We start from the raw sequence: 72,089 nt of genomic DNA on the forward strand, positions 1-72,089 counted from the left end.
CTAATATAAATGACTTTGAGATCACTTTAATGTGAGTCATGATTGGATGAAGAATATGAGGCACAAGACAAAAAGTCAAATGAAATTATATTTTTAAATTTGACCAAAAATGTCCATTTTTGGAAGTGAAAATGAAGTTTGTAAAAATTGTGAAAAGACCCACAAAAAATGACAAACTATTTTGTGAGGTAATTGTTGACTGTCAAACGTCTATTTGCATGTCTTCTTAAATGTTCCTTTTAGATCTTTGAAGTAGGATGGAAAGTCTTGAAATTTCTGTATCTGTTTGTAAACACTCAGCTTATGGTACTTAGTCAAGAAAAAGAAGTCACACCAAGCCAGTTGTTCATTAACTTTTCTCGATATTTGCTCCCACATGATGCGGTGTCAGTTATGATAAAATGATCTGTCAAATACAGTTGGAGCGACTAAATTAATAGCTTTATAGATTAATCGACAGATTGTTTCCCCAAAATTGTGCATAAAACGTGTTTTTCTGACCTGAAATCAATGAAATTGTCTTGTAACGGAATTTAGGATTTGATGATTGTATACGGGCTGCGATTTTATGAAGATATGATACAAAGATATGAATTGTTTTGGGTGTGCCAGTGAAATTATTATAAGTTTTGATTTTTTTTTGCAGATCATTGTTGATTGTTGTTTTATTTATGACGGATGTGTTGTGAAATGAGACGAATTTTGGGCTATGTCATTATAAACTGTGTGGCGACTCACAGGATCAGTTGCTTAGCACAGATTCTCGAATACATGTCTAAATGGACAATTTGTCTATTCTAACAACTCATGCGCGCTCTGTTGCAACACGCAAAGGCAGACACAGTGTCTGACTATCTTTAATGAACAGCAATAACTTTACAGATGCTCATTATGTCATTATAGTCAATATCCACATTAGACTCTGAACTTTCCCACCAACATTCCAAAAATAATTACTTTAATCTCTCAATAAAAACCCTCAAATTTGAAAAGGCTTAATGCACAAAACCCCTAACTCAAAATTAATTGCTTATTAAAAACTTTAATACCACTCAAAACTCCAAACAGTACACAATTTTTCGACACGAAAGTAGAAAGTTTAAGACTTCTTTTAAAATCCAAATTACAGTGAAAGTTAAATAATTGTACATAGCACACGATTTTAATCATTTGTCATTGATACATCTTCAATGGTCGTCATAGATGCTCAGAAATCGTGTAGTGGTCACATACATATTGTTATTGTTATTTTAACATTTATTTCTACTAAACAAGCTCGATTCGATTTCTAAAAATAACAAAATGATGATGTATGAGCTTTCCGAGTAGAAAATGTGAATATATCATAACAATACAGTCATAGCTAAAGTAGTATAATGCTGCAACATTGTATGTGCAAAAAATATATAAAGCACGACACATATACAGATTACATCACTTGCCGGCTTGATGAGCGGCAATAAATTACTTGTCATACAGTTAAACTTTCCATACAGATGTGTCTATATACGATGCAGTGACATAATTTTTTTTTTCTTGCTTTATTTGTAATTTTCTTCATCAAGTGCTAAAATAATGAGCGACGCTATCTGTATTTGTACGAAATGACGACATGAGATTTTATAAACAAAGTTTGATTAACAATAATCAACGATTCCGTTCGTTGTATGCACATTATACAGTAAGATTAATGTCTCAGGTTAATAGAAAAGACGCTTTTGAAGCTTTTCGTTGGAAATTACTCAAACTGTGCATTATTGTTGGTATTTGGAAGCGAAAGAATCCCGACTTATGCTTGGATATTAGGAAATGTGTGTAGATGGAATGGATATTTAGACAATTGCTAAACTGCTTGATTAATAAGCTCTCCTATAATCAGTATGGATGACTAGAATCGGTACTAAAGCTATAGGATAAGTGGTTTAAGAACAGAAGCTTCCTCTAGGTTATATAATGAGTATCTAGCACTTAGAAATGTTCAAAAAAGACCCATTTCTCAAATTTGCATTTTTGAATCCAGAAAATGAATTTCTTTTCAGACGAATTAAGATCCATATAAGATAGTAGCAGATAGTATATTCAAACAAGATGATTTATGATGTGATACATTTTTATGATATTAATTTTATGACTCAAGCACGTTTCAAGGGCTAACTAATATTTGAATCAGAGTTTATTACTCATTTTGGACCAGACTAATCAATTACTCATAAATAAACATTTAACTGCCTTAATTATTGCAAAAACTTACACAACATTGACTTCAACAATTAAAACTTATATGCAAGCAGTTCACTTCATCAATTAAGTCTGTCTGTGCATTGAAAAATTACATCTATTGCATTTCTTTACATGGAATGTAATAAATCATCAGACATTTGATGCATTAACAGCATTAACCTAAATATTTTACATCATTAGTTGCTACAGTCCGTCCGTCAGACCAGTCATCAATCTACAAATGAAATCAAATTCCTCAAAAAAGCGCTACAATTAAGAATAAAGCAATTCTTATCTTATCAAAAGAAATATCATGAAGTAAATGAAACAAGACACAAATATTTATTTTTAGGAAGCCAAAAAGTTTGTAGTCATGCAATTTTCAGCAGTATTGTTTAACATTTTCACATTTTAAACCTTAAAAATAGAAACAGGAAAAGAAGTAGAAAAAGGAAAAAAATGAGTTGAGAGAAAAAAAAATCAATAAATTGCAGCATGCACACGTGAAAGTTTTTCTGCCTATAACTGAGCAGACTCGCTGTCGGAAAACTTTTTTTTCACTGTACCGAGTGAGTTTAAATTGGAATTATTTCGGATCGATAAGAGGCTGTTGAACTCGAGCATGTCTGTTAGGTTGGACTAATTGAAATGCTTGATGCACCGTTATTGATGTATCATTGAAATATTGCTGCAGTTTTGTCTGCAATATAATTAGAGAGAAAATTGAAATTGCACAAAAACATAAAATTTAATTAAATATAATTTGATTAATTTCACTATGTTGTTTAGGAATTGGAACGCATAATGTATGATATATGAACGCACATTAATCAATTTTGTGACACATTATGTTGTGGGTTTTATGAATGATAGCTGAAGGTTTTTTTGTTGAGATTATTATGTGTCAATTTTAAAGGAATCGGAGTATGAAATCAATGCTTAATTGGATCTTTATTGTGAAAGACAGCTAAAGATTTGATTGATCTACCAGATCATGGTCTGATTGTCATTCTTATGCCGGTATTAAAGATATTGTTTGCAAATTGTTACTTGAGTAGTACTTAATATTGATTCTATCTAAAGCCGGTAGATATTCAGCTGTGGGAAGATTTTCTAGACATTTAAATTTTTTGTCGGTTGTTCATTCATTACGTAATGTGAAATAAAGAATTTTCATTTCCATATTCATCCTTAGTGCTGCAACTTATACTTAATATTGACAATATATCAAATTTCTGAGTTAACATACTAGCTTGACCGCTCTACTGTCATATCACAATAAGATGACCTTCTATAAATTTTTGCATTAAGGCAAACTATCCCATAACTAGTAAAAAGAAGCACATAGCCATTAATGCTGTTTTGTTAGTAATTTGAGATGGTCACATACAACAGATATAACAATCAGTCTCTATTCTAGTAAGTGACGAAGCACTACAGACAAGTCTCACTTGAATTAAAAATTTAAGATTATTCAGTTTTGAAAACTTGATTTTGGTGACTTATTCATGACGAAAATGTAAAATCTCAAGATTTTCAAGACTCTCTTTTTCATCCTCTACTTACTAGCCACACAACAACCATGTTTCATCTAAAAATCAATATTTAATAATAAAATTCTGAACAAAAAACAAAATCATAACGCAACGTCTGTTACAGACCAACCACAACACATCCAATTGTTCTTATTCTGTTTGTAAAAAGTGCATGAAGCATGAAGTTACGTCATTTTTTAATTAGAATACATCCGTAAATTGAAACCATAATAATCCACACGTTGCTTTCAATCTCTTTTCTTTACATTTATTTTAACAAGTGATCTCATCGATGAGTGAGAGCAGAAAAAAATTCAATTTGGCAGCATATGGCAATATATTTCCATATTTTACATAAATTAAACAATTTAAATAGAATATGAAACCGTAAATCGTTAAAAGATTGGTTAATAAAACCAACTGTACATGCATGATACTCACAATCATCTCCAGAAACTAGCATTCTTTCCTCTTCTCTTCTTCTAGATTCAACACACAATAATTTTTTACGCCTTCATTCATCCAACTGCAAGTAGCGTATGTATAAGTTTCATTATGTTGAGTCTTACATTGTATTGTGTGTATGTGCAAGAAGCTGTATATCAGATAAATCATTTTACCTAGCTCATTTCATAGAAAAAATAAATATTCAATGTGACTTTAATGGAACCTGGCTTTTTAAAATGGTTTGCATATGTATGATTAATTGAAATTTACATGGAAGCAGCACCTTTTTGGGGTAGCTACAATAACATAAATGTAAAGAAAGGAAGAAAGAAAACATATTCATTATTATAAAGAAATTTTCTTCATGAGTACGAAAAGACTTGAGACATAAGTTGTGTATGAAAGCATAGGAATCGTTAACTGCACATGTATGAAATTTAAGTGCAGTGTAATAAATTTTTTTATGGAAGTTGAATTTGCACTTGTGATTTTTTAAAGCATTTCCTTCGCTTGACAGAACGATGAAGTTTACTACCCAAGTACTTTAGACATTTATAACTAGGTAGCACCAGGTAGTGAAGTGTTTTGTTCAAAGTCGAATGAGTAAATTTAACGTCAACTTATCAAGTTAAGTATCAAGGGTTGTATACGTTTATTACTAAGAATTGATATGAACCTATCTAAATTAGTGTCTGACAAACACTTTTTAAATGGGAAATCGCACTGTTGTGTTAAAAATTTGGGTCAACATTTTAGATTCACGACCTATTTCACTAAAAATATCGCACATTTCGCATGATTCCATGTCATGTCATCTCTTCTTCAGTCAAAATTAAAAAGATCTAGGTGTTGTCAAAAGAGAGATGTCATCTTGGTGATTATCAGTGAATAACAACTGATCAGTAGAATAGCACAAAATTGTGCAACTGTCAGGCGATAACAAGTTGCCATATTGAACCTACGTCAGAAACTTCTCATCCTTTGACAGAATATCGAGTTCTAGACAGGATCGACATCAACCTTATCCCGGAATATCTCGACTTGAGAACCGATAAAAAGTGCCTCTCAACCCACTTATACCTGGTAACTTCACAATAACATTCAATGAGTCATTCAAATTTTAATTACTTTTTTTCTCTCCATCCTTCCATATTCATTTCAAGATCAATCGCTTTCTTCTCCCTGCCCCATTAACATCGTAAAAAGTAGAAATATTCATAAACATATTTTTTAATAATCTCCGGTACACAATAAAAAGTGATTGTTTTTAATTTAATGGACGAGAAAAAAATATACATTCCAGCAATACATAAAAAACGGCGACAGAGACTACTCGAGAACGCCTACACATACATCCTCTCTTAAATTCAATAATAATAAATGTTATGAATTGTTATTGCAGTCACACATTTTCAATAGCAAATATGTATATAAACACAAACAGCATATACTTATTCATACGATGAATAAAAAAAAATAGATGAATGAAAAAAAACAATCAGCAATGCGAAAAAGAATTGAGCTGTTTTTACTGTATTTTTATTTACTCAATTCTCGCTATAACTTTCTATGTAAGAATCGCTTAGATTGAAAGTATGAACAACAATTATGTCATCAATCCATTTTTGTCGGCAGCGTATTGACCGAAGTAGGTATAAAATGTTTATATCCCGAGAAGTGCTGAATGAAAAAGTCAATATAAAAAATTTGTTGTTTGATTTTTAAGTAGAAAAACATTTTAAAATTCTGACTAATCTCAATGATCATTAAATGAATGTGTTGCAGTGTCAGGTCAGCAGAATGAAGGTGATGTGTATGCTCTTTTGATCATGCGTTCTTTGAATGTTGTGATTAATGATTTTTTTCACAATATTTGTGGCGATTTTTAAAAGAAACTTGAGGTTTTAGAGTTCATTGGGGTTGTGTAGATTAGTTACATTAGTAATGTTTGCTCAAACTCGATTCTCAGTTATGTTTCTCGTCGTTCCTTAATAAATGCCCTAATATTTAGATTGTAACTCATTCATACGACCCTTTATTTATGGAATATTATTCCAACTGTGGTAATCTTCAACAAAATAAATACTCAGGCCCCAATTAATACTTCATCTACATCATAACTAGCTAATCACAGCCTCAACAATATCTCAAGCATCATCTTCATGTCTATTAATAGCAAATTCATCTTTAACTGCTCGGATTATTTTAATTCCATATTTGTATTGGGCATTAATAGCTATATAAATGTTTCTTAACACTATTCGAAGATTCTTTTTATGGAATCTGATTTCTAAAATCTTTAATCTCTAAGCTGAATGAAAATAGAATCAACTGAATACATTCCATTGCTATGTTTTCTTTTCTTTCTCTCATTCTGTCTTATTTTGGTCACAAAACTGAAGAGATATAATCGTATAAAATTTGCTGCTGCTTCGACTATTGTATGATTGTGAGTTTGTGACTATAAATAAAGCTCCTTTACTTCTTCTTACTCCTATTTCACGCTAGTCATTATATACAAACAGAGAAAGATAGAAAAAAATAACTTAAAAGTGCCGATTTCTAAAGTGAATGCATGTTAACAATACTTTATCGAAGCCTATAAACGTTTGGAACTAAAAGTATAAAAAAATATAAGTTGGCAAATATACAATTGACTTAAGTATAGCCAGTAAGAATGAATATAAGAGGCAATTTCTAAATGGCATGAAATTTATGTTCAATATTCACAAGTGAATGTGGGTGATCTATGTTATTTAAATGTTATTGGTCTTGTGTAACGATCTTGTTTATTCATAAAATGAGAATGAGGTTAACTTTTTTGAATAGATTAATTTTTGACATTTTTCATTCAAAAAGCCAAGACACAAGTTAGCAAAGACGCATTTTGTTGATTTTGAAAATCAAATTTTCCATTTAAAATTCTTCAAGTCTTCATTAAATGTATAGAAATATGTCAAAAAATATTTTAACACTCATAGAATCAAATTTCCTTAATATTCTGTAACTTCCATTAACAATCTTCTAAAACAAAGTCAACAAACCCATCAAAAATCAACAAATTCAAACCAATTGTTCATTGCAGAAATTTTTAAAATTCCATTGAACTGTAGCCAATTAATAATAAACCGATCATTAATCGTAATCACCCACTTTGATTTCTTCTGCACAGCAAAAAAAAAATGCTCTAAGTCTCTTACAAATTTAACAGTTCACTTGCTGACCATTCATTCATTATAATTCATTCATAATATTATATTACTTGCTTGATCTCAATTAATTCACACTTAAGGTTTCCACCACTACTTCGTCAGCAGCACCAAAAACCGCATCGAGTAAATAAGTCAGAAAGTTAAGCAGAGATTAAGATGAATGATCATGTTGATGTCGACCCACGCTTAATAATCTATTTCAAGCACTTATTAAAGACATTATTGTGTGGCATTCTATTAAACTTAATAATTTTATTGTTTATGTAGTTAACTGACGATAGTCAGGAAATTACCCAAAGATGGTGAAGTTGTTTGCATTTTTCTATGTATGTGTGTGACTGTGCCTATGTGAATTAGGCATTTGAATAGTTTAGCCGATTTGATTCATTATTCATTTGAATTTGAGATTTCTCGGAGGTGATTTTGGTCGCCTACGATCTACCGCATATACTTGTGTATGTGTTTAAGTCTGTGCGACAAGGGAAACCAGTTTCAAATAAAGGTGATTCGTAAAGAAATTCTGATGAACTGCCTACACTGATGTGTCCCATACAAAACCATTAATGCATGAATAAAGAGATTATAAAAAAGTGGCATAATAACATAAAAATGATCAACATGATTCATATTTTACTCTTTACAGTTGACAATTAATGAAAAATGAAATTTAATCGACATTTTGTTCGTTCTCAAATTTCCATAACAATAAAAATAAATTTTTATTATGCTACGATGGTGTCAATGGAATTTAATTTTTTTGATTATATTTCCTATTTTAAGCTTGAGAATTATGTGTTTTGAATTAAATTGTAAATTCTTTTATTGATACTAGCGAGTTATGTCGTCAGTAAATGCTAGATTCTACTGTTCATTTGACGTGGTTTAAGATGATCATTGTTATATCATTGAATATATAAAAAGCTGACTCATGAAAATATTGATATAAATACCAGATGTCACATATTCATTTTTGTGTCTATCTCTACTCCTTTCAGTCGATATAAGAAGTAGTCGTCATCATAACATTTAACTATTAACTATTGCATATTCACAAATCAAGTCATTCAACACACCCACGATGACAATTATATTCTTAACGGCATGCACTCATATACATTTGATCGCCTATTCCCGTCTGACTCTTCTTCCCCTTACTGTGCTGCATCAATAAATTTTAATCTTCACTTTAGAAATTCAATCGAGTTTTCATGTATGCAAAGAAGAAAAGAATCCATTGACTTTCTTAAATCTTATTTCCAAAGAATAAAATTTTTTTCTACATCCACACGCTGTCTTAATACAGAAAGTTGTCTTAAATCCATAAAGTAATTAAATGACTGTCTCTGAATTAAATACTTTACATTGAAATGTTTATGTTGAGTCGTTGACACTTCAATTTGTATTTAAATTTGTCATGGCTAACCACACAATATGATGTGTGGCATCTTCACATTGTAATTAACGGTAGTTAAGTGCAATTATGTAGTTGAAGCTTCTTAAACACCGTGTTGAGTGATTAGCATACAAACGGAATAGCACAGTCAGTCTCACTTCCAACAATTTCACTGATTATATCGACTTCTAAATGGATTTATGATAACAAACAGCGGAAGTTGAGGAAATTGAATTTTCTTATGCACGCAACTTCTTGCTAAAATTATCAGAATAATGAAGGCATCTTACATGCTTTAGGGGTATTTTATGTCTGTAAATTATGAATAAATGCCTATTTTTAATCCATATGGGATGAAAAAGTAAGGAGAGAAAATTGCATATTATCTTCTTCATTACTTTAGGCGTGGCACAGCACTTTTCACATACGTACGTATGCTTCTTGTTATTATATTCAATCTTCTCCACGCATTTGTTATTTTTTCATGTCTAAAGGTGCCTTTGAGGGAGGAATGTAATGATGAAAATATATATGTGTTGTTAAAATTATTAATAATGAATATGAATCACTGATATTTTCTTAATAAATCGATAAATAATCATTTAAGGTGGTATTTCAAGGAAAAAAATGCACTTTTAATGTCAGTTTTACTTACCTGATTTTAAGTCCACTGGATCTTTTCTTATTGATTGTTTTCAGCTTTAACAGAATGATTTGTAGTTATTTTTGAATGCTTTGCAGGGTCGTTGCTGTCTAACTTTTGCTCCCGACCGCCTGAAGCTTCATCCAATAAGCGCTTTATTACAATATCGACCAAATATTAACATTTTGAACCTGTCAGCAGCATAACAATAAATATTAATTTTTTTCGGAAAGTGAAAAGGAAAGATTAATTTGCTTTGTATTCGCAAGTCTTCTCACATATATGGCTTCGACCATATATTGCAGAGGCAAATAATCCTATCTAGACAGTGAGATGAAGCATGTTTGTGTATGTAGCAAGCATGCAATAATAAAATATCACTCGTGATAGACACAGACATTATGCAATCAATTTGAAGTCTTAGATATAGGCAACACTTGAATGTACAGATGTGGCTAGCTATGAGAATCCACGTCTACAACATTTCAGGCTGTGTAATCATCATAATTAATTCCCATGATACAAAGGTAGTCAAGAGAGCGAAATACGAAAAAAATTGCAGACAGATGTCCATAAAAAGTCATCGCTGGAGACCAGAAAACTTAATAAATTTAAATTTCTTTTTCCCGATGTCCATTTCTGATGTTTTTGATTATTATGCTGTAAAAGTGAAACAAAATTATTATTTTTAAGAAACTTTCACAAAACAAATAGGTAAAAGTTTGCAATGAACTTAATAAATGGGTCTTTTATGTGTGATACTTACTGTTATTTTGATGTTCAGACGGTTAATTAAATTAATAACTGCGAAATTCTGATTTTTTCCATGTTTACTTTTTTAAAACCGTACAAAAGTTTATGAAAGATGTACAAATTCAGTCAAAACCTCACAACAGCAATAAAATTCAAATTGAAAATTTTCGTTATTTTTACACCTTAATCGAAAAAGACTTAAGATAATGAAAAGTCTATTTTTGATGCCATAAAACATATAAGCCACCTCCATACTTACAATGTAAATTTTTTTAGGATTGTTTTCTTTTTATGTCTTCATTAAGTAAACAAACTAAGATGTGCAAATTGTCTTCAACGCGTACAAGTAAAATCCCACACAAGTGTGTAGCTAAACCTGAAAAAAGCATAATATAAAAATCACCAAAAAATTTCTTGCTCAAAAAAAAAGTTTAATGAACTTTTTATTTCTCATGAATTTTTCTCTTCTGTTTCGTTACTTCCATTTAAAAACCTCATCAGCATTTTAAGATTTTTTTTTTTGTTCATTATAATAAAAATGTTTGAAAGAATATTAATCGTAATGTAAGCAAATGGATGGATATGCTGATTATATTTGAAAATCAAGCGAAAAGAGATTTTGCAGATTTAATTTATATATTTTTTGGAGAGAGAAAGAGAGGTAGATGGTAACTGTATTGTTATGGATGCCATTAAGTGTCAAGAAGAAGCTGATTGGAATGCAGTTCTTGAAAAGTCAAATTTTATAGTTTTGAACTTAGAATAAGTTCCGTTAATTTTCAAAAATAAAATTCAAATTGTCTATGGCCGTTAAATTTTCAAATAATTTATGACCGTTATTTTTCAAAATGTCAATAATTTTGAGACATTCTAAATTAGCTCTAAGACCCTGATACGTCCTGGACCTATAGTTGCACTTTATGATTTCAGGAATATGTCAGCATGCACGAACATCCAGTTGATGTTTTTATGAAAGATCCATGACATGACATACATCACCTTACAGATAGATCAGCGAATAAATTCACCAATGTTATGCTGCCTTTTACAAAGTATCAAAAATATTCATATCAGAAAATTTTGACCTAGAATCAAAGAAATTTAATATAATCAACATCCATAAAAAGTCAACACAAAATTCATATTATTTTCTGTTCACAAACTTCCAAAATCCAATTCTTTATTGAGAGCATTTCTCATTACAAAAACGAGTCACAATCTCAACAATCATCATTATCCAGCATTACAATATAAGAACAATCGAAAGAAAAATTTGCTACAAAAATTCCTGTAAAAAAGCTCAATGGAAACAAATAAAAACTGTCTGCAAAATTAAAAATAAAATAAAGCCATTTACAATCTTATTTTTGACGTTAATTTAAAGCAATGCAACGATTTATTACGAAATCATGTGGATTCCTTCCATTTTTCTCTTAATATTTCCTTAAAAAATGCCATTTTCAAATTAGTTTTTTTCTTTTGAGAAAAAAAGGACGAAAATTTTGAGAAACAATACTGCCATGTAATTCGGTCTTTTATCGTTTTGATATCATCAATAATAATGCAAATGAATTAAAAAAAAGGAACAAATTGTTTTTTCTTGTGTTTTAGTTAATAATTTTATATATATTTAATTTTATGACAGAAACTTTTCATTCTTACTTTAATTCCTTCATTCTTGCAAAATTGTGTAAGATATTTTGAGATTTTACAAATTTCAAAAAAATTAAAAAAATTACAGAAATTTCAAAATGAAACTTTTTTGTTGTTTTGTTGAGAAAAAGGGGGGGAGGCAGGCAGTGTGTTACACATTAAAAAGCATTTTTTTCCAAACATTTTGCATTATTAAACTTTTTGAGAGAAGAGTTTTGTTTTTTTTGGGGAGGAAGGAAGGTTTTTAGGACATAAAAAGGATATTTGAAGAACGAATTTAATTCTCGTCAACTTCAGCTTCTTGTTCTTCATCGAATTCAGCATCCTCATCAGCTGTTGCTTCTTGATATTGTTGATATTCACTGACAAGATCGTTCATGTTGCTTTCAGCTTCTGTGAATTCCATTTCGTCCATACCTTCACCAGTGTACCAATGCAAGAAAGCTTTACGACGGAACATAGCTGTGAATTGTTCGCTAATACGTTTGAAGAGTTCTTGAATGGCTGTTGAATTTCCAATGAATGTTGCACTCATCTTAAGACCACGTGGTGGAATGTCACAAACGGCTGTCTTTACATTATTTGGAATCCATTCGACGAAGTAGCTGCTGTTCTTATTTTGAATGTTGAGCATTTGTTCGTCAACTTCTTTCATTGACATGCGTCCTCTGAATACAGCGGCAACTGTAAGATAACGTCCATGACGTGGATCACAAGCTGCCATCATGTTCTTGGCATCGAACATTTGTTGTGTCAATTCTGGAACGGTTAATGCACGGTATTGTTGTGAGCCACGTGATGTTAATGGTGCAAAGCCAGGCATGAAGAAGTGAAGACGTGGGAATGGAACCATATTGACAGCCAATTTACGTAAATCAGCATTGAGTTGACCAGGGAAACGAAGGCAGGTAGTTACACCGGACATTGTCAATGATACTAAATGGTTCAAGTCACCATATGTAGGTGTTGTGAGTTTTAATGTGCGGAAACAAATGTCATAGAGAGCTTCATTGTCAATACAATATGTCTCATCGGTGTTTTCAACAAGCTGATGGACTGAGAGTGTGGCATTGTATGGTTCGACGACTGTATCTGATACTTTTGGTGATGGCACGACTGAATACGTGTTCATAATACGATCTGGATATTCTTCACGGATCTTTGAGATAAGTAATGTTCCCATACCAGATCCAGTACCGCCACCGAGTGAGTGTGTCAATTGGAATCCTTGTAAGCAATCACATGATTCAGCTTCCTTGCGTACGACATCGAGAACTGAATCGACTAATTCAGCACCTTCCGTGTAATGTCCCTTAGCCCAGTTATTACCAGCACCAGATTGTCCAAAGACAAAGTTATCTGGTCGGAAAATTTGTCCGAATGGTCCGGAACGAACTGAGTCCATTGTACCTGGTTCCAAATCGACTAAAACTGCACGTGGAACGTATTTTCCACCTGAAGCTTCATTGTAGTAAACATTGATGCGTTCCAATTGTAAATCGGAATCACCGTGGTATGCGCCAGTTGCGTCAATTCCATGCTCGTCAGAGATAATCTCCCAGAACTATTCAGAGTAAAGAAAAATTAAATAATAATAATTAGATTAGTTATTTTTTTATTTGCAAATTAAGTTAAAATGAATAACTTTCGTGAACATAATTGACCTATAAAGCCGTCAACATTAAAACACGATGAATCATAGTGGCAACACCTAAATGACGACGACCTCAAAAAAAGTATAAGTGAAGAATGGAACAAGAAAGTAAGAAATGAGAGAATGAGAAAATATTTCATGTAACTTCTTTTTTTCAAGAGCAATTTTACGTGAAATAATACGCGATCGTTTTGGATGAGTAGGTACGAGAAATGGAATGTTCATTCTTCATTAACTACATTATTATGTACTATTTTGCAGATTCTTTACTTTTTAAACTTAAAATCGTTGAATTTTCAAATTTTAAAGCATTGCTTCTAAGTTTTTCAAATTTATGAAAATCGTTAAAATTTAAACTCTAAAATTTCGTTAAATTTTTCTCCCCAAAAATCTCATAAAATGCGCTAAAGTCATTAACATCTCATCATTTCCACTAAATTCCAACCTAACTGTATTGGAAAAAGTAAGCCGTCGAAAAGAAAGAAAGAAATGCACGTCACTGTTGCCATAGTAATAGAAAATATGCAAACATAGTATGAAAACTATGTAGACGCGGCACAATCATTAATCTTGCTACTCGCCGCACGTAGCTACGAGAGAACCGGAAAGGCCATTAACATTGTTTCGCAATCAATTGGAAAGAAATATGATGGAAATAAAAATTTTGCGTGTATTAAAAAAATATGATTCGTGGGCGCTTGGAAACTACTACTTAATACCAGATGCTGATCTCATTATGCACAGCAAAATAAGAAGTACAAGAAATTTCTCCTCCTTTCTTTTTTGTTATTTTCATTCGCGAAAATAAAGATACCGCATTAAAAAATATAATTTATTGTATGTATCTCTCGCATTCCATTACTAAAATACAACTACATTCATGCTGCGCTCTTCAATTGTTATAATTCATGTTACAGTCTGTTGACTTTTACAACGCGCTGATGTGTATCTTTGATAGGAAAGCGAAAAAAATATTTTCAGGGATGGATGATCGTTGGGTTTTAAAATAGGGAATTTATGGAATTTATCTAAGTGGCATATGGTGCTGAATGGGACAGCTGTGCATTATTTTGAGGATAAATTAATTAAAAGTTACAAAAATGTTAATCTCAATGTTTGAAAACCCCACAAATGTTTACTTAAAACCATTCAATATCTATTCAAAGAATTGAAAACATTACAAATGTTTTACAATCATTTCAAAACCTTATAAATCCCAAAAATCTACAAAATTGAAAATTCAATTAGCCTCGTACATCCCCTGACAACAAACTTGACATCGCATATTGTTATTTGTTGATTTGTTTTTTCCGTTAATGAAACTAACGCCCACATAAATACTTTTTTTTTAGTTCCGTATTGAACAAAAGGTACCAAAAATTATCGAGTATATCGCCACTTGGTACGAAACAATTTATATCATTAAATAATAAGTAGAAAAAATTTTCTCTACACTGCGTCACTTTTCATCTTTACAATATAGAAAATATTAATATATGTTGCTGGAAATGGTGCGTGATAGTTAGACATCAATAGACACAATTGAGCATTTGTTTAGTCAAGGCTGCTTCTTTTCGATAATTTCATGGAAATAAAAGCTAAATTTATGGCATGAAAATATATGCACAAGAAATAAAAAGAGACGAAATTAACGGGATATGCCAAAGAGAACAAGACAGTCACTTTCGGATTGAGATGCTGAATGAGCATTCACAACAAATTTTCTTATGTGGGAAATAAAATAAGAAGTTTTAGCGACGAAAAAATGACCATAAATGGAAGTAAAAAAAGTTTTTTGTCGTGTTACTGTGTGTGCCTTATATTTTTTGCGATCACAGAACGTTTAGTTTTCGATATATGAAATTACATCCATTGACAAAATAGTTTTTTTTGTCGTTGTTACTCATACATGCTTATTGGTATTATAATACTCAATGTATTAGACAAGATACAGTGTTGCTGAAATGTAGCCATACGAAGATTTTTTTCATGTTATTGATTTTTCGGTGGATTATTGATTTTATGGATCTGAAAATTGCTGAATATTAAGATCCAGTGTAAAAAATTCTAAGATCCAGTAAAATAAATTCTCAAGTTTCAAGATCCAGTAGTTAACTTTTTAAAAAATCAATTTCATATCCAACAACAACAAACTAAATTTTCATGTCTGCATGGAAAAATTTTATCGATTTTGTTCCAAACTGCAGTATAATTTCATATCCAACAACCCAATACTATGAAAAACCAGATTTTACACCCAAATGTCTCGTATTTCTTACAAGACATAACAAAAAATTAATTAAATAATCTTAAGTATATAAAGATTTTTGAAATACATGGTTAGGCACTTAAAATTCAATATCCAGTGCATTGCTGCACTTAAAATGTAAATTTACGATGTGTAAAATTTATTCTTAATGATCCAGTGAGCAAAATTTAATGCAAATTCTTGCAAAACATACTCAAATTCTATTTTATGAATTTTATTAACATGTAATTTACATCTCTGGATCATACGAGATCCAGCTCTATGCAAATTACATGACTGAATCTCTCAAATCACAAAATTTAGTCTAAATTTTCTCAAAATTGCTAAAAATAGTTGCAAATATTCACAAAATTTCCCGAAATGACAATATACAAACGGAATGTCAAGATCCAGATAAAAAGAAGTATACACAAGTGCAAATATATCGCCGACTTATGAGATCATCATTAATTAATAATAAAATGATCTTGAAAAACACGAAAATGGAATGAAAAGAACGACTATAAAGATTTTGTTTATCAATCAAAAATGATAATGAAGGAATCTAAATATTCAGGAATTTTTAGTATGGTGGATGTGGATTTTGGACATTAATTAATTAAATTATTCAAAATGAGTGTAGGATGTTCTAAATTACGTTATAAAATTGAGGAATTATGTGGAAATTTCATTAAATTTGTCCTTAATGAACATTTTTCATTGAAATTATAGCCAAAAAGAAATCGATTTTTGTGTCGGAATGGAGGAAATAAAGATGGACGCGCTTTTCGGTAACCGTTTTTTCAGGGCGTCTATGAATGTGTTCGTTTTACCGGATAACTATTTCTATGTGTATGTAAAGTCTAACGGCTTTTATGGTTAGATTTTTGCAAAATTTTATAAGATATTAACAATTTTTATGGACGATAATTTCACAGTTGAGTCAATTTACGGGAAAATTTTACAGTTTCACTAGAATTTTTATGAATTTCATGCAACTTTCATCGCAATTAATCAATAAAACATGATTCATGTCTTTTTTTCTGAGTCTCTCACACAATCATAAAAATTTCAATGAATTTGTGTCTTTTGTTCAACCGGCAACTTCATATTTCATCTTTTCACATCCAATTCTTATTTTTTTTTATATTTTAATATGCCAAATGTTCACGAAATTTCTTGAAATTCACTGTCTGGATCTGCTTACCTTGGCTCCAATTTGGTTTCCGCATTGACCAGCTTGAATATGAACGATTTCACGCATGTTGAATTGGTTTTTTTACTTTTGATTCAATAAATTAAAAAATTAGATACAAAATAGCTTTGGATGCTACACAAATATGTTTTTTTCCACAAAAATTAAATATTGATTTAATTTTTAACTTTTTTTTGTCTTGGTTTGGGCTTGGCTTTTAAACACTTATTTTTTTTCTTCCAAACACGTCTTCTTGAGTGCGACGAACAATGAGAAATGAGGGGAATTTTTCTCGCGGTTTTCCTTTTATACGCTTCCTTTAAGGCGGGGATGATCTTTTACAAGTGAATCGATTTTTTCTCCTTATTGACGTTGTAAAGCCGCATTCACAATTTTTTATTCCTTATTTACTTACTTTTTTGCTGTTGTTTAATGAATTTCAACTTATTCTAATGATTTCTGTGTAATTATTACTCAATTTTGTGCTGTAATTAATGAAATATGATGAACTTTTTTGCCGGAAATTTTCAAAATAAAAGCAGATTTTCCCCTGTAACGGATTTTCTTGACAAGGCCATTTTGCCTTCTACACATCATGTAGTGAAAATGAAAAAAATCTAAAAAATTTCTATTAAATTGAAAATCAATCATGCCGTTAATTAGTGTAACTAATAAAAAATACATGATTTAACAAATTTACATTAATCACACACAGTTAAATATCGTTTATCAAGGTAAATTTTTCAAAAAATTTCAATGTTTACTTCATACTGTGTAGAATGCAGAGGTTGAACGAAAAATTTAAAAATCAAAGTGACCGTTTTTGATAATTTTATCGAAAAAGCTTAATTTCATTAGCTTTTAACAAATTGTGTTGTAATTTATTGAAGCTTTCATCCTTTTAACAGGTAAGTCGTTAATTTTTATTGGATATTTTTGCATTGTTTATTTTAGATTAAATATATTAACATACGGGAATCACGATTTTTGTACAAAAAATCACCTTTTGTTTTTTCTTATCAATGCATTTTCAAAGAACTTATTATCACGAATTTGAAGATCAAGATGTCATCGATTGATTTGGCATTCAAATTAAAATTACGATCACTTCCTCTTGAAAATAAATTGGAAAAAAATATTTTGGCTTACTGATTACTCAACGAATATTTTTTATAATTTTCGCGTCTTTTTAGAAAAGTTTGCATCATTTTTAAAATGGCCGTTGAAAATTTTCTGGTTGATTTCCCATGTTTAAGAAAATTTAAATTAATCAGGTAGTAAATTAATTAATTTGTAACACATTTATTAAGAGAGTGAGTCAAAAATTAGCATTTAATCACAAAGCACAGTTTACAATTACCCCTATTCAGTTTACTTAACCCTATTGACTTTACTTAAGCTAGCTAATATTTAATTAATTGATCAGATTATTTTCACTTTCAGTAGAACTAAATTAAATCACATTACATTATAAACAATAGTGTAGGTCAATTATTTTATATTCTATACGATGTTGACATTCATAGTTTGCCATAAAGCAGAAATTTGCAAAATATGATGCATGTTTAATAATTTTTGATTTAATATTTGAATTGTATACATCTTCGCTGACAGCACATACTGGATTTTCGTCCTTTAATGAACAAGAATCGTAGCAGTCACAATTTCCATAGCTTTTCATAGTTTCACAATAAATTGAACGGATGAAATTAAAAGGATTCCAAGAGTATGTAGAATGAATGAGTAGGAAACTGATCAGGATAAGAACTGTGAATTGAAAATATATTAAATAGTTTAACTTAATTTTGATGTTTTCTGTTTATACCTTTCATTTTATGAATTTTTATAGAACTTTTAATATTTTACTGAACTGGATCCCGTAACTAAACTTTATCAATTGAATAAAAACAAAAGATGCTGCTAACTTATATTTCGAATAAAGGGAATCGTAGTGGGAAAAAGTATGACTAACAAATAACTAGTACTTATAGCTTTTTCGACGGAAGCGGAGAATATGTTTATAAAATATTACTTTTATGTATACTAATTTCATTATTTAGGAAATTGTTTATGGGCGATTCCACAGTTATGATTTCAGGATTTAGAGTGATTCTCGACAAAAAGACAATTATGGACATTTTTGCAATATTTAGTTTTTTTTAGTTGTTTGTTTACATAAAAAAATGTGCAGAAAAATTTTGTGATATATCAAAAGTTTAATTGATTAAAGTGAAATGTTAATAATAATTCATCTCACAATCATATGATTTTAATCTGTTTATCCTCACTTCTTGAATATTTGCAATTTTTGTGCAAATTTCTTTTCATTTAGCAGATTAATCATATTTATTTTAATTAATTTAATGTGACAGATACAAAAAATATTTCAATATTCCTTAGTTATTCCTTTTTCGTTTTAGGTAAAATTAATTTCTGAATAAATTTAGTGATGTATGGATCATTAACAAGAACATTATTTTAATTAAATAAAATATCAAGCATTTCTTCTAGATGGTTGAATCCATTTATAACACGTAAATATAAGACCTAAGGAGTACATTCGTTTTTCATTAATGACACTTTAGTTACGTTTGACATTTTAGTGCAATACCGCCAAAAATACCTTTTTCGTACAAAAAATAATTTCATTCATAAAATTTATAATTTTTATCGGAATTTAACAAATCTGTGGAATTGTCTTAGTACAAATGATTATACGCTCTTGATTATTAGCTGAACGATGAACTTTGTGAAACTTGTTAAATAAATATGTTTGTTGATAAATATCACCAGATTTCGCCATACTTGATTTAATCAGGATGATGAATGTGTATTTCAGGTTTTTTAAGGAATACCAGCATCAGTCATGGTTACAAGTCTAAATGTCTTCATTTTCGAACAATAATGCGTAAAAATACGTAAACTTAACTTAACTCATGTATGATGCTCACTTATTCCTGTTTCAATTTCCATCATTTTCGATCATGTTTTATGTTCATCTTTTTGAGTACCTATCTCCCAAAATAATTGAGAAAAGAGAAGAAACAAATCTACCGCGATCATATGTTTCTTAAGATATAAAGCCACACGGTATTATTTCTCAATCTTATAGTATATCTTTAGAACTCACACAGGTCGCATAACAATCTTTCTACCAAATAATGTCTGCAAGACAGCAAAATAATAATTTATGGAATTTAATTATCATTTTATCTTTGTTACCATTAATTAAAAGTCATAGTGGCGAATCGGGGTTGAAGTTTAACAAAAGTTGTGATAATAATGAATATATTGGATCTAATTTAGTAATTAATAATTCTATAAATCCAAGTGATGAATATGATTTTCAATTCGACTACAGTGAATTTAATCTAAATTTTACAAGTGATGAGATTTCAAAGGAATGTAAAAATTCAATTAAAATATTGGAACATCGTGCAAAGTTGTTTGATTTAAATGCTCTTAGAAGTGAGAAAAAAATCCAATTTTAATTAAGATAATTAAATAATTAATTAAAAAATAAATGTTTTACAGTCCTCGATGCTAGTGCAAAAATCGGAAGTGGAATCTTAAGAGGAAGTACTAATAATTTCGGTGATTTTGACGAGTGTCTAGAATCAAAAGTTGAGAATTTTCAAGGAAAATATTGTCTTGCTGAGATCCAGTTTGAGATTCAAACTCACCTTAAGCATTTCAAGAGCTTGATTTTGGCTAATGAGCCATATAAAAATGAACTCAATGACGTAAGTTTCTAGGATTTATCATTGTTATGAGCACGTCAGTATAATGTTAAATTAAATAAGAAGAAAAAGTTTGGAAAAAGCAATCATTCAAACAAAAATATTCAATAGATTCATAATGAATTTAATTCAACTTAAGTGATTCATTTTTACGGACTTTGCTCATTTAGAGTTGGGCATCAAGTTTAATCATTTGTTCATTCTTTATAATGGATAAAGTTGGGATAAAGACATTTTTATGAATTTACTAAGATCTCAAATATTTCAAACAAAGGATTTAAAAATTGTCAGATTGTCTATCTGAGCTTTGAACAGCATCAACTTAATTGAGCTTTCAAAAAGTGAATTCCACACCTTTCCCGAATTTTACTTACCGAACCCAAAGAATAGCATTCCAAAACAAATCACAAAAGATTAAATTGAATTGAACATGACCTATCATGATACTACATACACGGACATACACAATCATAACATCTTCATTGATGTTTGATTTTCCAAATTTAGCACATGGACCATTCACATTGACGTTAACAGTAGTGTAATAAGAAGAAGTGAAAAGAAACAGAGAATATTTGATTCGATCCGGAGCGCCAAAAACCTTACTACAACACTGATCGTATTCCTGATAAATGTTACTCTGTAATAAATAATTTTTTACGCTTAGCTAAATTGTTATTGGTCGTTTCTTCCCGTTCTCATTAAAAACTCTTTTTAGGACAGCTAAAAAGCAAACTCATTGCATTGACGTTTATCTGTTCATTCATGAGCTGGAAAGAATTTTTTCTTCTTTTCTCTTTGGGAGTCGTTCACTTATTACGTTCAGGTGTAGGGATAGGGGGGAGGGAATGGGAATCAAATATAATCTACCCATGGCTCTATAGATAGCCGAATAAACAAAAGTGTTTCATATTCTTAATTTCGTATGAACATCATTTATGAATGATCCGTAAACGGTTCAGTGATAGTTAGTCATTTCAATATTTCCATGATCTTTAGACCCTTCATTCTACTCATTGACGTCAAACGTACAGTTGCGAATTTCACTTTATTTTTGGATGCTAATTAGTTTATTCTTGCAATATATTTTAAGGTGACTCACATTCTCCCAAGAACGTCCACAATATTTTGGGGTGTTTGTATGCCATCAATATGTAATTATAAGGAATTAGAAATAGCTTTACGTAATACTATTGAACAAAAATTTGGAAAATATTTGATCTCAATACATATGAAAGTCAAAGAACGGAATTGTCAGGTACAAGAAGAATTTTCATGGATTAGTATAAGCAATGAATCGAAATTGACTATGTAAGTAGATATACCAACAAAGAAGTAGACGTCATAAAATATTAAATAATTCAGTATGACTAAAGCATATATTTGCTTTTATTTTCAGAGCATTTTTTTTGCTGCTTTTAATTATATCATGTGTAGCCACCATCTATGACTTAAACTCATTACAATCTCAAAAGAATGAGACTTTAATGGCATTTTCGATGAAGAAAAACTTTAATGAAATCATGTCAACAGACATAAGTCCACGAGAAATTCCATCCTTACATGGCATTAGGATCATAAACAGTCTTATGCTAATAATGGGACATAAAACAATGGGAGTTTACTTCCAGCCAATAATCAACAAAGTTGAAACATCTGAGTTATATAATTCATTTGTTTCAGTTCCATTGCGAGCATTATTTTTATTCACAGAAGTATTCTTGATGCTTAGTGGATTGCTGTCGACTCATTCTATAGTCGGCAAACTCAATAAAGGACAAAAGATTAACGTTGTAAAGGAGATTGCTGCGAGATATTTTAGAATTATACCACCTATAATTGCTTTAATGTTAATTTCAACGTTTATTCTACCGATACTTGGAAATGGTCCACTTTGGCCAGATTCCGTCACTGCAACAGCAGATATCTGCAAGAAGAATGGCTGGATGAATTTATTCATGATTCAAAATTGGTTCGGATTTGAAAATATCTGCAACTTTAATTTACATCATGTTGGAACTGATTTCGTCATATTTATAGCATCGTTACCTCTTCTTGTATATCTACACAAGTTTCCTAAGCATAACATAACTATTATTCTAATTCTTGGCGCGCTTTCAACAGTTGCGCGCTTTTACGTCACTTATATGACGGACTTGGTGATCTACGTAAGATTCGCTAGTACGTAAGTATTAAAGTTTTGTGGATTAATCTTATTAGGTTGATTAAAAGACAAAGAAAACAAGGTAGCGAATTGAAATATAAGGTCTTAATCTTGTTTATTGAAAGAAACTTCAATTAAACATTTGGGTAATTCCGTTCAGGGTTATAATTAGAACTTCTTTTGAAGTGTGTAAATCCTATCAACGCAAATATGCATTAAATTGAAGTCAATTCGTTCTCTGTGCGATTTAAACTGCTTCAAACTAATTTATTCTCAATTTTTCAGTCAAAAACAAATGTTGGAGACAGCAAACTTTATGTATGGAATTCCGCCATATCGTTTTACGTCATATTCAATTGGAATCTTAATGGGATACATCTTGAGAAATCAACAACCTCAAAAATTAGGTTCAAAATTTGTTAATATAGGATGGATTGCTGCTACAGCTGGAATGGTTGTAGTTATGGTGCTAGCATCACTCGTTCATTATGCTTATTCACCACTTAATATGGCAATATTCTCTGCAGTAACACCAAATCTCTTTTGTGCTTTCTTCGCATGGATTATTTACGTTTCCCATCATCAAAGTGGAAGTAAATATTTGAACAATCATTCAATTTTTGATCTATTATTTTCATTAATCATCTTTTATAGACAAATTTACTAGATTTTTTGAATGGAAGTATTTTAAAGTGACATCAGCATTGTCATATGGAATATACCTCTATCAGTTCCAAATATTCAACTATCTTCTGGGATCTTTGAGAGGTCCAATATATTTTACTGCATATAATCAAATGGTAAGTGTGAAAACTAGAAGAATGCTAATTTTATAAATGGTAAATGGCAATATTTGCTTAGTCGCGATCAAGTCTCGATTTTGGATTCTTCAGATTCAGATTATTGAAAAAAACAGACTTCAAAACTGGATTTCCCATCAAATCAAATTTCCAAAAATTAAACAATATTATATTTTACGGCAGTTCCATATAGATTGTATAGATGTTATTAAATTGAAGTATTCGCAATTCGAGATGATAATAATGAAGTACCTAATATAATGTTATTATCATTGTTTACAAATTGATTGCTAATCATAAAAATCAAAATGACGAAACTGCTTTTACTGCACGAGATTGATTAATATGATTAATAATTTTTGTATAATATTTACATTTAAAGTCCAGTTGATGTATTATACCCCCTTAGTGCTTATATTCATCAGCGAATATAATCTTATGACATTTAATCTATTATTGAACTTAATCCTATCATTTTACTTCCGTTTCATTTCAGTTTCATCTTAATGAATTGCTTTTGATAGTTGTTGGTGCTTTCCTGTTGACTTTACTAATTGAATTACCTTTTGGGAACATAAAGAAGATTTTATTTGATAAGAAGCTACCTGAGAAAATAAACTCAACTAAAAGTGATAAGGATGAATGAGTAAATAATGTATTATTTATTGTATTTCTATAAAAAGGTTTGTGAGATTTGATATTTTAGATGTAATAAAATTATTTTAAATTTTCGAAATCTTCGTATGCATTCACAAATGTCATGTAAATTTAAAAGGTTATCAGGATTAGTCTTAGTCATTCCTTTGTAAGCTTCATTTGTAAATAAATGGAAACAAATTAATTTTCTCATTATTTAATATATTTCAGTAAACAAGCTAATAAGTTAATGTCATAAATACAAACACAAAAGCCGGTTTGTAGTTTTAAAGAACCATAAGACAATAAAAGTTGCAAAAAATCTTTAAACCGCAAGATTTTTTATTCTTTTGCAAATTCAATCTTGTTTGGGAAGAATGTGAATTGCTTTAGGCAAGAACTATTTAACTAATTATACGTTTTATAGTTAAGAAGGCAAGATTACTGTTTAGAGAATTTAATCTAGATTCTAGACAGATAATCAATGTTCAAAAAACAACAGTCCGATCGACACACTGCGCCATATATTTTATATGTGCCTTCTTTTTGTTAATACGATGACCTTGTAGTGTCTTAATGACTTTATTCTGTCGCTCGGGGTTATTATTGAAAATTATTCGTTTAACGCATTAGGGACTTCCCATTTATTATATATTTAGGGATTTTGGGCTTAATCGTTAGTTGCCACACCTATGCATCTATGACATTCGTCAAAGGCATCAAAGAAAGGGGTTTCATCTGGTTTCTAGAACTCTCAGATCCCAGCTATTTTATTAACCTAATGCCAATGACTACACTGGATGCTGTAATCTAAAATTAATTTGAGGAAGCAAATGCGCAGAATGCCGAGGTATAATGCTCAATAATTAGCAATACATTACAATAATAAATAGATTTTTAAATTCAAAGACTTAATGAACAAAAAGAAGTTAAGAATTATTTATAATGTAATATTCTCATACGTTACCCCCTAAACAGCTGTTTTTGTTAGTGCTACATCGCTCACATCTTCTAAGAGCACATAATGTTATTTTATGCTCCACCTATACATCCACAGATCTGCTTACAAATACTAATCAGATTTTCTTTGTTAGAAAGAAATCAATTACTCAAAAATTTTACAGCATAGAAGCATTGAATGAACTAAACAGTTTAACACCACTATACAGGAGCACATGTTGCTTGATTGTGATCGTGATGCAGTTTGTTATTTTATTGAGAGAATGAGAAAAGAAAAATTCGTTGTGACGAATCAAAAAAAAAAAAAAACTGAATGAATATCAGTTTACCATGCACAACTGTGAGAAGCAGAAGTAAAAAAATATTGAAAAACAAAATTTAAAATTATTTGCATAATGAAAAAAGATTTTTTACAATACAAAAATTAATTAAAATTCACATTAAAGGTAGAGAAAAATCATTTTTAAAAATTGTGCTACAATAATATTTTTAAGAGCATGTTACATAAAATTGTGAAACGAAAAAAATACATACAAAGAGGCGTCAATGCTCGAAAATAAATAAATTTTGTAATGAGTCTATATAATTTTCATTTCTCGTAGTCGCGAAGGGTTTATGAACTTTTAATCTATTTGTCTGTCTTTTTTATCGAGTTTGTGATTAAGAAATGTAAAGTTCATGCAGCAGAAACTGTGAAGAATATGATGACTATCTTGCTGCTAAGTATTAATAATAATCAGTGCGAATTAAATGTGATTTTCCAGTTTTTGAAGTTGTTTAGATATTAATAATCTTGTTTAAGTATTTCGATGTTCAAATACAGATAAGTTGTTTTGGCTGCATATTCTTGTTATTCTTGATTGAGATTCTATTTAAAAATCAGTGAAACTCTTCAAATTCTTAATTTCCAAATTTCTTTGTTTTCGCGCCAATATTTTGACTGCAAAATATCAAAATTTGAATCCAAGAAAGCCATTCTATCGTAAATAAGAACGTGCACGGCAACAACACTTTTTTCACACGTTTAATGTGACATTTAGTTAGACATTTCCGCTAATACTAACAAGTGTTGTTTCTAGTTTTTATATATATTTATAAATAAAGGTCTAGAGTAGTGAACTTGAAATATGAAAAGAATATGAATAAAAAATATTTTCTATATAAACGATAAGAGAGTAAAAATCAGCCACTTGAGAATGATTTTTAAGTTTTAACAATGTTTACATTTTATACTGTAGATTATTAAAGTAATAGAGTAGACCCAGACACATCAACATCAATTAAAATAGTTTGCATGATGAACGAAAGTGAATTAAATTCATTAGATGCGGAAGCATCAAATAAAGTACAAATTCTCGAGACACCAGAAGAGAGAAGAGTGAGACAATTATCTCTCAAAATCATCTACTTCACAATGTTTCTCATGACACTTGGATTCTCAATTATTTTGACTGGCATTTGGCCGTACTTAGATAAGGTATAAAAAACAGAATCGCACGGTTATTAAAGAAAATGAAGTCATTATTTTATTGTTTATATACAGTTAGACAAAAATGCTGGAAAGGAGTTTATGGGCTATATCATTGCCGCAAATCCATTAGGTCAATTTATATTTTCGCCAATATTCGGATGGTGGGCAAACAAGGCATCATCAGTTCGTACGCCATTTATCGTGTCAATGATAATTTTTTGTTTCGCAAGTGCCATGTACTCTTGTTTAGACATTGTGGAGAATAATGTAAAATGTTGGATGGTGTTTGCTAGATTTTTTGTTGGAGTTTCGTCTGCGAATATCGGTGAGTTAATTACTTGATGGTGAGCTAAAATCATGGAGTGTCATTCCAAATGTTGTAATCATGAGTGAACGTAGATATCTTGGCACACCATTAAGCAACTCCATTAATTGAAAATAATGACTCTTTCAAATTAACAAACACGAAATTGCGTTTTATTAGTAATTTGCAGAAGTTACGTATCAGCAGCAACTACACTTAAAGAGAGAACCAAAGCTGTTTCATTATTGACCCTTGCACAGACTCTAGGATTTATTTTCGGACCGATGCTTCAAGGACTTTTTACACCACTTGGCGGCGATGGAATTAAAATGTTTTACAATATTCCATTGTCAATGTATACGGCGCCAGGATGGCTAAATGTCTTCTTGGGATTACTTAATCTTATTTTATTCCTTCCAAAGTTTTTCCAAGACAAACGAGTTGCGGCACGTGAACAAATGTTGATGCATGGAAAAGAATCTGAAAAGGAGACATGGAAAGCAATAAAGCCGGATTATCTTGTGTCGTGGGCTTTAATCTTCTCATTATTCGTGTTTGTGTTTAATTTTGTATTACTCGAGAGTCTGGCAACACCTTTAACGATGGACCAGTTTGCATGGACAAAGAAAGAAGCACTGGAAAATATGGCATATATTATGACTGCCGGTGGAATTATTGCATGTGGAACATTTATGATGATATCACCATTGTGTAAAAAGTTCAAAGAAAATGATGTATTGATATACGGAGGATTCTTCCTCATGATTTTAGGAAGATTCACGCATATTCCGTACGGAACTGAAACTCCAAAGCTAGCATATCCCAAAGAATATGGTTTTGAGAATGGAACGTATGTTACATTTAAGGATGATGATGACGCTGTGTTAGGATGTCCATTTGTTGAACAAAAATGGTGTACAACAACACCAAAACTTGGATTCACTGAATTTATTATCGGATATTTACTTACTAGTTTTGGGTATGCAAATACATTTAAATGTCTAGTTCCTTTAACTAAATATAATACTTTATCTTTTTAGATACCCAATCGGCTTAACGCTTATTCAAACAATTTTTTCCAAAGTACTTGGACCTCGCCCTCAGGGAAATTGGATGGGACTGATGACCAATGCAGGTTGTTTATCGAGAATTTTTGGTCCCATTTGTGTGTCAATGCTTTATACTAGATTTGGTACACTTGTGATTATGTTATTCACGCTAGTTTTAATGCTTATACCAATGATATGGTTATTTTTACTGAAAGATCGACTTTATATAGAAGATTTTAAGAATCGGACGGTTGAAATGGAAGATATGAGTGAGAGAAGAAATTTACAGTCAGAAAAAGATAATATTAGATAATAAAAGTTATATTTACACAATTTGACATTTTGTTTATTATTTTTCATCTGATTTTCCTTTGAGAAAATTCTGGAAAATTCATAAAACAAGAATCATGCCAAAAAAGTAAGTTTTTGTTCTAACGGTTTTGACAGATTTAAATTTTCGCATCTTTCTTTATAGGAATAAAAGAGAAGCAAACTTTGGATAGCGATTTAATCATGTATTTAAATTTTTAAAAACTCTGGCTTAGCATTCAAGACTTAGTTTTTGATTTTATTCTGAAAAGTGAAATTCGTTTAGTCCTCAATAGAGGGTATTTTTGCTTCATCTGATATCCTTTCATATCTTGTTTTGTTGAGAACAATTCTCAAGAATTTGTTTTGTAGTACTTGTAGTTTTTGTAGATGTGTTTTTTCCGTTCAAATGCTGGACAAAATGGGTCTCACGGCTAATAAAGAAAAGTTTGTTTCAACTCAAAATGCCACTGAAGAGGAAGAAGTGCATCTCCACCACCAGCTCAACGCAGGTATATATCGAATCATGAAGCATTAAATCATAAAATTGTGATTATATTTTTGATGAGGTTGCCACTCTATTTGTGATGCATCATCGTTTCTCTGGAAGATTTCATTGATTATTCAAATTAGTTCAGAATGATAACAGATCCTTTTAGCATGAATTTGTTAATTCATATGTGTAGATGTTGTAGAGAGTTGGTGAAAATTCCTGTAATTTGATTTCATTGGTTTCTGAGAAAATTGAGAAATTTCAACATATCAAAATGAAACCCTAATTTGATCATTTTAAACAAGAGTCCGTTATGCCAGAAGAGGAAGATCTCGAATGTTGTCTATTGCTGTTTTGATTACTTTGATGAGTTGGTGAGATGTTGATCGTCTGTGACGTCACAGATGAAAATCTGATGATACTTCCTAATGCTGTATTGTTCTATAGCAATACTTCTCCAAATTTTGCTTAGGGAACTAAGCAAGCTTATTGGCCTATAGCTGCTCACTTCGTTTGCTGGTTTGCCATTTACGTGATGCTTTGTTTACAGCAACTTTCGGCAAATAGTTAATTTGACGTGTTGGTGATGAATTCATTGACTGTTTATTATGTTGACATCGTCTAATGCTTTAGGATTTTTCAGATTTCCAATGCTATGAGATTTCCTCTACATTTGTAAGTTCTGTGCACGTCACTAGCCCCACCACCCAATGCTTCCAGTTCAACTTCCATGTAGCTGCTGTTGTTGCTGCACTCAAGTGGATTTTCGTGAGCTTTACGAAGCAATGTCACTGAGAACGCTGGCTTTTTCCTGGATTATTAGTGATATTGCCATCAATCACCGCGTGGCATCGATTTTGAACCTTTCTTGCAATGCTTTGCAATCCTCCAGACTGTTTGGTTTCATGCAATTTCTGAAAGGCTTATTCTCAGTTTGTATTTCAGAGTTCCTTAGATTTTGTCTTTGACAACTTTCTGTAGAATGTTTAATTCAATTTGATTATCTCCTACGTTGCCATCTTCGTCGAAGACTTCTTTTCACCATTAATATGCAGCTTTGTCGATTCAAAGTTGATCAACTTCACAGTTTCTGGATCCATGATGAGTTCTGGGAATACTTCGATCAATGTTCTATCTCCTCTAATGTGTTGCAACAACAATCCAGATTTGTCATTCGATGCGACGAGTTATATACGATTTGAAGCTTTTCGACAGTGCAAGTCATGTCACCATATGTAAATTAATTTGTGGATGGATTTTTTGATGAATGTGCTGTGCATTTTTTTGTTGTTCAATCACCTCGTACTTCCTTGATTTACTGTCATGAAAACAACTAGTACACGACTATTTTTTTAATTCCTCTGTTTTCTGTCTCCGCAGATAAATACTCTGATGTTTGTTATTTTGTATGATAATTTCATTAGACGGAGAGGATGTGGCAGCTTATTGATTCGTTGATGTTTAATAATTCTAATGTGTTGTAACTTGGTTGAAATGTTTTAGATGACAATGATGAGATAAAGTTCATCAATGCGATCAAATGATGAATTACGTTAGGATGCGATTCTAATTAGGAAATGTTACAAAAATGCACTGCAAAATCAACGTTTTATGCTGAATTAATCGAAATTTGCTAACATCTTATCTGCAAGGCTGTTATCAAGTTCCAGTAAATTACGATGACTTTGGTGCTACAACATGTTGACTCATGTAGATTTTGGCAACTTCTTTAATAGCTTGTTGTACCTGTAGGTACTCTGGTTTTTTGGTGAAATTCGATGAATGAGTTGATGATGAACATGCAATTTGATATCTGTAGATGTTCATTTCAGCGATTTCCTTGGGCTGGTGAAATTCCTTTGTATCACCCTGGCCATGAAGGTACAGGATCGACCTTGTCAGTTTCCTGAAGGTTAGTGAATTGAAGTCTCAACCATTTCCACAAATGCGTTGAGTTCTGTTGATGATTTTATTGGTCTTTGGCTTTGACCTGTTGTTAATTCCGTCCCCATTCTATTTCTTCGGTTTTTGTTTTGATTTCACTGAATAGAAATAATTTGCTGTGGAAAATTTTGTCACTTTTATGGTGACTGGTGAGAAGGTTTCAGAAGCTGGTTTTCTGTTGTTGGTACCGGTTCTGGGATACTCCTAGCTGGTCTATGTGATGTAAGTTGTTCAGACCTGATTATTCAACTGCTTTTGATGTTTGGAGCAGCTCCAGGATTTCGTGAAGTTGTTCACCTGATGGTCAATTTCCTAGAATGTCGTTCGTTGATTTAGCTTTTCATTCCATAAACTCGTTTCCTGATTTCATTGATGTGAGTGAATGTATGTTTCTCGCCGAAAAAGTGACACTTTATTTTTCCATTGGGAACATCATAAGTTTCAATCGATTAGTGTAAGGACAGGTTTTTGATTCATCTGTTCAAATGAAACATACTAATGATTGTTACAATCACGTTGTCCATCACAAACTGCAAGCATGTTCGAACAGGAGGTCCGTTACGCCTGTTAAATAGTATTTTGCGCTTTACTTTGAAGCCGTTGACACAGTTGCTTTCGAAGGTTTTCCAAAATGTTACCTTCTGTACTTTATTAAAATACAGAACTGTAGCTTCTGAATTGTGTCGTTTTCGTGTCAACAGCTTTGAAAATCAATTTTGACAAGGTTTTATTTGGAATTAGACGAATGTTTTCCGTGTTTAAAAACCTTTTCCAAGTTACGATTCGTCCAATCCAGCACGAATTTCATCTGTGGTTCCTGGTTTGCATAGGTGTGAAACAATAGTCGTCCCAAATCTCCATTTTGATACAAAAATTTAAATTTCAGTTTATCCTTTTTGACGTTGATCATAAAACTCCTGGGTTGGTTGTTGATCATGGTTTCATCAACTTTCACTAGTTAATGGATCGGTGAGTCGATTTTGGTTTCTTCTTAGGTTGTTTCCATGATAATCTTTTATCTTTTGTTGTTTTGGAAGCAATTGCTGTTATCTCCGCTGAAGTTGAAAAATCTGTCATCGTACAGGAATTCTGGCATGAGAAGTCAAATTGTTTTTTTTGTCATCTTCTGCTTATTAAATTTATGCGACTAGAAGATTTCAAGGACGTTTTTCTGCCCTTAATGGTTAATTGAAGTTGTCTGTTTTGTTTTGAGATTTTCCATTAAATGTCATGAAGCTTTCAATAACAGACTGAATCTTGTTGTTGAGATTGAGGTTGTTTTTCCGAAAAGTATTTTCATTTGTTGTTGTTTCTACCGGTTGCCGAACAAGTTAAAATCACGTTTGAACAAGTTGAACTGAGCATTCGAAACTTTAATCTCATTTGAAGATTGCTATTTAAAGGAATTATGAAATTTAATTGCGGAGGTTGATTTCAATGAAGACACGTTCCCTTTGACGGACCGATGTGCAATGATAATAACGGTTTTGAAAATTTTAAATTTTCGCATCTTTCTTTATAGGAATAAAAAGAGAAGCAAACTGTGAAGCGATAATCATTATAAAAGAAAAACTCAGTGAGCAAAGACTAAAAATTCTTAGTGAAATTTAAATTCAATTTTTCAAAAGTAATAAAGAAAATTAACTTGCCACGAAGAGGTTTTAGTGCATCTCCACCACCAGCTCAACGCAGGTAAATATCAAATCATGAAGCATTAAATCATAAAATTGTGATTATATTTTCGATGAGGTTACACTCTCGTTGCATCATCGTTTCTCTGGAAGATTTCATTGATTAATTCAAATTAGTTCATGATAACAGATCCATTTAGCATGAATTTGTTAATTTTACTACTGTAAATTTCATAAAAATAGTAAATATTTCAACATATCAAAATGTCAAGAAAGTTCTCGAATGTTGTCTGTTATTTTTCGTCTGTGACGTCACAGATGAAAATCTGATGATACTTCCTAATGCTGTATCGTTCATAGTTCAACTTTGTTGGATATTTGCCATTCACTTGATGTTTGTTTACAGCAATTGCAAATGTTTATTGTGAAATTCATTGACTGTTTATTAATGTAATTAATATTTCTTTTTAGACCAATGGCAACTGCAGCTCCACAACAACCACGTCCAGCCCCACCACATGCACCAGTTCAAGCACCACCAGCTGCTGTGGCTGCACCAGCACCAGCAATGTCACAAGGACCTGGATTATTAGGAAATATTGCCTCAACAGCTGCTGGTGTTGCAATTGGGCACACAATGGGTCATGCAATCACAGGAATGTTCTCAGGATCAGGATCAGATTCACAACCACAACAACAACAAGCAGCTCCAGTTGCACAAGCACCACAATATGCAGCTCCAGTTGATCAACAAACAGCAAATGGACCCTGTGCCTGGGAAATTCGTCAATTCCTTCAATGTGCCCAACAACAATCAGATTTGTCATTATGCGACGGTTTCAATGAAGCTCTCCGACAGTGCAAGTCGTCTCACCATATGTAAATTAATTTGTGGACGGATTTTTTGATGAATGTGCTTTTTTTGTTGTTACAATCACCTCGTACTTCCTTGTTTACTGTCAAAAACAACTAGTACACGACTATTTTTTTAAATCCTCTGTTTTCTGCTGCAATAAATACATGAATTGATTTTTATATAAATTTTCTGATTTTATGTTTAATAATATAAATCCTTCCATAAATTTTCTAGATGGATGAGATAAAGTTCAAAATAGAATGAAATGAGAAATCTTAGATGGATTATAAAAAAAATTAGGAAATATTACAAAAATAACTGATAATAACAAATAGGAATTAATAAATTTGCGCATCATTCGATTATCAAGTTTTGATGATGACGCTCAACAGATAACAAAAGACTTTTTAATAGAATGATAGTGAGTGTGAATGTCTTTGTTTGAATTTTTGAGGTATTGTGTGGAATTTCCAATTTGTTAATCTTTTTGAATCCTTGAAATTAGACCAAACTGTATGAAATGAAGATATTTAGATGTTGACAGCAATTCCTCGGAAATTACTTTATCATCCTGGCCAAAATACAACGATTAGTCAGCCTGAAAGTCATGAGTCTCAACCATTTCAAAATCATCTCGTTTTTATCAATCGTACCTTTTAAGACGTCATTCATATCTGTGAGTCACAAATAGAAATAATTTCAAAATTTTCATCACTTTTAAGACTTATCTCAGAAATCTGTTTTAATTACTTAGTTATTAGTAATCTCAAAGATGTTATTCAACATCTTTTACTTTGAAGCTCAGACTGAAGCTTAAACAATTTCCTAGAATTCTTCTTAGTTATTTTCATTCCATAAACTCGTTTCCATTATCATGATTGAGTGAATAATGTGAGAAAAAGTGAAAAATATTGCTCCACAAACATCATAAGCATCATTAGTTAATTAGTTTTTATTCATCTGCAAATGAAATACTAATGATTATATATCCTTTTTCACAAATTAGCTTATTCTAAAGGATTTATGTATAAATAGTTTTTGCACTTTAGTTTTATTGAAATTGCTTTAAAATATTCGTTAAAATTTAATTCAAACTGTGTTTCTGATTTGACTGAAACCGAACAACAGCTTTGAAAATCAATTGAAAGGTTTTATTTAGAATTAGACGAAATGTTTGAAAACCTTACAATTTAGATTTGTCAAACCTTACACTTTCAAAACAATACAAATTCCATTTTGAACAAAAAATTGAATTTCAAAAATTCGTTATAAAACTCATGCGCTTTTAAAACTTTCACTCTTAATAAGGTAGCCGATTTTGTTTTTCTTATCATTTCCATAAATCTTTTATCTTTTGTGTTTTGGAAGCTATGTGAAAAGGTAGGAAAAATACAATTTTTTTTTCATCTTCTGCTTATTAAATTTATGAGATAGAAAATGAGAGGAAAAATTAATTAAGGTAATTAAATGAGAAGCTTTCAATAACAGACGTTGATGAAAAGTATTTTCATTTTTGCGGTTGAATTTAAGTTAAAATCTTTTTTGAATGGCATGAAATATCATTTGAAGATTGCTATTTAAAGGAATTATGAAATTTAATGAAGGTTGATTTCAATGAAGACATTGAATTTATATGTAGAATAGACTTAAATAATCTGGTAGTTATTAATAGCAAGTTAAATACCTAGCAGATAAATTTTACTAAATTTGTTCCACATCAAAAGTTTTTACTTAAAGTTTTAGCGTTTGAAGTCACTTATATATGTATTAAACATTCAGGAAATGTATACTTTATGTGAGCAAAGATATTGTACACGTAAAAGATGGTAAAACTGCTTGATTGCTTAATTTTTTGCAAAATTGGAAGAAAAATGAAAAAGCACGTGGTTTTAAAGAATCAGATCTTTTAGCTAAATCCTCTATGCCTATCTTTAACAATGTGTTATTTCAACAACATAATTCCATAAAAAAATCTCCGTCTCAATTCAATGTAAGACATTAAGCAATTTCTCATGCTGAATACGATTTGACATGTGGGCAACAAAATGAGTAACATACGTATGGTACCATAATATGCTGTACAAATATTAATTTAATGATATCTAACGACACACTTTCTCAATTGTTCTCCTTCCGCTCGTCCTGAACTTCAAAATATTTATTTTCATAGTTGAATTTTCAAGCAGACAAAATTGATATCTGTCGACATATTGTTGTTATAATAATATTATTATGATAATATAAAAATAGGAAGAGAACTTTTCAATGATGGTAAAAATATTGGAGACTCGCTCTGCATTGTCCATGGTTTATCATTATTTTAAGTACATGACTTGAAGTTGTGTTATTGAAAGAAATCACGACAATTTTCGAGAAAAGTTTATAGAATTTTCATTCTATTGTTAGTTGTGGCTTAAAGAGTGATTGTTGTTAAAATGTTTTGATGGAAGTAATTCAGAAGTTTCAGAACTTTTGACAAGTGTAGTTTGTTTTCACGATTGCCGAGTCCTACTTATATTGGTATACTTCCAAAAGCTAATGACCTAAACCAATTCATATTAAATCATAGCTTAAAGCACTGCTGAATAAAAAATTTGTTCTATCAAACACGCTACAGAAGATAAGAATGAAATGGAATCAATCTGACGGAATTAGCAATGCGAAGTAGCTCTCTATTAAATAACTATTTCCAAACACATTCCCAAATCATATCAATATCTCTTCCCATCCAACTGAATTGTTTTCTCATGAAAAAATAGAAAATGCTTGCAAATAGAAAGAACGACGATGATGAAGAAACGATTCCGAATATCAGAAATACGATATTGAATGAAAAGGTAGAATGAGATATAATTTTAATGTTTTATTGATGCTTTTATAATAAATTGCAGTTTTTTGCTAACGTCAGTCGTACTGGTTTTTTTAGTGGTTATCTTTATGTATTCTATCCATAGAGTCATTTGGTGAGCATGTGTTTCCAAGAAATATGATGAGGAATTAATGCATTTTTTATTTGAACGATTCTAGATCCACAATTTTATTCTTATTGTCAATTCAAATAAAATATATTTTGCTTCACTTCGAATAGTGCTTTAAGTTTGTTAGCTGTAGAATGATCAATTGAATCAATAGCTTTAGTTTAGACTTAAGAGGATTTTAAAGTTTGCAACTTACTTTGTATTCATGCTAAAAAGGAATTGATTTTTTCTGAACAATTTAGTGATTAAACTGATCCTCGATATAGATTTAAGCTGTCAGTGCCTCTTTTGTTGATTTACGGTGTTAGTTACTTTATTTAACTACTAATTCTGCATTAGTTTGCAAATTTTGAGTGTATACAGGACGAAATTTTGCAAATAATCTGAGATGACTTAATTTTGACAGGTAAAATATCTAATTTGAATTTTAAAAAGTCGTTACGAATTTTCTATTCATTTATTACAATTGAGAACAAATTTTCAATAATTCTATTTTCGGTTGCTAAACAATATCAATAACAGCACCGGAAATAATTATAATACAAAATTAAAACATTTGCGTCATTCTCACGTCCAAAATAAATTCAATAAACACCTCTTTTTCAAAAATAGAACATAAAACCCATTTAAATAAATTTTTATTATTTTTCTATCACACATTAGAACATCCTTAAAATTGTATTAGATATCCATAAAACATACATATGAATATAAGTAGATTCAAGTTAAACTAAAGTTTCACATCAAACTGGACGTGAAAATAGACACAGAAAGAGAATGTAAAACGAAGTGGATGAGCCTTCTTAATTTATGTCTCCCCTGAGGCAAATTAATAAGTCACTTTGCATTCACAACAGACATGAAAAGGCCTAAACTGGAACACGATGATGAGAAAATAAAACATTTTTGCATTTCGATAAATAAATTTTATTCGATAGACTATAAAATAGACACCAAACAAGAAGAATTAAGGCTCTCTCTTTTTTTTTAATGCCTCAACATAAAGATTCGCCTTTATTATGGCCATTTATCACTAACGATTTGAGAATGAGGAAAACTTTTTATTTATTTATTTTTTGTGCTGTTTTGTTTGGTTTCGGGCTGAATATAAACATTTCAAGAGATTCGATTGACAATGAAATAAATTAGTCTCATGTGCACATGCAACAATTAATTGTGAAATTTTCAACTCTTGGCAGTGCTCTCGTTTTTTTGGAGATGTTTGAATTGCCATAAATCTCTTAATTGACTTCTGGATTTTTATTTTCTCGTCGATTGAGTTTTGTCGATATTAAGGCAATTAATATTTTGAAAATTGAGGGTTATGAGTGGAGTTCCATCATTCCTGAGGCAAAGGGACCGCTTTTGGGTACCGTTATGGTAATTCTATTCCATAAAAGCATGTTATTTGCCTGTTACGGTATAACTGATTGATTTGATACCATAGCTCAAAGTCAACTCGTATTTTATAAGGACTTGAGTCGATTTCGAGCTCTTACTTACTTCGATGGCCGTACAGATCAACTGTGATCCATGACCTCCCTCAGATGTTGCTTAAAACAGGTGCTATCGCCTGTCAATTGCCAATATTAAACGCATTACTGTCTCTGTCGACAGCTTCCTTCCAGAAGTTCTTCGGTCTTCTACGAGCTTTGTTTTATTTAAGCCTTACATCTTGCCACGGCTTAATTCCTTTTTGGTGGTTTTAATTGGACTGTTGAACTTGATCCTTTAAAAATTCATTCAACAACTTTTTTCATTTGTTGCATTTTTTCGCCAACTAACCAAACCAGCTGGCCATAAACACATATTCGTACAGTATATATTGTCAATTTTAGTTTCACAAGCCTAACCAAAACCACAAATCCACCCCGAAATCACTTTCTCTCTTCTCTCCTATTTTTTTTAACCAGCATGAATCGCATATCATATGCATCACATCCAACAATGACACAAGGAAGTTGTTGGATGTAGAAATTCATTCTCTAAAATTAATATCAGTGTATGAATACTGAGTACAATGACTAGATGAATAGAATCGTCAAAAAAAGAGTGGCATAGAGTGAATGTAAGGAGTAAACCAGTGGTAAATGTTACGTGACTTGCTTTAATAAACTTTTAAGTTTAGTATAAAATGTACAATTCTTTTACAAAAAGGCATCATGACTATTAACTCTATACTTGCTGTGTCTTCCTTTCATTCTCTTGTTGTACATTTAATGACAATTTTCTTTCGGATGTCTCATTTGACATTTCATCTTATGTGACTTGTACTCGTGTACATACTTATTGTCTCTGTTGTTTAGGGAGAAAAAAATGTGATAATTAAATCTCGAAGCATGATCATGCCTTGATTCTTGTGTCAAACATTATTGCTGCTTCTGCAGTGGGAGGAAATTAAGGTAATTTTAGTAAATTTTATGATTTTTTTTCTCTTCCTTATCTAAATTTTCTTTATTCTGAGAGCTTTGATGGCAAGTGATGATAAGGTATAGAAGATTGTAAGTTAGAAAATCTGTTTGGTGTGAGGAAGTAAGGAGAATTTTGGGGAATGGACAGAATTGATTTCATTGTTATGGAACTCAGCTGAAACTTGGTTCGACTTAGGCATATCCTTGATGTCAGGACTTGTAGTCATATTTCCAATGCAAAATCCGAATAGACTTCGAGATCTAGGTAAGTGCTTCAAAATGGAAATGTCGTGAGCTTATACAACTTAATCTATCAGAATCAGCATCAATTAAAATTTGCATAGACCAGTGTTGTCCAAATTGCTACCGTGACATTATTAGTTCAAGCTCAGCAGCAGGTTTGGAAAACACTGACCCAGACAAACAGGCATGATACCCTCAATCATCTACAAAACAGAGCACCTCAAAAGCATCTCATGTAGGCGGTTGTAAACTCATTTGTAAATATCAACAAAATATTAAGCATGCACGTTCTAACGTATCTAAAATGATGAGATAGGACATTATACAAGACTACCTACGACACTTTTATATTCACATAGCAAAAAAATTGCCTCTTTTCATAATTTTCATCATTTTATGACCGTCACTATAACATTTTTATGACGATGTCTTTTGAATTAGCATAAGTGCGTGAATTCAGCATAGAATATGTATGTGTATCAAAAAAAAAAGAAGAAAGTAAAGGAAGTTAAATAGATAAAAGGGAACGAAAGATCAGAGGACCTTTCCAAATTCTTTAGCTTCACCTCCTTCCACTGCAATAATTTTTCTTTGCCTTTTTTTTCTTCTTCCTTTCTTCTGTGGAATCCCATTAGCAAAATTGAACAAGAAAAATTGACAGATGGCGACCGACATTTATCAATGGAAGGAGAAACATTTTTTTCTATAAAGAATCTTGTTAACTACTTATGCAGCACGATGGTAAAATGAAGATAAAATGCGTTATGATAACGAAATATTTGGGCAACAAGAAGAAGTCATAACAATAATCGAGTGAAATTAACAAGCTGTAGACACGCAATGGACAATTGATGAATATCTCTTGGGGTGATGGGGCATCATTGTTGGGTGGGGGATTGTATCTTTTGTAATTTCAGTGTTGAATATCTGAAATGATGTAGACAATGCTATTAGACATCGATCCGTACTTTCTTTTTTGGGGATGTTGATCAATGTGATCCATTGATCCGTTTGGAAGACATTGAAATAATGCCAACTGTAACAGTTTATGACAGTTTATGTTTTTAGATGCTTTTGGCAATTAAACCATCAAATTCAGACCTTTATTTCTCAGCAGCAATCATCTATATTAGATGCGTTGCCTGGATTAGTGGCGCATTTATTAAATTATTGCCTGCATAAAAAGACTTTAGCCGATTCAAAATATTTGACTTCCACTAAATTGTACAACTAATTGTTCATCAAATCTTAACTTAATTAAATTTCATTCCTAATAACTTATCAAACGGTATTTAAGGGAACAATAAATTAATATTTAATGCCAGTCTATCATCAGCTTCGAAATCTAATTAGTCTGTGATTAGCCTTTGAATTATTAATTTCTAATGAATTCGGTATATTTGACTCTCATATCATTTGCATTAATTATTGCATCTTCGTTTGGCGGAAGGCTTGCTATGTCAAATTTCAAAGAATATTTTCCATTTTGTGCATCGAAGATTTGAGGACATTTGATAATCAGTGTGAATTAGACAAGTTTAATTGCGTAAATAACAAAGGTAATTAGCGTGGAATGCAGTCATATTTGGACAATTTAGTAAAATTGAGTTCCTTGTGATCCAAAAAGGAATGTGTTTCCTTAACCAGGTTCCAATCTTGATAGATTCTTAAATTCATCGTATGCCCCTGCAAATCAGACACATAAAATCTCAAAATACAACATAGTAAGCATAAATGAAGCTTGCATAAGTTCTAAACATAATGATTTATAATTATGATCACGATCAACGTCCACTAACCAACATCATCCACATATTCATATAATTCGATTATCATTACTAGTCTACATACTGATAAAGAAGCAAAAGAAACTCATCACATCCCATTGCACAAATAGCATAATCAACTAACTCTGCTTACACATCATAACCGGACAAATAATGTAAAGCATTCAAATAAATGTATAAATGTTATTTCTGTCCATTCAGTGAAAGCCAATCAAGCTACATTTTGTTTTGTAAATAAATGAAGTGAAATGTTTGATGGATACTGTATAGCATGTCATAGAGTGTGATGTGATGATATGTAGGTATGATGTTACTACGACAACAATACAACGAACATAGAATTACAAGTTTTATTTTCAGATAAACTTTCAATGATGCGAAAATAACACAATGTGAGACATGAAAATATGAAAATGTAAAGCCTAGGGATGGGAGCTTGTGGATGATTTGGGAGTGGGAGTTGATGTTACTTGTCAATGAGATTAAAGGAATTTTGTAAGCAAATTTAGATAACTCAGATTTTTAATTGGTAATTCGATCTATACCCGAGCTGTATGATGCATTCGCTAGGGTACCATTGCCAAAACTTTGTTGCCAAGACGCAAGGCTGCCCTGAAGTCAACGGGACGGCTGAATTTAACTTATTTTTAAGATCAAAATTCTGAACTATTAAGTCACCTCAGAAATTTTCTGCTAAAATTCAGGCAACTCAGAGGATTTTTTTGAGTATTTTTCTAAATAATTCGGTCATCTCAGAAATTTTCTAATAAAGATTCAGTCAACTCGGAAGTCTTTTTTGAGTATTTTTCAAAATAATTCAGTTGTTATTCTGTCATCTCAGAATTTTTCATAAGTAAAATTAAGTCAACTCGGTTTCCAACCCCTGCTCATCAATGAATTTGTGAAGCTTATTAAGTAAAACCTTAATTTTTAAGCTCATCAGAGCGAGAAGCAAAAAAAAAAATTGCTCAGCAACATCAACAGAATCAAATAAAATAATTTTATGATGAACAACAACCATAAATAGTGATGTCATGCTGACATCAGTACAAATTGCTTAATTAACCACACATGTGTTTATATTATTCACATTTAATTACTCATTGCCGGTTTAATTAATGACAAATGAGAGGGAAAAAATAATTTTTTGTTCGTGCGAATGTCGTTGAAACTTTGAAGAGAACTGAAAAATTTCAAAAGCTTTTTATTGGATGTTAATGACATTCGAGGACATGCGCATATTGTCACGATAATATACGACACGAAGTGCATTTTACGCTCTCAATTTTCCGTCCGCCGTTGAGAATGAAGAGATAAAAAAAAATTCACCGTCAAGTGGCCGAAAAAGGAATTTTTTCAGTCTCATGCTCGCAAAAATTCAATTTGAATAACAATGCAAGAAATTTTTTACCCTTTTTGGTTTGGAATAAAAATCCATAAAATGTTTTTGTTTTCCTTTGTTATTCATGCTCCACTTCTGTCCAAAAATTACATACCCTTTTTGTGTTCCTACAATCAAACAATTAACAACAGCAATAAACATTAAATATTTATTACAATTAACCGGCAACTCATTAAAAAACGATTTAAAATCATTTCTCGTCCTAACTGCAGGATGATAACAGATGTAAATTTTGTAGGTAAATAGAAAATTATGTCAGGAGCTTCGGGGGTAGATTTTAGCATATTTTTAAGCAGACTGATGGGGTTTGTTTACTTATTTTCTTGTTGGTGTTATGAATGGAATTAAAGGATGGAGATTTTAGTAGTTGTTTTGTCAATGCGGATGTGTCATGTGTTTTTTGTGTTTGATGAGGATTTTAACAAATTATATGGATTTTACATGCATTTTGTGGGGGATGTGTCGATTTAAAACTTGTAAAACATGTTTTTATTGTGTTACTAATTTTTGTTAGAGGGGGATCTATTATTTGGATCTATTAAGCTGCGTAAAAATCAGAAGTGGAGTAATTGTCGATATATGGATCTATTGTTTGATTCAGAAACGCTGATTAGGTTTTGATGTCATTTTGAAAACACATTGCTATGATTTCTATATCGAGACAAATTCTCAGGTCTATATCTCGGTAATGCATAAAATTAGTTGAATTTACGGATTTTATGGCATGATCTATGCTGCCGAGTAACTAAACGAGCGTCAAAAACAATGCCGAATGACACATGGAGCCATGCACATAGACATGATAGCACAAAGAGAACATAATTCATCACAGACTGTGGAAATCTGAGGTCGAAATCCTTCGACACTCAATGTCGAAGGATTCAAAAAACGTCAAAGGGAGTCGAAATTAGCTGGATAAAAGCTGATGTAAAATCTGTAAAATTTCGACGCATGATGACTTGCTGATTTGAGTACCTAAAAACAAGGATTGAGTAAAACAATAATTTTTTTGTTTTCTTAGTATTAAAAATTTTAGAAGTTTTGTAAGCCAAAATTATAGGCGGACATTTATGACATGAAAGCACAACTTCGACAACATGATTCATCACAAGAACAGCATCAGGATGAAGTAGATCTGGATTTAACGTCAAACGTGCATCAAGTCGGTTAACACAACTGTACCACTCAATCTAATGACTAATTTTGATCAAATCATTCCTCAAATAACATACAGAAACAAAGACGCTCATCATCAACAGCCACTTAAACTCCTTCAAACTTCCTTACTTCTAAAAACCTAAAGGTGATAAAATATTACACCACAACAGTATAACAATGATGAGAAAAAGTGTAAGAAACAAACCATACAGAAATTTTTTACCTTTTTTTCCTCTCCTTCCCAATCGCCCATAATCCTCTCCTAAAAAGGAAATAGAAAAGCTTAGGAATGTAATTAACAGCACAACAGAGTTGATGATTTTTCACCAAAACAGAAAGGAAGGAAAAAAATCCCTTTTTTGTGCTTACAGTAACAGAAAAAAAAATTGTAGAACAAATACATTTGGCAGTTCCATAAATAAAACTATTGTGGCCAGTAACTTTGTAAATAAATGAGAAAATGGAAAAATGAGCTAAAATCCGGCAAGAAAAAAAATTGTCTATGGCACAAAAAAAATAAAAATAAATGAGTTCACTTCGCATAAACTAATTGTTTTTTCCCACTTTTTTTTGTTGTCTTTTAGGTCGGATATGGATCGGTAGTTTTACTGTTTGTGGCTTCTCCTTGAGGGTGAATTTTTTCTTTTTGTCTGAATGACCGAGATTCCTTTAAGAGCATACTTAATTAAAGTCTTGAGATAAAATATTGCTTGAGGAGCTTTTAAGGTCATGATGAAATTTATGATGGAAATTATTAAGTGTTGAGTAGGTCACGAAATGCAAATAATATGAAGAAGTGACGTTAATTTATTGAATGATGTGGAAAAAGTTTGGTCTTCTTGATAGTTTAATCGATGATTTTCTTGAATTTTGCTGATGATGTGTATAACATGTGTTATGGAGAAATGGATCCAAAATGGGACGTTCCTGAACAGTACAGTTTGTTGGCTAGGGCACGGCTGTATCGCCGTATGAACGGTAAGACTCGAAGTTGCCTTGACAGCATCGTGAAAGTTGATTTCGGCCCAATTTTATGATGAAACAAGCAGTTCACCGCATTCTGCTTCTCGATATCTGAACCTTGATGTGGTTAAAGCAATCGGACACTTCATGCAGTGGTGCTTCTGTTACAGCATATTTTTGGATTAAATTGTTCAATTTTCTAGGATTTTTTGAGACTAAAATCTCAAATATCTCAAAATTTTAGAACAAATCTACCATTTAGCACCTTTTTGAGCCGATTCAAGACGACTCGACTCGACACAAAATACAAGCCTACTTCCAGATCTGCCCCTGAGTCGATCATTCAACATAACATTCAAAAACCTTTAAAAATTCCCACAAACTTCAAAAATGTATTCAGGAACAAAAAAATTAAATTCAAATTAAAGTTCATGATTAATTATGCAAGACTACCCATCACTCTAAATCCCTCAAAACTGTAACTATTTCGTACCGACATAAAAAACATTCACAATTAATCTCTTCATCACTCGCTAATCTCTACGAAAGAGCGCTTCAGCACCCATCACAGTACTCATCTAAATCCTTTTCAACTGTTTATCTGTTCATTTTTCCACATTCAGCTTTTCAGTCTCTAGTGAAAAATTTTCTATTTTTTGCTCCCTATTCATAATTGGATTTTCTCACAATATTAATTCTTTTCTACACTTGGTTATTGTATGCTTTTTTTCCACACTTCACTCATTCAAATCGCTCGGTGTGTTATTAATTGGTCTTCACATAATAATAATAATGATCATTAAGAGCAGAATAGTAAAAATATTTGAGTGAAAAACAAATTGTGCAAAAATCACAATGGGAATTGATGTGTGTTCATATGGATTTTTGTGCTGTGCTTCACATTTTCACTTAAATTCTATATGTCTACATTTCGACATACATATTATGTGATTAAGTGTGTGAAAAATGACGGACAATTAACACAAAATTTGTTTCTCATTCGCATTTTCATTTTTGCTGAACTTTTTCCTTTTTTATTTGAGATGAAAATGAAAAGAAAATTTATTTTACGCATAATGGAATTTGTGGAATGAGACAGTTGTCTTATTTAAATCATACGTTTAACATGCCTTATAATAAAGCTCCCATCAACTATGCATGAAATGCCATTCTTCACAACATTTCATCTCATTTTTCTATATGACTCCTTTCATCTCACAGGAAGGAGGAAAAGTTGGAAAAGATTTGTTGGAATATTGAGATTATTTGGAGCGTTTATGATGATTTGGAATCTATAAAGGTCGATTTCCTAAAGTTTGGGATCAGTTAAGAAAAGCAAACCTGTCTTTCTTACGTTTGGTCTCCGTTGCGTCACCATATTAACCATATTAACGGCAAGTCACTAAAAGGCCCTGACGACATCAAGACGACGGATTTCTACTAAAAATGGAGTTCATCTTATTGTCCTGTTGGATATGCTTGAAGTTTACTTGGTTATAAGATCTACCAAAGTTTGAAGTACACTGAGACTTATGATCGTATTTGATAGAACTCCAACAAACTATGTACTCTTAAGCAGTGTTGATATGGATTGCCTTTGAAAAAGGCATTGCCTTTGCCTTTGCAAAGATTTTGCCTTTTTCAAAGGCAGAAAAAAGGCAAAGGCAATTTTTTCTGCCTTGGCAAGGCAAACTCAAAGGCAAAGGCAAATCTTTGCAAAGGCAGGCAATTTTTTTAAAAATGGATTTTTTTGTGCCTTAAATATTGGAAATTAAAGGCATTGCCTTTGACTTTGCGAAGATTTTGCCTTTGCAAAGACAGAAAAAATTGCCTTTGCCTTTTTTCTGCCTTTGAAAAATTCTTTTTTAAGAAACTTTGCCTTTTCATTGCCTTTGCAAAGTTTGCCTTTTTTAAAGTCAAAGGCAAGATATCAACACTGCTCTTAAGTATGTTATAACCATAAGTACAAACAAGCTAAATGATTACGAACCCCCCAAACCGTCCATAATCATGAAAGTCATTCTCCTCAAATACTATGCTCTTAAAAATTCTTGACAATTCACACATTTGTGTTTGCTTTTATGACGATCAAGAATGCAAGAGTGTCAGAGCTGGTAAAAGGCACACAAGGAAATAATGTGACATGATTTCTTCATCAAAAGAGGCGGGTGAGGCAAAAAAAAAAAATGGAATCACCCATTCATCTGAATATATTTTTTTTCTCTCTTCCTTTCCTTTCTCCACAGCACAAACAATGCGATACAAAGGGAAATAAGATGTGAAAACATGGCATAGAGGAGGAAAAAAAGGGAAGGAATTGAATGACACTGACATATTTGGATCATGAGAATAATCAAGGCAAATATGTGTATCTATAACACAAAAGGTTTACGGACGGGAAAATCAATAAAGAGAATTTTTTAAACAGAAAGGTAATGTCAAGGATTTGTTTATGTTTATGGAGATGGGGAATTTGATTTTTGTTGAGTCTGATTTCTCGTGCTAATTCAGAGGGGATTTCATGGATGATTTTTTGTAAACAGCATTTACTTTTGTGATAAGTGAGAGGATTTAGAAGCGATTGTTATCAATATTGGATATCCGGAAATATGAGTTTCACTTACTTCTGCAGTTCTGGATGGGATTTAGGTACAGAACCATATCTTTGAAGTCCAGGTTGATATGAAAAATCCCAAAAAACCTTAAAATTCCCATTTAAATTTTACATCATGCAAGTCTGTTCCAAAAAGTCAACCACAAAAAAATCAATACCACACAGCCAATCAATCCTCATAATATGCAACCATAAAATATGCGATGAAATTTCATCGCGTTAATGAAACAGAAATTATTGGTTAAATGAGGTAAAAAATTAAAAAATTAATAAGCTTTACAGCACAAACACTCACATGTGAACACAACGAACAGTATGACAATATAGAAAGAATCAATTTTAATTGCGACATGCCTTTAATTAATTTTAATTAAATGTTTATCAAGCTTTATGTTGATGATGGCAAGATGATGACTGTGCTCTGGGGATTGTGACTTTTTTGATTCTGAAATTTTGGGATTTTGGCAGAGATACTGATGTATTTGGAGCTGGTATTTGAGGGTGGATTGAATTATTTTGAGGTTATGTATCTGGAATGAGGTCGTTTCAGTATTAGGGAATGAGAATAGGCTTATATGTTCATCTTTTGAGTCAGATTTCGAATATTTAATGAATTTTTGATAACAATTCCGAACTTTGGAGACACACGACTATATAATGAAAAAAGTGTGGCCTTAAGTCACCGCTTGTCCTGTTTTTACCAAATCTGACTCCACATTAGAGTGTATAGCAGGAAATAATCTGCGGCCTGTTTCACTAAAGTGGATTATCCTCGAATTTGGATTATCCACATCAGCTTTTTGGAAAAATTTCAAACAATTTAAGAGTTACATTATTTTTGTTTTTAGTTTATAATAATGTGACTCCGCCGTGACAATTCTATATATTTTTAATTTTGTTGGTCATTAAGATGTATTAATTGTTCAATTTTTCAGTTAAATCTAGTAGATTTACTTGAATTATTGCTATAAATTTGTCAATGATTGAGAACACAAAATTCCAAACATACGAAAATATAGGTTAAAGTGTACTCTACAAGTATCACATAGTGTATCTTTGAAAATTCTTAAAATGTAAGAGATATTTCCAAAAAACTGAAGTGGATAATCCGAATTCGAGGATAATCCACTTTAGTGAAACAGGCCGCTGGATTTGGACACAATTCTGACTCTAAAGTACATCAAGTCATTTCCGACACACCATGAGCTCACCACACTCCCATCCCTTGAGTCCACAGCAGGATTAATGTTGAAAAAGAGACGAAAGGAAAAAAATTGATGTGAAGTAGACAGATGTGTGGCATCAAGCTTAATTAAATTGATTATCATCGAAAAACACGCTTCGTTTATGGGAAAAAAAATTTTAATCGAAGAATTTTTTTCCTTCCTAAAAAGCGATAAGCAGCATAAGAGGAGAAAAAAAAACTTTAAGTAATCATGAATGCTGAAAAAACTTTCGCACTCAGACTTTTCATATTGATTTTTGTTAACAAGTTTCGCTGTGTCGTTTATTGAAAAAAGGGACAGAAAAAAGAAACTTTTTCTCTTTAGTTTTTTTTTGTTACGGTGCACAATGTCAGGAGTACGACATAAAGTATCCATTTTAGCATTATCATAATCATCGGGTCGAAGTGAAATGTCTGGCACTATTGTTTGACACTTTCTGCATACCTTTTTGTGCTTATTTTCTCACATCTTCATTGCTAACTAAAAATGAGATGCTGAATCACTTTGAATGCTAAATGAAATACATTTTAGCTTGTGTTTCATGTTGCAGAATTGCGTGCAGTTTTTGGCTGGGTTTGGGAAATGAGAGGAAGAGAATTTGAATGATTTTGGGGCTGAGTGACTTGAAATTTGGGATTTTAATGGCGAATTTTCAATATTTTTCATAATTATTCTAGCAAATTGAATATTTTTAAGATCTTTGAATGTTCTGATGTCAAGTTTTCAAAGCTTGTCTAGCTTATACACATCTCTGGTATGTCTTTACATGCCCTAACATACTTTATCTCGATCCACACAGAACAAAAACCCTCAAATCTTCCTAAAAGCGTCAACTCCACCGAACCTTCCCCAAACTTCCACAACTCTTCATGTCCCTCTTCTTCTTTACTATATGTGGACATTATTGCTTCATCACAAACATTTAGGAATGAAAAATAAGAAGAAACTGTGCAAAAAGAAAAGCATTTTAACTCGATTATTCCATTTCGGAAATTTCTATTGACTAAACGTGACTAAACTATGAGTTTTTGCAGTCACTATTGTCGTTATTGTTGAAAATTGCTGGTTGTCGTCGATGATTTTTTTGCTTCTCTTTTTTAGTCTCTTGGAAAGAATTTTTTCGTTTTTTGTGGACATGATATGGGAAATTTATTCAATTCTAAGCTGAAATAAAATTTAAATAATTTCCAATTCCAAAAAGTTTAATCTGGGTTTAATCGTATAAGAATGAAATTATCTTGAATGTTTGAGGATGTTTTTATGTGCTGCTAAAGGTTGGCTTTGGGGATCAGTTGAATTACATGTCAGTTAAGCCATTTTTCAATTTTTTATTTAATTTTCTTTCAGTTCATTTGGAAGTATTTTTTTTTATTGAAATGATCCTTTAGGAGCTTTGAGGTTGATTTTGTCAGAATTTTAAGGATTTATGAAGATTTTTGTCGATCAGCTAGGAATTTGAGTTAGTTTGATACGGATAGGAAATTTCACAACAAAGGCTTCAGTAAGTCATTGTGTAACTTGCTTACTTACTTTGATAGCTGCTGGCTTCCGTTTGCCAATTCCCAATACCAAGTGCAATACTGTCTCTATCGCCAGCTTACTTCCAAGTGGTCTTTGGTCGTTCCATTAAATGTTAACTATGTAACTAGACCTACGGTCGACTAGTAACTGCTTGTTCCACTTAGTTGCCTTAGCTGACCTATTCTATTTAAGATCCCCGACACAGATATTCAATTCTAAGAATATTCAATAGAAATCTCCCAAACTTCATCACAAGGAATCAGCACAAAAGTCAGGAAAAACTTTCTGAAGTTTCTTCCCTAATTCAATTCTTTTCCTCCTCTTACGTCCAACTCGTTGATAAAGTTCTCCATTTCTTTCTCCTTTTTTTTCACTCTTTCAACGACAAAAAAAAGAGCAGGAAAAACCAAATAATAAAAAGTCGAACTGACAATAACTTTTAATTTACTTTATAGGGAAAGAATGAGGAGGAAAAAAATTGAATGAACGTAAATTCAATAACTTTTTTTTAACACAGGAACATTGCCATTATAACACTTTGAACTTTTTTTTCCTGTAAATATCGTAATCGACTAGTGAAAGAGCACATCTTCCAGTACAGCCAACCCACACATCCTTTTAATGTTCGATTACAATCAAAAAATATTTTTTCACCTTTCTCGGAGTGGCAAAAAAAAAGCAACAGCTATAAAGTTCATCAATATTGTATGTGTGTTTTGGGGGGAGTAGGGTGAACAAAAAAATATTCGGAAACCTCTTATCTCACCAAATGGAGAAAAATGGCATTGAAAGTGAAGAAAAAAAAATTCTGAAATTCGTCGTGGGTATCGAGAAAATTTATGGCGACAAACGATCACCTTCTATTATGACTATGTGCATGTGTGTGGGGCAAAAAAGTATTTATACCACATACCATATATATATTGTAAAAATTGGTTAGGGATCGTACGGATATGATGTCTTGTCTAAACCAATAATCGAATGTTTTGTATTAAGCCCTGACTACCCGAGCGGCACAATCCGTCAAACCGAAATTAGTCGTCACGATGCCATCAAGACAACGTCGCATCTGGTCGTTTATACTGTAGCAGCAACAGTGGTAGCAACGACCTAGCGAACACTTTGTACTTCCGGTTAAGCTCAAAATAGAATTTAAAAATGATGCTTTCATGATAGAAGTAAGAACCTACTATGATTGACATTATGTCCCAACAACCCTCAATGTATCTTGACTACATATGTGTCGGGATGTTCTGTATTATATAGACAGCAAAAACGCACAATATTCGCCTACATTCTATCGAAAAAGTATGAAAAACAGAGCGAATTGTGCCATAAAAAATGCTTTTAGTATTTAATATAGCCCCAACAAGAAGAAAGCAAGGATGTTGAGGAGAGGAAAAAAAAGGTAAACCCTCAGGAGTATATTAATCTTCCTTTAAATAGACATCAACTGAGATGACTTTGGGTACGAAAATACTGGGAGTATTCTCTCTATTATCTTTTCCTTTACCTTCAGGTTTTGGCATGTTATTGAATGTTGGATAAAGGTATCTTTATAGTGTTGATGTAGTTCTCAGGAATTTCCAATCGATGATAAAGAAAAAAGTGATTTTAAGAGCTGAAAAGTAGGCTGAAGTTTTTGTTTTGAATCTGATTTAAACTTTTTAAGATGAGATTGATGTAAGTTGGACATAAGTAGTTTAGTTGTAAGCTGTAATGAAGATTTAAGGATGGAATCTATGGAATGTGTGACCTTGAGCTTGAAACCCGAATAGCACAGCGTTGCCGCCACGTCGACGCTACGTCGAAAAAAGTGCGGCTCGCCGCACTGCGAATCGACGGAAAATACCGTGACGGCGCCGTCACGGCGACACAAAACCGTGCATTTGACGTGGCGGCGCCGTGACGTCTTTCCAGGGGCGGATTTCGTACCGATTTGGTCGCCGCCACGTCGACGCAGAAAACCACGCAAGGCGGTCCTGGCGTCGCCGCCACGGCGAAAAATTTGTATGGGAGCGCGGCACCGCGAAAAAAACGGCGGCGCCCTGGAGACTACTTTACGTCGGTTTGAATTTTGAAATTATTATAGCATAAATTTATTAATTAACGACACTGAAAAAAATGAACAATAAAAGCATAAACAATAATCATTTTTACAAAATTCTATTTATTAAAGAATGGATTTATGGATCTTCATTACAAATTAAATTTATTATTAAACATTTTTAAAATTTTGCTATCAGTTACCTACATTGAAGACAAATAATTAGTGAAAAAAATTTTATAATCATATTTATATAAGACATTTTCATATTACCTATATAAGTGAAAAAGCAAGATGGCTTAAATTTAATTAAATCTTTTTTTTGGAATTTTTTTTTCATACTTACGTTTTTTATCATTTTTTTAATAATTAACTCCTTAATTACACTTACTTTTACTAAATATTATAAGTTGACTTCTAATTTCTTAAATATGATCCCTTTTTCTTCACTTTATCACTCAACTCTGCACTAATTCATAATATTTTATTTTTTCACTTATTTTCTTCAAAGATTTTTATACTAATGAGTTTCGCCGTACAAAACGCCGCCGAATTGACGCGAAATAAAATTGTACGTCGAATCACAATTTTCTTCATTTATAACCGCTGCGTCGACGTTAAGGTGAATTTTGCGTCGACGCCAAGGTGAATTTTGCGTCGTTGCCAAGGTGAATTTTGCGTTGCCGCTGCGTCGACGCCAAGGTGAATTTTGCGTCGCCGCCGCGTCGACGTAATGTCGTGCCGCGAACGCCGGTTGCACGATCGACTTGCGTCTTTTTTTGCCGCCTTGTGCTATTCGGGAAAATCATTAATGGAATTGGATTTGCATTAAAAATTCAGCAGTTAAGGAGTTTTAAGTGAAAAAGAGTTGGAATCTGGGAGTTTGCTGGAAGTAGCTTTGAAATTCTCGTCATTCAGCTCTTTAACAACCTAAGCAACATGCAAAAAAAAACTAAAGAGTCAAATCTCCTTCAAAAGACAACCAGCATCTCCAAAAAACCTTATCCAACAACTTTGCATGTCATTAATCTCAATATCAGTAAATCTTAATCCTTTCCCATCATTTTATCCCATACTTAAGCAATTTTTCTGCAATACATCTAATTCCATCCATTTAGCATAATTCGAACATGTGTACTATAAATAAATATTACTGTAAGCAATAAAAGAAAATCATATTGAAAGATCTAAGGATATGAGAGACAAGCAACAGCAGCAAACAAAGTCATAAATTTACTGCACAATGTATAAAAAAAGAGAGGAATTTTATTGCAGTCACAAATTCGATTAAGGACTTTCAGACGAATATGCTGTTTCTTATTTCATTTTATGTTTGATCATCATATAAATGCTATTAAAATTGTGTATATTTATGCATGCACACTCAATAAATAAAATGCTTGTCTTCATCTGTTTCTTCTGTGTGCTGCAAAAGTTATTGTGAAATGTAGAAAAAAAAGACATGCTTTATATTACAATATAAAAATTTATGTCAATAAAATAAGTTTTTTTTGTAGTGATGTTGAGGATGCAAAATCATTTCTGTATTAGATTATGAAATAGAATATGAATTACGAATTGGAACATATTGAGGATTGAGATAGATTTTTCTAATCTTTGTGTCTTTTTGGATTAAGTGGAGATTGTTGTGGGAAGTTTAGTTGCCTTAAGGGTAATAGGAACTTAAAGACGTATTTATGGGGTAGCTTTTGGGTCAAATCCTACTAATCCAGTATCTAAGTAGCATAACTTACTGTCTAATTTTGTAGATGACAATAGAGCAGGTGAGCGACAAAAGAACAGTGTAGCATTTGGTATTGTTAGTTGACTAAGGACAGTTGATATTCAATAGTGAAGAACTTAAAGACAAAGCTCGTAGTCAGCTAAGATTTTCTATGGATTCGAGTGATTTCGAATCTAGTTTTCAATGCTAAATCTGAGTCAACTTCGAGCTCTGCTTAAAAATTTGAAATTTGAAATAAATTCAAAAAAGACTCCAAAAAAATCCACAAATTCAGCATATAAAAATAGACTTTTAATTCAACTCACGAAAACCATATGACAATAATTGTAAAGCTGTTTAAACATCACTTCCTTTCCCTTCTTCTATTCACACAATCTTGATTTTGTGTTTAATTAACATTTATTATTTGCTATTTCTATGCAAATTTCATTATCTCATTAAGATGTGATGTGGAAGGAAATCATCAAGAATTTGTTGTCTTATATATTTGATGTGAGGATGGAATGTGAAGCATGTGAGAGATGTAAAAATCATCTTAATGATAAGAATAAGGTAGATTTTAAGGGAAAATGAAGAACATTTTGTTTTTGTTATGAGATTCTTTAATTACATGCTGCATGGGAGGATTTTGATGTAATTTTTGGATGGAATGTGGGAGAATTTTTAATTAATTTTAAGTAGGTAGGTGATTAGCTTAATTAAAATTGTGAAATTTGAATGTGGGAGGATTCTTGGCTCTTGGAGGCTTTTTATGGTAGTTTGACTGATCTGCCTACATTTAATAATTGCTTACACGATGGCTAAGCTGGAAATTTGTTTGGAACTAAGCCATGATCGCCTAGTGATGGTTTCCAAGTCGCTACATACATGTGCCGATCGAATTAGGTTTACTGTTCAAAACAATTCTTAAGAAATCGATACCTCATCATGCTTCTGCTTATTATAGATGAATGACAGCCCACATGCTCACTAAAATTACTTCAAATTATCACAATTCATTTCCAGCTCTTAAATCTTCTTACCAACAAATCTCAAATTCATTCTTACACGATTAAACAAGCACAATTAATTGTCCTCAGATGTAGCTAGCAAGATAAACAAGCAATCGATTGCCAATTTGTTCCATTCGTCCTGACAAGCATTAATTGAAAATGACAAATAAGCTTAAAGCTTTTCATACTTCCTTCAATGCCAATAAATTATATTTTTCTCCTCTATCTTCTTTTTTTTTGTCGTCTTTTTTCCCATACATCACACATGATGTGCCATAAAAACCGACAAACAATCAGTCAATGTGAAGATAAAGGTGACATAAAAAGAAATGAACGCAAAAGAATTGTATCCATGTTGTATCTTTGTGTCACATCAACATTTTTTCCTCATCTCCATTGTTCATGACATTCAACGGAGCATGGACCGATCAGCGGTGCATAAAATTGAATTTTTTTTTTGATAACACCAATGAAAATGAAAAGCGAGAAGGAAAAATGTGTATAAATAAATTTTTATGCGATAGAAAAAAATATGCTTTATGCAGGGAACTAGCATGGATGGCACACTGCATCGAAATTGTTGGAACTGAGAGTTGGAGACGTAATAGTGCCAGTTCTACGTTTAGTTTTGGTTTACACGGATCTGACGCAGGTTTGCTGCTATAAGAAGCTCTCATTATAACACTGTAAAGCTTAGTGGACATCAGTGACTGTTGCTCGACTGTTGCTACACTGTTGCATCGCTCAAATCATCTTCCTGCTCTGTTTACTGCTGGACTTGATAAAAAATCCAAGAAAACTTTAATCAAATATCATCATGCCTCATATCTTCCATCCATATTATATGTTATGCTTTAAAATTGACCTAAATGTGCCCCTTTTTGTATTCAAATGCTTTAAACAAACAAAAACTTTCAATGACACTAGAATAATTGGATATTATGTCACAAAATTGAATAAATTTATTTTTCGAAAAATTTATTTATTAAATTTGAATTTCACCAGGCTGAGAAACTAGGCGGTATCGGCGGTATTTATATGAAATACCGCGGTATTTGGCGGTATTTCGCGGTATTTTGCGGTATTTCGCGGTATTTGGTTGTATGGTTTTTTCTAAGGTTTTATCTTTTTAATATGGGAAAACCGAGATGAAAAATAGTATTTTCCGGTAGTTTTTCACTCTTGTAAAAGAAAATCTATACGAAAATAGTCATTTCCGAGAGTTTTTAACCCTAATATTGGAAAATTGAAGCGAAATTTAGCTTTTTTGAGGGATTTCCATCATAATATTGCAAAATTGAGCGAAACTTTGGCAATTCCAAATGTTTATCACCTTAATATTGGAAAATTGTGGTCAAACTTGGTTTTTCCAAGAGTTTTTGATCATAATTTAGAAAAATTGAGGTAAAACTTAGCTTTTCCGAGAGTTTTTGACTATATTTTGGGAAAATTGAGACAAAATTTGACATTTCCAATTGTTTTTCACCTTAATATAGGAAAATTGATGCAAAATTTAGGTTTTCCGAGAGTTTTTGACAATATTTTGGGAAAATTGAGACAAAATTTGGCATTTCCAATTGTTTTTCACCTTAATATAGGAAAATTGATGCAAAATTTAGCTTTTCCGAGAGTTTTTGACCAGATTTTGGGAAAATTGAGACAAAATTTGGCATTTCCAATTGTTTTTCACCTTAATATAGGAAAATTGATGCAAAATTTAGCTTTTCCGAGAGTTTTTGACCAGATTTTGGGAAAATTGAGACAAAATTTGACATTTCCAGTTGTTTTTCACCTTAATATTGGAAAATTGATGCAAAATTTAGCTTTTCCGAGAGTTTTTGACCATATTTTGGGAAAATTGAGACAAAATTCGGCTTTTCCGGCAGATTTTTACCCAAAATTAAGATATGTGATCAAAAATTCGACTTTTCCGAGGTTTATTCACAAGGGATTGAGATTATTAATGTAAAATTTGATTTTTTTCGAAAAAGAAAATTGAATTTTCACTATTTTCACAATTTTCTATTTGAGTTTTTGAGTCCTAAATAATAGGCGGTATTTATATGAAATACCGCGGTATTTGGCGGTATTTAGCGGTATTTATATGGAATACCGCGGTATTTGGCGGTATTTCGCGGTATTTATATGGAATACCGCGGTATTTAGCGGTATTTTGCGGTATTTGTATGGATACCGCGGTACTACCGCGGAGTTTCTCAGCCTGGGAATTTCATGTCATCAAAAATTACCTTCATATCATTGAATTTACCATAGAATGTTGAGAATGATATTCAGTTCGCATAAATATGTATAAAATATTCAATAAACATCATCTCTAATCTTTTCAGCACAAGAGTCTCGACAGAGAATGGGAGAAAAAATCTCAAGACTCGAAATAAAAAATTGAATAAAATCAAAATGACAAATAAATATGACTCAATATTATGTGTTGCTTGCTGCTGCAACTACTAAAGTGTGGAGGGAAACAGAATAAGATGACACGGAGCTGTGTGACAATATGCAATATGCGATGCTATTGAAATTCAATAAAAGTTTTGTGAATAAAATAGTACATTAAGTTGAGTTTGGGAGTGAGGATGTCGGGGATTGTTATTTGATTTAAATGTTCAAACTTTAACGTCTTTGAAGATTCAAAAATTAACGGTTTTGTAGAATTCAAATTATAACGAATTTTTGAAGATTCAAGTTTTTAACGGTTTTGTAGAATTCGTAATTTAAGGTGTTTGAAAGTTCAAACTTTAACGGTTTTGTAAAATTCAAACATCAACAGTTTTGTTAAATTCAAATTTCAACGGTTTTGTAATATTCAAAAATCTCAAATCCATCCTCACATCACTCTGAATCTTGAAAATTCAACGATATGAAAATGTTGGATTTTATGCGATTCTTTTCTTCATTTTATTCCTTATTCAATCTGAGAAAGTGAATTCATAGTGATGTATATTATAGAATTAAGGTACTTAATGCATTTTTTTCATGAGGAAAACATGATGAAATTTCATTCTCTATTGCAATGTTATTTCAAGCAGATGCTCTTAACAAATGATATGAAAATGAAATAAAATATTTTTATATATTTTTGTATACACAATGGAGAAAGTTATAGTTGAGTGTTCACATGACGATTGCTAGTGTTTCCCATATACACAAATTTAATCTTCTCTTTCCATGTTCGATTAAGTGAAAATTGTGCTATTTTAAATTTTCAAGACTGAAATTCTCATAGAATTGTCATTTGTTCTGGCTTAAAGCTTTTACGGTGTGTATTTGAAGCATTTGCAAATTTTGCAGCTATTTAGGATTGCTTTGATTATATGTTCATAATATTTGAGCTTGTTTGGATCTGAATAGCAGATGAGAATTGAATTAATTAAATGGTTGAACACAGTAAAAGTAGCAAAATAATGAGCAGTAACGATTTTTAGATTATCCACAACATGAAACTTGGATATTATGATGCTTATTGAAGGAATGTATTTGATTGCTATGGCTGCAATTCTTGCAATTGAGTATGGCGGTACTTCTGGGTATCCTGCATAATACACTAGTATGCAGCAGCGCGCAGATTGCCAATCACTACTTTTTAAGCTAGTTCCTGGTAGGAATCAAGAATTAGTCATCAACTGGACATTAACTTGCCCTAAACTGCTTAAAAAGAAGGTTCCTAAAATAAAGTCAAAGTTTTCTGTTCCTCGATCTAACCCATTAACACAAAATTCCAAATTCACAGTGATATCCACTTACAAATCACATAACACACCAGATTACACTTCACCCCGTCCCCATACCTACCTAATCCAACTAACATTGTCTCACAGATAATTCAACTTCAAAGCATTCACAAAAATTGTTTCTCTTCATTAAGTTTTAATTTATGTCATTTTAAACCTGTTGCATTCCATTCTCCTTTATATTTGGATATTTGTCTCATTCTGTGTACATTACATGGATAATTAAAATTTTATTTCATGCATGTAATCTTGTAAAATGGGTTTTAAGGGATGACTGGAATTTGTTATGATTAGACTTGTGACAAATTAGGAGGAAGAGAAAAGGTTTAATTAAAATTTAAGAGATGTGTAATTTTGAATTGATTTTATATGTCTGGTATGAAGTCACAAGACCTTTAATTAGAGATATTGGATATTAATTTCAAATATTCGTCAATATTGTTCCACGAAGAGCCAAATTAGTAAAAATGAGATGAAAAACTGATCTTTCATTTGATTCCTATGTGCATGCACATCACCAAGCGTGAAGAATTTTCTTTTAATGAATTTTATGCAAGGAAAAACTTTAAAAACCATAAATTTCTCCTAAAAAACAAATTTTCTTTTTCCGGGTAGGATGAGATAACATCAGGAATATTTTTGTACAAATGTATATTTACACTTGAAGATGGAAGCAGTTGACCTCGAAAAATAGCATCAACATGAGAATAATAATAAATAAAGTAAATGTTTGTCTGTGTGATTTCAAGCTTGAAATTCTCTCCCCCATTTATCCTTTAAATTAAATTTCAAAAATTAATGAGGTTTAATAAATTGGATGGATGGGGAAGTGAAAAGGTATGGAAGGAGTGGAATGAGGCGCATTTCAGGATAGCACAAGTCAGTTAATCGGTCTGAAATCTGGATTCAGGCAAATGAGACTCTACTTTGGTGCTGGATTTAAATTGAATTCAGTATGAAGTAGGTTTTATGGTCGATTTACCGATTTGTGGTTTTCGGGACTATTAGTTGCAATTTGGCTCCAATTGATTAAGGAAAGTCATCCAATTGTATTAAATTCGAAGTCCACAAGGACTCAAATCTCCTCCTAGCTTCCAAATGGACTACAAATCAAGTCTTTTGTGTTACTCGGTCTTCAAAACTTCCCTAAAAATGCGCTCAAAATTCATTAATTCAACCTTAACAAAAAGTACAAAAAAACAGAGAATAAATCATATCCTGATTTGTTTATGAATTCATTTGTGTACATATGAACTGTAAAAATCTCATTCTCATCATAAAACTTCTTCTTATACTTCTGTAGACGGTAACATATAAATTTCCCTTCCCATCTCCTCATTTTTTTTTCAACAATTTTCATAAAATTGTTCCTTTTTATAACATTTTATTGTGTTTTACATATCCCTTTCTAGTCTTAGTCTTTTATTTCAATTGCTTCACTGCTTGGGTTCTTTATTTTCAGCACACAGTAAAATGAGAATTTCCTGAGAAATTTTTACTCTTCTCCTTCACAAAATACCACAAAACATGTGTTGAAAAGGAATAAATCTTTTTTTGCCCAACCACCATCTCGGCAATGGATTACTACATTCACATTTACATACATACGCTTTTCATTTCTCTCTTTCTCTCTGTTTTCATGGTTTTGATACTCACAATAAATAAATAGCTATGAATAAAACAAAGGAAGAAAGTTTTTAGCATGAATTTTGGAATACTTAGGTCAGATGAGTATTGTGGATGGAAATTTTGGATGATTAGGATTTTCATGGATGTTTTGTTTGTTAACTCGGACTCCAGATTTGTTGAGAGCGAGAATTTGAGAAAATCAGACAAACTCACCTGAAGACTTGATCCAGAGCGATATAAATTCCAATATGGAGACTCCTTAAGAGGTATTCTACGAAGCTTAAGTTCAATCTAACTCTATATAGTCAAGAAATGCGCTCTATTTCATCAATCTCAGCAATCTTTTAAGTAAGCTTTTTATCAATTTTCACTCTTTCCAAACCAAATTTATTTTGCATTGTTTATTGCAATGTTTATTGTATGTGGCAGGATCTATCTCGTCTACTACTTATTCCACTTCTTGTTATCATTTACAGCTTGAATGGAAGAATAAGCACCGACTTCTTTTTTCTTTATAACACAAGAAAGTACACATAAAGAAAAACAATGCAATGGTTCCTTAAACAACGTTGTGCTAGATTAAAAACCACAAAAATAAGTGTAAGTAAGAAATAGAAAGAAAACTTAAATTAGGTAAAACTTTGACAGCACTAGAATGTGGTTGTCAACAGTTAACAAATAGTTTCTGGTAATTAAATCCTTGAGGATGAAGAAGCAGGAAAAGAAAAGTTTGTTTTTGTTTGATGTCGATGATATTGTGGGAAAAGTTTTGATGAATCTTGATCGGTTTATCAGGAAGTTGTCAAGTTTTTGATAAGATTTTTGAATTTTCAAAGTTTAAATTTGAGAATTGATTAAACAAAATTTTAATTCTAAAATTAACTTTGAAACTTAAAATTTTATTTTTAATTTCTAAATTAAGTTTAAAGATAAAAATTCAAAGTTTACAATTTCAAACTTAAGATTTCAATTTATGATTTAAGTTTAATTTGAACATAAAGCTTAAAATTTTAATTCAAGTTTGACCAAATCAATAATTTTCATATTTGAATTCAAATTTCAAAACTCGAAGAAAATTAAAGTACAAACTAAAACATTTAAAAGCGTTCATAATCTTCCCAATCTCCAGACTAGTAAGCAATCCTTCCCCAAATGTGCAACAACACAAGAAACAAAAACTTTTTCTTCTATAACAAAAAATTCTAAGGAGAAAAATTTCTCGCTCAACATGAAAATTAACAATTTATATTTAATGTTTTTATTGCATAAATAGCAAAGATACAGCTATCATAGTATCATAAGAGTAAGGTTAAATACACACTTTAATGTCTCTCATTCTAAAGCACTTCCACACATATATCTACACCTATATAGATAGAGATTTTATTTATAGCAATGACAATTGTCTGTGCAGCATAACATAAGACGGAAGAGAAGCAGATAGACATAAATGAATATATGCGAGCGGAAGCAGCATTGGATTAAAAGTTTTTTTTTTGTTCCAAAGGTTTTAATTACAATTAAGTTGAGATGTATGTTCATGTAATTGATATTGTGCAAGCTTTATAATTGTGAGAAATTAAGTTAGAGGGGTAAAAATTGTTTTTGAAGGAACATAAATGTTCATTAATTAATTAAGATGAGACAGAATTGTGGGAAAATGGAAAGTTTGCAGCTTGTAATTGTTATGTATTTCATGTCGTTATAATTGAGGAATTTATTCTATTTAATTTACGTGTGCAGATGAGAATTCTTGGTATTTACAGTTGAAGGATGGAAATTTATTGAAATTTTCACTTGGATCTGCTTAAATTCTAGCAAATTATTGAAGATTTTTGTGTCTTTCCTGCGTAAATTTGATAAGATTTCTAAATGTTCATTCAATTTAAAAAGTCTTTTTTCCCTCAAGTTAAAATTTTTCAAATCCACTTCTAATTCTGCTGTGAAAATACGAAAGATAATTCTCATTTAAAAAAGTTAATTAAAATTTTTTGCGTAGTCTTTTCAATTCTATTGATTAAGAGTACAAAAGAAATTGCCTAAGGCTTTCAGCAATTGTGTGAGAGTTAATTATACATAATTTTGTGAAAATATACATTTTCCAACTCATTTACTTAAAAATGATTAAAATATGATTTTTATAATTAAATGTGGGGGAAAAAATCTTTTTTTCTTTTGTTGAGAAAAATTTAAAATTTTTAATCATCTTTATTATATTTTGAAGGAATCTTCTTCATGTTGTTATTACCTCGATTAGGCAATTGACGTAATCTGTTTCTGAAATGTTTACTTTTGAGAAATTTCTTGGAATTTTCTTTGTTTTGAGCTTAATTTTTTGTTTTTAATCCTTTTGAAAGAACTTACCGTGAGGGATTTAATTTCTAATTTTCATGATTGCTGGTGAAAGCTCTGTTAACTTCTTTTTAGCATAATTAATTGATTTTATATTGCTTGGGATATAAATTCTATTTTTAACACTTTGCATCTCTTTTGCTTCAATTTCAAAAGTTTTTGTAACGGAAATTTCAAAATCAACATTTTTTTGCATCATTTTCTGCTTCAATTGATGCTAAATTTTCAAATAGTTATTTAACTGAAATTTTCAACATTAACTCTTCAAAATATTTGACAATTAAAGCTTATTTCAAAAGATATCATTTATACTTTATCACTTCCAACACATTTTAATTTCCATAATAATATCACGCAGCAAAAAAAGAAAAAACTTTTTCTCCACATCCTCTCAATTTTCAATTCTTCTCATAAAACATAATAGGGAATGAGTTAATTCAATTATGTTCATCTCTCCCAACAGACTCAATTGAACACTATTCATGATAATTAAATCAAATCTGAAGCAAATTGAAATTAATTACAGACATTCAGGAACGTAAAATGAGGAGAAAAATCCATTTTTGTGTTTGTGGCTTTTGATCGTTAATGAAACGGATGAATGCAAAAGTTATAATGCGAGTAATTAGAATAATGAAAGAGTTTATGCTGAAAGTGTTTGGTTGCATTACTTTTTTTGGTGCTTATTGAAGTCTAGATGTGAATAGAATTATGAATTGAATTTTTTAGCAGAACTAATACACGTAATTGAACTATTGATGGGTAGTTTGAATAGGATTTTGTGAAATTTTCGTAGATATACAATTTTTGTGAATAATGAAAGGTCTTGATTATGAAAAAAAGGAATTAACTAAGTTGAATTTGGAATTTACATCCAAAACATCAAATTTCTACAATTACGACATGAACCCTTAATTAATTTTAACAACAGAGGACTTAAAGAACCAAAAACTCCACTCAAAAAAGACCTTCATTAAATATTAAAGTTTAGCATGAAACTATAAATTTGAATGAGAACAATAATAAAAGACTAATAATATTGCTTTTCCTCAAAACAAACGACAATATTGATTATTTTATTCTAGTGCTGGACACAAAACTATATCTATAATTAAGAAAATTATATTTTATTTGCTATTCAATTAAGAAAACCAAAAATTCCTTCCAACGTATTTTAATTCAAATTTCGACAACGAAGCGGCGCTGCAATCGCTTTGTTTACGTTTTTCACTATGTGGAAAATTTTGTTTGAAAGTTGAAAATTAGTTTAAATTTAATTAAAATGAGATATCAATTAAGAAGTGCTTTTAATAAATTAATTATACTATCAGGAATAGGTGGAATATCATTTTATGTCGGACGTAAATCAGTACAAAGTTCTTTAGATAATAATGTAAGATCCAGAAATAATATTTTTATGTAATTGACAAATTTTAATTAAAAATCTCATTGACAGTGTAATGTTAGTCCATTAAAACATTTTAACAAGCCTGGATTACCAATATATGCAACTGTCAGTGCAGCTGTACCGGCTCTTCGTAATGAAATCACCGATAAGCCAGCGATAATTCCAACTGAAAATAGAATAGCAACAATTATGAAATATGGATTTCCGGGATTAGACAATATTCGATCATTTGATGATTACGTTCTAAGCTATGACCGTAAGACAAGGACAGCACATTGGGTATTTGAGCATTTAACATCAGAACATGTAAAGCACAATGATGAAGTTGACAGAGCAAAATGTGATTTTAAGCCTGACGAAAGCATTCATGTAAATTGATGGACATTCTCATGGATTAATTGACATGACAATTTAATTCGTTCATTTACAGCCATTCTTCCGAGCTGATAATGCAGATTATAAGAAATCTGGATATGACAGAGGACATTTAGCTGCAGCCGGAAATCATAAACGGAGCCAAAATCATGTCCAACAGACTTTTTACCTTAGTAACATTAGTCCGCAGGTCGGCGTTGGATTTAACAGAGACTCATGGAATCGACTAGAAAGGTGAGTTTACACAAATTGAAGGGTTAGCTGCATGCTGAACAATCTGACCCAAAACTGTAACTTTCATCCACAGTTACGTAAGAAAGCTCACCAAAAAATTTAAAAATGTCTACGTCTGTACCGGTCCATTATACTTACCCAGAAAAGAGGCTGACGGTAAACTTTACGTAAAATATGAAGTCATAGGAACCAACCATGTGGCTGTGCCAACACATTTCTTCAAAGTTGTCGTTTGCGAATCCAACGAAGGTAATCTCGAAATGGAGTCTTATGTCATGCCAAATGAAAAGATATCCGACGACACTCCATTAGAAAATTTTCGAGTTCCACCTGAATCCGTTGAGCGTGCAGCTGGGCTTTTATTCTTTGACAAAATTAATAGGAAAATGCTGAATAAAGTTAATGGAAAAAAAGTTTAAAATTAAAATTAGACGAGAACCTGTCTACAACAACTCCTTTCCATTATCCATTTAAAATTCATAATAGAAAGAAATTTTTAATGTTCGCGTGAGCAATAAAGACTTCATTAATTCATTAAATGTTTTGAGTGTATTTTGAATTGCATGAGGAAAAAGTTTATTTTTTACGAAAATAAAACATTAAAATTTTCTCTCTTGATTATTTCCGTATTCAGGAGTTGAAGTTTTGTGTGAAGAATAGGAAAATTTGTGCTGATGAATTTGTTATTTAATTTTGGACGGCTTTTGTTGATGGGACGTGGAAATGTCATGGAATAGTCAAGGAATTTGTTCTTGGTTTGTGATTTTCTGAGTAAAACCTTGGGTCTGCTGTCTGTTAGGTGAATCTTAATTCTAAAGTTGGCGTGCAACCGTAGAAAAGGAGACGGAGCAACAACACAAGAAACTAGCAGAAGTAGCAGTTTAAGTCAAGAACAGAAACCTGTTCAACAATTTTATTAACGCTTTACGACTCAGAGTGGATCAATAGGAACTAATCAGCAATTGCTTAACTTAGTCCAGTGTTTCACAAACCAAAGTTGCAAAACAGGCACTTGTGAAATTATCAAGAATTTGGACGGTTTTTGCCTGTCACAGGTGTCTGTTATGCAACTATGTGTCAAACTACAATACCCGACGCACTAGCAACATTTGATGTGTAATACCTGCAAGTATTCATTAATCAGAGGAATTCTCCTGGTTTACAGGATGAACTGTGGTGGTTAAAAAAAAAATATATAGTAATTCGGTTTAAATTTTAACGGTAAGCTAAAATTTGAAAACAATCAAGTCATCTAAGAAAAATTTAGTCATCTGAGAAAAACATTATGTGAATTAAGAAAAATAATTAAATTAAGTAATTGTGAGCTAATTGTTTGCAAAGAAACGCTTAACAATTAGGTAAGGAACGCGTAAATAACAAGAATATGAAGAAAATAGCCTAATGTAATTTAATATTATAGCTTTCGACAAAAACCACATTTTTTTTGTCGACAATACAACAGGAATTATCACTGGAAGTTGATTTCTGTGAGTAATAAGATTAGGGACGATAGATCATAGGAACTAATCAATATATTTTTGTATATAGGTCTGAATTGAAAGATTCATATTGCCATTTCAAGAAGAACTTGAAATTTATCTTAAAATAATAAGTAGTAAGTCAAGCATAACCTTTAACAATTTAAACAACAGTTTGATTAGTTATAAATTTTAGGATCTATTGAATCGTAAATCAAAATTTATCGAATCGTAAAAGAAACCTCATATTGGAGAAGAAAATTGAAAATAAGTTTCATCCAATTATAGAGGTTTTACAGTTTACTTGGATATATTTGAAGATTCAAGAAAATAAACAAGTCTTTGAGTAAATTGAAATTCCGTGATTTTATTAAGAACATCGCAACTTGGTCTCCATAAATATTTTGGGGCACAACATCCACATCCACAAGTCAAAGTTAAAGTGTAGAATCACTACAGAACTACCCTAAATAGAGCACCTACGAAAATGCTGGAATAACTCAAACGGCTCATCATTACAATCCGAACTTTATATCAAAGAACGTCCTCATGAGATCAGATTTAAGTCATTCTAGGCAATTAGAAGCCTCATAAGCACCAAAAACTACTTGTATATCATTAAAAGTCTCAAAACTCATCCTTACCTAAACTAAAAAAAATTTAGTAAAAATCCACAATAAAATTCCCCTATTCATCAAGAATGCAGATAACAAGTTAAGGGAATTGTGTACAAATACCAAAGCCACTCTGCTTAGAACAAAAAAACTTTATTCCTCTTATTATTATTATGATTTAGAGATCTATGATATTGAATAAGCTAGAATATAAAAATTCACTTAAAAATTTTAACCCCATCCACTTGTGCTTCATTCATCCTCTTGCGCTTCATGATAAAACTAATTTTCATTCAAACGTACAGCATAGCATTAAAATATTTTTTTCGCAATTGCATAAGGAAGGCGTTATACGAAGTAATTATGCAAAATAACAACATGCTTTTAATACAAAAATGCTGATTAAAATCTATTTTATTTTCTAAAACTGCCGTTCGCTTCCTACTCTTGTAGTTCTGTGTATAGGACCGGGAAATGCATGGTTGTATGATTGCCTTGTGGCAGTTGCTTGTTACATTCTGGGATATATGCTTAATAGTGATAATAGACCAGCAATAGAATCAGATGGAAGACGATTTTTTAGAAACCTAAACTCCATATCCGAGCATGGTTCCGGTAAGTAAGTAAATGAATGATAGTAGACACTTAATATCGTGCAATGAGTCAGAGTTATAGGCTCTTAGCTTGAAAAAGGAAGACCAGGTAAAGCTACTAAAATATGACTTTAGAGGTAACAAGCTATCATGTGGATAGCTAAAGAGCTCAATTAGGAAAGGTTTGGTCTTTTAGCAGCAATGAACTGGTGATTGCCGAGCTAACTAGTGGCAGACTCATCTCTAGATAAATCTTAACAGAGGCCATGAATCACAATTGATCTGTATGAAGACAAAGTAATTAGTGAATACCTAGGACTAAAGTTTCAACTCTAGTATACTCAAAGGAGGCATTCACAAATGACTGATGGATGCTTGGATGTGTCACACAGGACTAGACCTCGTTAAAAATTAGATGTTAGTCATAAACGGCTCCTAATCTACAAGCAATAGCACAAACAGCCAACAAAGATCCACACAATGACTAACCATCCCGGGAAAGCTTTCAAGTATTGCATTGCATCGAAATAATAATCGCGTTCGGAGCATATGGAATGTTGTTAAAGAGGTATGAAAACAATTTATTGGGAAATTATGAAGAAAAGCTATGAAGCAGCAGTAAAGTGGTAAAAAAAATGCAATTTTCATCGTACACCTGATGTTCATACAGCAACTAGCTTTGATACCAGATTCTCGTTCATTTAATTTCATCATGTAAGAAGTCGTTCCTTAAAAAAAGTAAAAAAAGTTTTCAATTAAAAACAAGAAGAAGTTAAAGAAGCAATTCTGATATGTTATACATGTTGCACTATTGTACTAAGAAGATTAAGTGGATTACAATGAAAAGTATTAAAGTTTAATGCACAAAAAAAGGAGGGAAAAACCTTTTATATCACTCACACTGGAGTGATTGATTTATGCTTTTTCCAACATTTTTTTTTTTTTTCAACTCTCTCAGTCAACATTGCACATGAAAAATGTATTTTTAGTCAGAAATTGCATAAATATTTTTCATATATGCTGTTATTTGTAGAATTAAGGAGCTTTTGAGGCATTTTGTCAGATATTTTATTTTTAATCTAACCAAATTTGAAATATTGGGATTAAATTGCATTTTTGAGTGGAATAATGAAGTTGCTATGCTACTGTATTGAGGGAAATACTTCTCAGAGACTTGACGGTGATCAACGGATCGACTTTATGGATGTACTCTTGACGAATACTCAAGTTTGGTTTGGTTATGCTGAAGAACTGTCTTTGGTGTTGTAATGACGAACTCTTGCCGTAGATTTGCCGCTTGGGAGTTACGGTAAGTTAGGAATAGTACTGATATACTTCGCTGGATGTACAGATCAATTACCTCTAATAGATTTTGCCTAAAACTGGCTCTAACGCTGCCTACAGAGTAAATTTTGAGTTTCAACTCGAAACCTTGACTCGAACTTAAATTCAGACTCGAACTTAAGCTAAAACTCAATATTCGCCACAATTCCTACAACCTCCTTATGTTCTGTAACCAGGAACATACTCATAACTCTAGCATTTCAGTCTTATTTTCAAGAATTTTCTTCAGAAAAAAAGTTTATTTTTTGCATTTTATCGAGTTCGTTTTAATAGAAAATATTTTCACTTTTTTTTTGGAGCAACATGCATGTGCACAGCAATACACAGGAAACTTTCGCTTAAAAGCCAATTGTTTGTGAAATAAAAAAGATGAAAATTCCTTTTTAAAATGTTATTGCAAAAAAATAAATTTCTCTGTTGAGGTTTTTTGAAAATGGAATGTAAAAAACCCGAGCTGGAGATGAAATTGATGGCATTCTTTCTAGGTCCTTGTTACAGGCTATAGGCTTTCGTCTGCCAATTGCCAATACCAAGCAGATGACCGTGTTGGATTTTATATTAGCTTTAATATTGAGAATTAGTGGGTCAAAACTAAGTTAAAGCACTATGTGCTCTAGATTTTGGAGTGAATAAGCCAAAATAGATAGCATATGTAGCTGGCTGAGTTGAGGTTGCTCTGGTTCGCTAGAAATTGATTAAAATTCGTAAGGAAATTTTCTTCTGCTGGCAATTGTGAAGTATAACATAAAAGAATACCGCAGTTTGATGCTGAATTAATTTGGTATTTAATCTGACTATTCACCTACCATTTCAAGTGACATTCACAGCTCGGGTTCAGCAAACCAACTTTTTTTGAATCGAACACATTGTAGAACATAGTTTTAACAAAGAAAGTTAAAAAAGTTTATATCAAGTAGAGAAGAAAAAAAGAAAATTCCATCAAAAAGCCACAATGTTGGATGTACTTGCAAATGTGAAATATGTTGATGTTATTGAACATGCTGTGATGGATTTATCTTTTCAGTTTCTTACTCCATATTCGAAAAAACTTAAAATTCCATTTTTTTGTTAAGCTGTTAAGTTGTTCATAAGATAAAGTTTTTTAATGCTTCTGTTGAGTCAAAGTCCTTTATAGTTTGCAAAATGTTTATTCTATTTCTATTAAAATGACTTACGTCACCTCTGTAGCACGCATTAATATTAATAACCCAAAGGGTAAGATTAAGGCGTAAAAAATTCAAACTTCCTGTAACACTATATTATTCATTTAGTTCCAAGAACATTGGCACACCTTTAATAAGAAAAAAATTTTTTGCCCTCATTTTTCACACACTTAAGGCACAGTTCATGCATATATGCTTGAAAAAAGAGCATCATTAGTCCATAAATTGCTCTTAAATAAATAAATTTGGTTTCCATTATCGCATAAAATTTTTATAACGACCTGTGCTGTATACACAACAGTATCATTATCACATTTTCAAAATGTAAATAAATAAACATATGCTTTATAAAAAAATATAGCTAGCTATTTATAATGTCATGGATGCATTATTTATAATTATAAATGGATTACTAAAGAGTGATAAGTGGTTGAGTCAATATTGACAGTTACTATTTAAAAATTATAGTCCAGGTCTGACACTTGACGTCATAATTTTGAATAAATATTGGTCACTCATTAGTTCCGATTGTCTGAGTGCTTAGATATAAGATTCATATGGGGAGAGTGGTTGCTGTCGAAGTAGCTGTCGATAGAGATAGTGTAACTCTTGGAATTGGTAATTGGCAAGTGGTAGCTAGCGATAGAGAAAGTTTCAGTCGCCGACTGATGGATGCCATGGATCGCGCTTGATCTGTACGGTCAGCAAATTAAGTAATTATGGGAAGAGTGAGGAGAAGAATTGGTCGGTCATTTAAAAATTAGGAACAAATTTCAATATTCTAAGTCCTGTTAACCTTAAGTTGCTTTGTTTGCACAAGTTAATTTCGGAAATGGTTTCGGTTTTAAGCGTTTCCATTTCTAGACCTGATTGTGGGGCTGCCACCCTTCTGACAATGTGCTTTTACTCTATTTTTTAGTGTGTTTATCCCGACACATAGCTCGGTCACCAAAGGTGTATTTAGCGATATCAGGAAATACCATGAGAATGTGTATACTTGACATTTGGTCAGCTTCTGAGTCAGAATTTGATTTCCCAAGGGGAACAAAACTTTCATACAGTCGTAAGCATGGAGACAAAATTCTAGTCATATTGACAATACTCTATGCAGGGTTGTTACAACATATTCTGTTTTACAGAATGTGTACACATATGTCACATATTTCATGTGTGACAGGGAAAAATGTGTGGATATGTGTGGAAATGTGTGGATATGTGTGGATATTCACACATTTTTCACACATATCCATACATTTTTACCTGTGACATATTTTCAAAACACACCAGATTCTGCTTTTAACAACCCTGACTCTATGTATTGATTGATTTATCAGGCATTTAGTAGGAATCGAACCCACATTCTTTAATACGAGAGAGTTTCAGATTTTTTGCATGCTACTTAACCATTCAGCTATTGATACCTTACTATTGCATTTACAGATTCACCTACATATTGTTAACTTCTCTTGAATTCTCGACTCTATAATCAGTTCTCTGTGTCTCGTATCTCGACACCACAATCAGTTCAACAACACAATCCTAAATTGCATCCCTTCTGCATTATCTCCATAACTCATCACTATACCCCAAACAAACCAGATCAGTTCAATGACTTAATCCACAACTGACATCCCTCTAAGCTAATCCAATTCCATTTAAAATTCCAAAAACATTCTTGTTTTTTACAAATAATTTTTAATTCAACATTTATGAAGTAAATACACTAAGAACTTCACCCCTCCATTTCGTGATTGCGATTTACTAGCATTGATATTGCACTCAATTTACAGACTTTAATAAGTTTTTATTGCCCTAGAGCCGCTTTTTTTTACTATTGCACGTTATAACTCACAAGTGCAATAAATTTGTATGAAGGAAGGAACGAAGAAGTAAAAACACATGAAAAAGTTCATCACAGAATGAAAATATTGAGTAGCAGCACAGAAAGCAGCACATAAAAGTTCTCAAGGGTGCAATTCATTTCTTCAAGTGAGAAATAAGAGTAGGAAAACGGAAGTGCCCGATAAAATTATTCAAATAGACTAGAAATGAAGATGATTGCGATCGAATTCCATGTATTTTATTTCGTGTGCCATCATGACTTGTTTATTTATATGTGTGGCATTTAAAGTCATAAATAAATGAATGGAATTCCTTTTTTATGGTCGGTAATAAATTTTTTTGTTCTTGATGGCAGCATTTTCTTGAAATTGGATGCTTCATATTTTTGAAAATATGTTTGTTGATGTATTAAGCATGAGGTGTGGTCGCGAGTAAGTCATTAATTGTGAAAATGATAGGAAAGGCCATAAATAATTAAATGAATTTATGAAATGAGGCATTAAGGCTCATTTTTTTGCTCTTAATTATTATTGCTACTACTGTGTCTAATATGGAAATTCGATGTCATCCATAAAGGTTCGATCCATTTCCCTTAAGTAACTTAACCTTTAAAAACTTTAGTTCAATCCATGAACTTTTTCCAAAGAACGTTCATGATCGAATAATGCTTGTTGTAAGCTTTTAAAACTATCAGCTTTCATAAAAGTCTCACATTTCCACTAAAGTGCCAATAATCCTTGTTATACATGTGTAAGTAAAAGCAAGTTAATCGCATTCAATCTATAACTGAAACCGTATCAGTATCATGTCATGTATGTCTGAACTATAAGAATTTTTTTTATCAGATATGAAGTTCAGTGGAGTCTTCTCAGGGACGTTCGTGCATGTATTCATCAAAAAATATGCATC

General features: G+C 31.6%; 5 protein-coding genes and 1 long non-coding RNA gene across 7 annotated transcripts; 5 read left to right on the forward strand and 1 right to left on the reverse strand.

Annotated features, from left to right (window-relative positions):
* Positions 1 to 2,604: 2,604 nt before the first annotated feature.
* LOC139094984 (uncharacterized) lies at positions 2,605 to 11,204 on the forward strand. The gene is made up of 3 exons (XR_011544818.1): positions 2,605 to 2,789; positions 4,242 to 4,292; positions 11,134 to 11,204. It is a non-coding gene; the product is annotated as an uncharacterized lncRNA (long non-coding RNA).
* Positions 11,205 to 11,564: 360 nt separating this feature from the next.
* On the reverse strand, positions 11,565 to 17,234 carry LOC139094808 (tubulin beta-1 chain). The gene is made up of 2 exons (XM_070645986.1): positions 16,966 to 17,234; positions 11,565 to 13,420 (listed from the first exon to the last, which is right to left on the reverse strand). Exons 1-2 carry the CDS (start codon positions 17,020 to 17,022, stop codon positions 12,134 to 12,136), a joined length of 1,344 nt encoding a protein of 447 aa, XP_070502087.1. The 5' UTR covers positions 17,023 to 17,234; the 3' UTR covers positions 11,565 to 12,133.
* A 2,824-nt stretch (positions 17,235 to 20,058) lies between these two features.
* LOC139095002 (O-acyltransferase like protein-like) lies at positions 20,059 to 24,432 on the forward strand. The gene is made up of 7 exons (XM_070646247.1): positions 20,059 to 20,421; positions 20,488 to 20,696; positions 21,787 to 22,004; positions 22,093 to 22,878; positions 23,143 to 23,450; positions 23,512 to 23,657; positions 24,154 to 24,432. The coding sequence occupies exons 1-7, from the start codon at positions 20,115 to 20,117 to the stop codon at positions 24,301 to 24,303; spliced, it is 2,124 nt and encodes a 707-aa protein (XP_070502348.1). The 5' UTR covers positions 20,059 to 20,114; the 3' UTR covers positions 24,304 to 24,432.
* A 1,152-nt stretch (positions 24,433 to 25,584) lies between these two features.
* LOC139095003 (major facilitator superfamily domain-containing protein 8-like) lies at positions 25,585 to 28,415 on the forward strand. Of its 2 annotated transcripts, XM_070646248.1 has the most exons (5): positions 25,585 to 25,699; positions 26,492 to 26,730; positions 26,797 to 27,049; positions 27,209 to 28,007; positions 28,069 to 28,415. In XM_070646248.1, the coding sequence occupies exons 2-5, from the start codon at positions 26,548 to 26,550 to the stop codon at positions 28,388 to 28,390; spliced, it is 1,557 nt and encodes a 518-aa protein (XP_070502349.1). In that variant the 5' UTR covers positions 25,585 to 25,699; positions 26,492 to 26,547; the 3' UTR covers positions 28,391 to 28,415. The 2 variants fall into 2 exon arrangements, with proteins under 2 accessions (XP_070502349.1, XP_070502350.1); XM_070646249.1 differs by lacking the exon at positions 25,585 to 25,699 and having other exon boundaries at positions 25,750 to 26,730.
* Positions 28,416 to 28,807: 392 nt separating this feature from the next.
* LOC139095044 (coiled-coil-helix-coiled-coil-helix domain-containing protein 10, mitochondrial-like) lies at positions 28,808 to 33,497 on the forward strand. Its single transcript, XM_070646291.1, has 3 exons — positions 28,808 to 28,898; positions 32,452 to 32,515; positions 32,926 to 33,497. Exons 1-3 carry the CDS (start codon positions 28,808 to 28,810, stop codon positions 33,335 to 33,337), a joined length of 567 nt encoding a protein of 188 aa, XP_070502392.1. The 3' UTR covers positions 33,338 to 33,497.
* A 29,843-nt stretch (positions 33,498 to 63,340) lies between these two features.
* On the forward strand, positions 63,341 to 64,685 carry EndoG (Endonuclease G). The gene is made up of 4 exons (XM_070646166.1): positions 63,341 to 63,522; positions 63,586 to 63,906; positions 63,968 to 64,146; positions 64,220 to 64,685. The coding sequence occupies exons 1-4, from the start codon at positions 63,412 to 63,414 to the stop codon at positions 64,563 to 64,565; spliced, it is 957 nt and encodes a 318-aa protein (XP_070502267.1). The 5' UTR covers positions 63,341 to 63,411; the 3' UTR covers positions 64,566 to 64,685.
* Positions 64,686 to 72,089: the final 7,404 nt, after the last annotated feature.

Source organism: Chironomus tepperi, unplaced genomic scaffold (genome assembly GCF_022539635.2).
Source record: "Chironomus tepperi strain 1889 unplaced genomic scaffold, CSIRO-AGI_Ctep_v1 contig_359, whole genome shotgun sequence".
NCBI classification, from domain to species: domain Eukaryota; kingdom Metazoa; phylum Arthropoda; class Insecta; order Diptera; family Chironomidae; genus Chironomus; species Chironomus tepperi.

Bases quoted from the DNA above. Each gene is read 5' to 3' on its own strand.
- LOC139094808 (XM_070645986.1), bottom strand. From the start codon at position 17,022: ATGCGTGAAATCGTTCATATTCAAGCTGGTCAATGCGGAAACCAAATT. The intron at 13,421-16,965 runs GTAAGCAGATCC...TACTCTGAATAG, and splicing joins GAAACCAAATTGGAGCCAAG to TTCTGGGAGATTATCTCTGA.
- LOC139095044 (XM_070646291.1), top strand. From the start codon at position 28,808: ATGGGTCTCACGGCTAATAAAGAAAAGTTTGTTTCAACTCAAAATGCC. The intron at 28,899-32,451 runs GTATATATCGAA...ATTTTTCAAAAG, and splicing joins CCACCACCAGCTCAACGCAG to TAATAAAGAAAATTAACTTG. The intron at 32,516-32,925 runs GTAAATATCAAA...ATTTCTTTTTAG, and splicing joins CCACCACCAGCTCAACGCAG to ACCAATGGCAACTGCAGCTC.
- LOC139095002 (XM_070646247.1), top strand. From the start codon at position 20,115: ATGTCTGCAAGACAGCAAAATAATAATTTATGGAATTTAATTATCATT. The intron at 20,697-21,786 runs GTAAGTTTCTAG...ATATATTTTAAG, and splicing joins ATAAAAATGAACTCAATGAC to GTGACTCACATTCTCCCAAG. The intron at 23,658-24,153 runs GTAAGTGTGAAA...GTTTCATTTCAG, and splicing joins TTACTGCATATAATCAAATG to TTTCATCTTAATGAATTGCT.
- LOC139095003 (XM_070646248.1), top strand. From the start codon at position 26,548: ATGATGAACGAAAGTGAATTAAATTCATTAGATGCGGAAGCATCAAAT. The intron at 27,050-27,208 runs GTGAGTTAATTA...GCGTTTTATTAG, and splicing joins AGTTTCGTCTGCGAATATCG to TAATTTGCAGAAGTTACGTA. The intron at 28,008-28,068 runs GTATGCAAATAC...TTATCTTTTTAG, and splicing joins TATTTACTTACTAGTTTTGG to ATACCCAATCGGCTTAACGC.
- EndoG (XM_070646166.1), top strand. From the start codon at position 63,412: ATGAGATATCAATTAAGAAGTGCTTTTAATAAATTAATTATACTATCA. The intron at 63,523-63,585 runs GTAAGATCCAGA...TCTCATTGACAG, and splicing joins AAAGTTCTTTAGATAATAAT to TGTAATGTTAGTCCATTAAA. The intron at 63,907-63,967 runs GTAAATTGATGG...GTTCATTTACAG, and splicing joins AGCCTGACGAAAGCATTCAT to CCATTCTTCCGAGCTGATAA.